A 72,089-nucleotide genomic window follows, 5' to 3' on the forward strand; every position below is an offset into this window, starting at 1 on the left:
ACAATCCGCAGAAGAGGATATCGCAAGCTTGAGCATTGTATTGCACCATCTTCAATTCTTCTGTGGTAGCTTCACGGTTTGGTTCTCTCCCATCAAAGAATTCACCTTGCAAGCCAATACACACAATAGCCCGAACGGTGGGGTTATGTCCAAGAATATGCATTTTCATCTTATGCTACCAACTAGCAAAATTAGTACCATCAAAGTAAGGACCTCTACGGTGGTAATTTCCCTCGCTAGACGCCATACTCTCCTAGGTTGTAAAACCAAGGCTATGATCACCAAACGCTATGGAAATCAAGGCAACGAAGACCAAAGCTCTGATACCACTTGTAGGATCGAAGTATGTCTATAGGGAGGGTGATTAGACTACTTGACCAAATAAAAATCTAGCCTTTTCCTAATTTTAAGTCTTGGCAGATTTTAACAACTTAGCACAAGTCAAGCAATCAACCTACACATGCAAGTCTAAGAGTATAGCAGCGGAATATAAAACATTGCACATGAAGGTAAAGGGAGGAGTTGAAGGAAATATGCCCTAGAGGCAATAATAAAGTTATTATTTATTTCCTTATATCATGATAAATGTTTATTATTCATGCTAGAATTGTATTAACCGGAAACATAATACATGTGTGAATACATAGACAAACTTAGTGTCACTAGTATGCCTCTACTTGACTAGCTCGTTAATCAAAGATGGTTATGTTTCCTAACCATGAACAAAGTGTTGTTATTTGATTAATGAGGTCACATCATTAGTTGAATGATCTGATTGACATGACCCATTCCATTAGCTTAGCACCCGATCGTTTAGTATGTTGCTATTGCTTTCTTCATGACTTATACATGTTCCTATGACTATGAGATTATGCAACTCCCGTTTGCCGGAGGAACACTTTGTGTGCTACCAAACGTCACAACGTAACTGCGTGATTATAAGGGAGCTCTACAGGTGTCTCCAATGGTAGATGTTGGGTTGGCGTATTTCAAGAATAGGATTTGTCACTCTGATTGTCGGAGAGGTATCTCTGGGCCCTCTCGGTAATGCACATCACATAAGCCTTGCAAGCATTGCAACTAATGAGTTAGTTGCGGGATGATGTATTACGGAACGAGTAAAGAGACTTGCCAGTAACGAGATTGAACTAGGTATTGGATACCGACGATCGAATCTCGGGCAAGTAACATACCGATGACAAAGGGAACAACGTATGTTGTTATGCGGTCTGACCGATAAAGATCTTCGTAGAATATGTAGGAGCCAATATGGGCATCCAGGTCCCGCTATTGGTTATTGACCAGAGACGTGTCTCGGTCATGTCTACATTGTTCTCGAACCATAGGGTCCGCACGCTTAACGTTACGATGACAGTTATTGTGAGTTTATGCATTTTGATGTACCAAAGATTGTTCGGAGTCCCGGATGTGATCATGGACATGACGAGAAGTCTCGAAATGGTCGAGACATAAAGATTGATATATTGGAAGCCTATGTTTGGATATCGGAAGTGTTCCGGGTGAAATCGGGATTTTACCGGAGTACCGGGAGGTTACCGGAACCCCCCGGGAGCTATATGGGCCTTAGTGGGCTTTAGTGGAAAGGAGAAAGGGGCAGCCCAAGGTGGGCCACGCGCCTCCCCCCTCCCCTAGTCCTATTAGGACAAGGAGAGGTGGCCGGCCCCCTCTCTCTCTTTCCCCCCTCGAGGAATCCTATTCCAACTAGGATTGGGGGGGAATCCTACTCCCAGAGGGAGTAGGACTCCCTTGGCGCGCCCTCCTTGGCCGGCCGCCCCCTCCCCCTTGGCTCCTTTATATACGGAGGCAGGGGGCACCCTAGGACACACAAGTTGATCCTTGAGATCATTCCTTAGCCGTGTGCGGTGCCCCCTGCCACCATATTCCACCTCGATCATATTGTAGCGGTGCTTAGGCGAAGCCCTGCGACGGTAGAACATCAAGATCGTCACCACACCATCGTGCTGACGGAACTCCTCCCCGACGCTTTGCTGGATCGGAGCCCGGGGATCGTCATCGAGCTGTGCGTGTGCTAAGAACTCGGAGGTGCCGGAGTAATGGTGCTTGGATCGGTCGGATCGGGAAGACGTACGACTACTTCCTCTACGTTGCGTCAACGCTTCCGCAGTCGGTCTGCGTGGGTACGTAGACAACACTCTCCCCTCTCGTTGTTATGCATCACCATGATCTTGCGTGTGTGTAGGAAAATTTTGAAATTACTACGTTGCCCAACAGGAGTTTGGAGGGAGCAAACGTAATGTAGACACGGAGATTTTTGGTGTGGTTCCGATAGGTGGTGCTATCGTACATCCACGTTGATGGAGACTTCAACCCACGAAGGGTAACGGTTGCGCGAGTCCACGGAGGGCTCCACCCATGAAGGGTCCACGAATAAGCAACCTTGTCTATCCCACCATGGCCATTGCCCACGAATGACTTGCCTCACTAGGGTAGATCTTCACGAAGTAGGCGATCTCCTTGCCCGTACAAACTCCTTGGTTCAACTCCACAATCTTGACGGAGGCTCCCAAGTGACACCTAACCAATCTAGGAGACACCACTCTCCAAAAGGTAATAAATGGTGTGTTGATGATGAACTCCTTGCTCTTGTGCTTCAAATGATAGTCTCCCCAACACTCAACTCTCTCTCACTGATTTGGATTTGGTGGAATGATGATTTGAGTGGAAATCAACTTGGGGAAGGCTAGCGATCAAGATTCATATGGTTGGAATGGAATATCTTGGTCTCAACACATGAATAGGTGGTTCTCTCTCAGAAAATGAAGGTTGGAAGTGTAGGCATGTTCTGATGGCTCTCTCCTCGAGTGAAGAGTGGGTGGAGGGGTATTTATAGCCTCCACACAAAATCTAACCGTTACACACAATTCACCAAACTCGGTAGGACCGAATCAGAAAACTCGGTGGGACCGATTCAGTTCAAAATGTGAACGTTAGGCTTTTCGATGGGACCGACATGTCAACTCAGTGGGACCGATTTGATTAGGGTTACGGCATAATGTAATCTCGGTGAGACCGATTATACAAACTCGGTGGGACTGATTTTGGTAATAAACTAACTAGAGAGTTGGTCAGGCAATCTCGGTGGGACCAAATCGCTCATTTTGGTGAGACTGAAACATTACGAAAAGGAAACCGAGAGTTTGCATTGCAAACTCGGTGGGACCGATAGCTCATCTCGGTTGGACCGAAACGTTACGAAGGGAAATAGAGAGTTTGCAATCCCATCTCGGTGAGACCGAGATCCCTATCGGTACGACCGATATGACTAGGGTTTCTGGCAGTGGCTATGTCAAGTGAACTCGGTGGCGCCGGATAGAACATTTCGGTGGGGCTGAGTTTGACTTTTGGTTTGGGAAATATGTGGATATGAGAAAGTGGTTGATGGTTTTTGGAGCATATCACTAAGCATTTTGAGCAAGTAAGCCATTAAGCAACACCTCATCCCCTTTTAATAGTATTGGCTTTTCCTATGGACTCAATGTGATCTCGGATCACTAAAATGAAAAAGGTAGAGTCTTGAGCTTGAGCCAATATGTGTCCTTAGCATTTTGAGGGGTCCACATTCTTAATCCATGCCATGCCAGTCATTGAACTTTCTGAAATGATCATCTTGAAATAGTATTAGTTCAATGAGCTATATGTTGTTAATAATTACCAAAACCACCCAGGGATAGTTGCACTTTCAGTTAATTTATCTAATATGTGAGTATATTGGATGTTATAAGATATTATAAAATATTGTTGTACTATATCATTGTGCAATTGCTGTTTAGCTTCTAATATTAACTTGGTGCTTTTAGGTACATATGTCATTTGTAAAGATCTGCGCTTCGACCCTTTCTGCGTATGGGGCAATGAGGTATCGATGAACCAGCATCAAGTGAGGAAGCTGATAAAGATTGTTAGTAAATTTGGTCAAAAGATGGCAATTAAACTATTTGTTTACACTTTATCCAAGACAACAGCGAACTGCGGGATGGTAGTAAGAACTCTGCGGCCTTCTTTTTACTGCCCATAATGAGTTGTGTTAGATGACGATGCCTGAATCTTTTTCCTTTGCAGTGGTTGCCTAAGTAGTTTACTCAAGATTACCTCTCAAACTACATGATTGGTGGGCATGCAAAGGTTAAAGTATTTCTACCAGAACACGATGATTATCTGGATGTTTTCATGAAGATCGTGAAGAATGGGCGGTTGGCCATCACAAGGGGTTGGACTAGAGTCGTGCGTGACTTCTGCATGGACAAGGGCACAATATGGGCATTCCGCTTCACCTTGTTCAGCAACCAGAATGTATTTCCCCTTTTTCTTTACCTCCTTTAATAGTACAACTATACAACTGTGGTTCATCATTCTTTATTTGGTTCTTATGTAATTTTTGAACATATGTACCTATGAATCGAATAATGCATTGGTTTTTTGAACCTCATGGATATGAAGAAAGTTATAGCATACATTCAAATTCAAATTCAAATCTGGTACAATTTGAAATAGCAGCAATTAAATTACGGTGAAATTACACTCTCCAGGTCGCTACGGCACACACGGTTGGTAAAACACAAACTATTGTGATATACACCAGTATCCGACATGGTTCATAGAGAGGAAATGTGTGCAAGCATGCACACAGTTGTCGTTTGCAAAGCGTGTGCAATGTCAGACAATATCACAAACGGTGCGGGCAAACTAAACGTTTGTGATAGTTGCCTTATCGTACACGATTCGTAACCATGAACTGTTTCCTATGAAGTATGCATCGTAAACGTTGCACCACAGAATAGCGTGTGCGATAGTTGTCATGTACGACGATGTTACGATGGTCCGACGTTTCGTAATCCTGTCCGACACTCATACGCCGATTAGCTAATCTTGTTAATTAGTTATCGCATAAGGTTTGGGAAAAGCGAATGTGTGTCATTGTATGCTTATCATACACGTTCTATAATAGTGAACCGTTTGTGATGGGCCGCGCATCGTAAACGTAGCACTACAGAATACCGACTGCGATGGTAATGCGAGCACAAACGAGTAGGAGTACTGTATATGCATTTGGCTCCCTATCCCCAACGGTTTCTGGGTCGTGTGGGAAGGACCCCCCCCCCCTTCGCCCACACCCACTTGGCGACGGTTCCAAATGTCATGGCGGAAAGGGGTTAAAAACCATCTATATAGCACCAACGCGTACCAGTGGCCTCTCAAAATAATTATTTGTCTTCGTTTTAAACTTTGAGCTCTGGCACCTCTTCAAAGCCCTGCTTCCCTCTGCGAAGGGCCTATCTATTTTACTTTTACACAATTTTTATTTTTATTTGAGTCTCCATCTTCTCTTATAAAGCACCAACTGGAGTGCATTATTGTCATACTTGTGCATTGGGTGTAGCTAATATTGAGTGTGTTTCATGAATGGATCAATGACTGAGCATGATGGGCTAGGGACAACTTTCTTTAGCATTGATATTTTTAAAGACGTAGTTGCTTGTTGGTATACTTGAGTATTTATATTTTCATGTCAAACTATGGACTATTGCTTTGAATCACTCAAGTCCAAATATACATGCCACAAAAGAAAATATTATATGATGAATATGACAGGTAGCATTCCACATCAGAAATTCTGTTTTTATCATTTACCTACTCGAGGATGAGCAGGAATTAAGCTTGGGGATGCTTGATACTTCTCCAACGTATCTATAATTTTTTATTGTTCCATGCTATTATAGTATCAATCTTAATGTTTTATATGCAATTATATATCATATTTTGGGACTAATTTATTAACTTAGTGCCCAGTGTCAGTTGTTATATTTTGCCTGTTTTTGGCTTTTAAGGAAATCAATATCAAATAGAGTCCAAATGAAGAAAAAACATTGGATTATTTTTTTTCTGGACCAGAAGGGACCCCAGAAGGTTCGGGAGAAGACCTGAAGAGCAACGAGGGAGCGACAAGCTCGGGAGGCGCGCCCTAGGGGGGACGCCCCCAGGCTTATGGGCACCTCGTGGCATCTCTTGACCTAATTCCGCCTCTATACATTCTCAAGTATTTCCCTGACATCAGAGAGCCACCCGGAATACTTTTTCCGTCGCCCCAAGTTTCTGCTCCCATGAGATCCATCTGGAGGCCTTCTCCGGTACTTCGCCGTAGGGGGAATCAATCACGGAGGGGCTCTGCATCAACCTTGCTGCCCTTCCGATGATGCACGAGTAGTTTACCATGGACCTACGGGTCCATAGCTAGTGTTAGATGGCTTCTTCTCTCTCTTTGATCTTCAATACAACGTTCTCCTTGATGTTCTTGGAGATCTATTTGATGTAATGACTTTTTGCAGTGTGTTTGTTGGGATCCGATGAATTGTGAGTTTATGATCAGATCTATCCATGAATATTATTTGAGTTTTCTCTAAACTCTTTTATGCATGATTATTACAGCTTCGTATTTCCCTCTGATCTATTGATTTTGTTTGGCCAAGTAGATTGATTTTTCTTGCAATGGGACATGTGCTTTGTAATGGGTTCGATCTTGCGGTGCTCAATCCCAGTGACAGAAGGGAACATGACACGTATTGTATCGTTACTATTAAGGATAAAAAGATGGGGTTTATTCATGCATGATTTTACTTTGTCTACGTCATGTCATCTTGCTTAAAGCGTTACTCCGTTCTTTATGAACTTAATACTCTAGATGCATGTTGGATAGCAGTCAATGTGTGGAGTAATAGTAGTAGATGCAGAATTGTTTCGGTCTACTTGTCTCGGACGTGATGCCTATATACATGATCCTTGCCATGGATATCGTCATGATTATTCGCTTTTCTATCAATTGCCCAATAATAATTTGTTTACCCACTGTATGCTATTTTCAAGAGAGAATCATCTAATGAAAACTATGGCCCCTGGGTCTATATTTTATCATATACTAAAACCAAAAATACCTTGCTGCAATTTTTCCTTATTTATTTTATTTTGTATTTTTGTTTGATTTATCTATCTATCACCATACAATTTAATCTTGCAAGTAACTACCAAGGGATTGACAACCCCTTGTTCATGTTGGGTGCAAGGATTTGTTATCTTGTGTGCAGGTACTGCTAATGAGGTATTGTGTGGTTCTTCTACTAGATTGATAACATTGGTTCTTAACTGAGGGAAATACTTATCTCTACTGCACTACATCATCCTCTCCTCTTCGAGGAAATCCCAACACAGCTCATAGGTAGTAGTCCACTTGGTGCTTGATGAGTCGGTGTGGTGTCCATGGGGATGGCTGAAGGATGTTCCGCGTCTAATTGGCTTATGGAAATCATCAAGGAATCACTACAAAAGTTGACAAAATTGTTTGATTGTTTGCTTGATTGAGAGAGCAAGTGCAGTAATTTAAATAGCAATTAAAGTAAATAAGTGCAATAAGTAGCCCAATCCTTATTTGTGTGAAGGAAATCGGTTGTGTTTCTTATATTGGTCAAATCGTTCTGGAGGACAGGAGAGTATTTTACCATGTTGTTTTCACCTAGTATCGTTAACTATAACTTTCGTTGCTTTGATAAGTGTGTGGTGGAGCCTACGCTTATGTACCACCCTACTTGGACTCATACATACTTATGATTATATACTTTAATAAGAATCAACAGATACCAAGGATAACTGAGATAACGTCTAACCATAGTGTTAGATTCTAGGGTCCCCATTAATTCGTCATGCAATAGTTTATAAAGTTAGGGCATGGTAATATTTGCCTTTCCTGCCACCCCTCCTAGATAAAATAATTATATAATGTTATCCTCTAGGCCCATATAGGTGAAGTGACATGCAATTGATGTTTGAATATCACGATTAGAGAATTACACCACAACATAACATCAAAATATCAAACTTGATGCAACTTCATATGGTTACGAACAACATGGTTTCTCTCAAGTCCTCAAGAACATAATAGATTACTCAAAAGACGTCATAATGAACATGAGCAATGGGGTAATTATATGGCTAACAATTTGAACATATAAATCTTTCACCAATAAATCAGAATGCACTGACTAACACCGGAAAGTGACCACATTAACCAATCTATAACAAGTACATACATTGAAAGGGAGATGCAGATGGGGTTGGTGTTGTAGATGGAGTTGGTGAAGGTGGTGTGTATGAAGATGGTCCCCGCGATGCCTAGAGTGTTAGTGATGACGATGGCTTTTGAATTCCCCTGTCCGAAGGGGTTTGATCCCGGCAAAATCAGCCCCCTGGTTGAGGAAAAGTGCTCCCCGTTTTGCCTCAGTGACAAAAAAATTCCTAGATAGTAAGGTTAGTGTTTTTCCCTAATGTAAGAATAAGGGGACCGGAGTGGAGACCACCGGGTCCCTACAAGCCCCACACAACCAAGTGGCCGCCCTTGGGCCTCGACTCGTGGGGGTGTGGGCTCCAAATGCCAGTCCTAGGCCGGGGACTTTTCACATTGGCTCTTTTTCTTCATGCATATAGTCTTTATTTTTTCTGGAATTATTCTGGCTTGAGAAAAAAATATTTTCTTTACTTTGCCTTCGACTGGTCCTTTCTGATAGCTTCTCATTGTCCCCCCTGCTTGTTCTACAAATGCAAAATAAAAGGGGGGGAATGGTATAAGAATGATGACATAATATATAAAACATGATTATAAATGAGCAATTTATAATTAAAAAAATAGTGATGCAAAATGAACGTAACAATGTAAACAACCTCTGAGCAGAGTAGCAGACTACGGAAGTACTTTTATCTCGCCGCACAGTTTCAAGTCGAATTCAACCTACACATGAGGCAACAAAAAAGGATAAATTATGCCGCGAGAAATATCAACTTCCATGAACTGTATTTTAGGCATTATTTACAACGGAATTTACCCCTTTTCTGTCCTCCACTATATGTAAAAAAACTGATATTCTAAAATGATACTATGACATCGGAAATGTTCACTGCATCATGGATTCAATTTGCCCTCTACGTGCATTCTTATGGCCTTTTGCAATTTGCACCATATACAAACCACGAACGCACCCACCCGATTCGTGCTCCTCCGCATCCACATGCACCAGAGAGCGCGCCCCGGTGGGAAAGTACGTGCCTGCACTACACCACGGAGGTCAAGGATCCGTCCACGTCGCCTTGCCAAATCCAGCCGTGCAAGGCGGTACGTAGACGTATCCAAAGCCAAATGACATTGACGAGTCGTAGCACATGATCATGATGCACACCATCTACTACTACATGCACAAGTGTGCACGTACGGTTATCGCCGTTGCGCCCAACTGGCGGCGAGCCCGAAAGGGGCCCGAGGCGGGACGCCCTTCCCCGAGCATGCTGCGCATGCACGGACATATATAGGGCGCCATGACGTGCGCCGGCGCGCGTGGTCCAAAAGTGCACGAAAGAGTGGTCGAGATCGGCGATATCCCTGCTATATATGTTTGCTGAGGCGATTATTCCTTGCAAGTGATTGCTTGCTTGCTCACCGGGCATACATGCATGCATGTGTGGATGGATCGATTCACGATCACAAGTGGCTTTGTGGTTCCTCAGCTGGCTGTAGGCGTATGGAGGGGTCAGTTGTCGAGTCGGACGGGTCAGCCAAAAAGCGGTAATCATGCAGCAGGATTTATCATACTCGCAAATAGTACACAGGCATTCTCTAGCTAGGCCAATGTTTATTTTGACAAAGGTATACGAGGAAGATTTTGCTCAGGCAGTCTTACAACTTGTGTCCGATGGTGGGATAACCCCGGGATCCGCACCTCGTGACGCAACAGTGCCCTCCAGCGCGGCCAGGCAATAGAAAAGGTTAAGAAAGACCCGATTTTGCATGTCTCTCCCAGTCCAGGCATTGTCCAGTTGCCCATCCATCCACTCGTCCACATGTAAGTTTTCGCAAGAGAAGCAAAAAAATCCGTCAACATGTAGACAAACGCAAGAAAAAATCTGCTCCAGTTGTGGCAGATACGGGGCCTGAGCCGAGCGACTGCAACTCCTCGCTCGTCGTTGCCGTCTCCCTGAAATTGTGGCGGTCAGACCACGCCGGCGTGGGCCGCGGACGCAAAAATCCAAGCCGAGGCGCGCGGACCAGAGTCGCCGGGGTTAAGCTTGTGGTGGACTGGTGGGGTCAACTCGCTCCACATCTTTTTTGTGAAGGTGGCTCGTTTACTTCCGTACCTGTCCACACACCGTCGCTGTAGAAACGATGAGATGGCAAGCTATGAGATGCCACGGCGCCGCAGCGGCAATGTGAGCCAGTGAACATCACGGGGTAGATCCAAAACGTACACAGCAACATAGATGGAGCTCGGAAGATTTTTAGGCCGTGCATATATGTGCCGTGGGTCCGGAGCCAAGCGTGTGTGTGTGGAGAGATCGAGCGAGGCGGAGGTGGTGCGTGTACGCGTGTGGCACGTACGAAATACTCCTTATACCGAGCCGAAAACAGAACAGAAAGAAAAAAAAACCGCACCGGGCGCGCGTACAGACGACAGAGGGACAACGAAACGCAGTAAAATATAGAGGCGCTGCCTCCTTTCCTGCGGCGGGAATAAAACGGAGCACCACCGCCACCTCCACCCCCACTCTCCAACCCGTCTCCCTCCTCCGCCGCTCGCCCGAATAAAACCCCCAGGCCGGCATTGACGCATCGCCAATCCGCTATTGCCAGCCACAGTTGAGCCAGAGGCGTACGTACACCTCGGGCAAGCAGGGCAGCTCAGCTTCTACCTCCCGGAAGACATTATCAAGGAGTCCTTCGTCTTCCTCCGTCCGGTCCCATCCAACGTGCATGTGAGTTCCTCCTCCTCCTCCTCCTCCTCCTCCCCCTCTCTGTCCGCTTCCTTGCTCCCACGATCATCATCCATGCACGAACACCATAAGCTCGCTAGCATCCTAGCTCCTGGCCGCGCCGAATCTCCTCTCCTTTTTCTCATACAACACACTAGAACCCTAACCAAATCAGTGCATAAACCACAAGGAGCGCCATCCCTTTCCCGCATATATTCGGGGCCAAATACCGTTTTCCCCGGATCGGTTCGGCTGTCGACCGGGGAGAGGCCGCAAACGAGCGCAGACCGAATAGTATAATACGCAACAGTGGCGGTTGGGTAGCAAGCAGCGCATTCGGTTCTGCCTTCCGTGGTCGGGAGCGCAAGCCACAGAGATGCGTTCCGTGCCCGCCAATCCCTCCCTCATCCCTCCGATTCCTTCTTCTTCCTACAGCAGCCGGGTTAGGTAACCCGAGGTAGAATCCGATTCTCTACCGCGACGTTCAGCTCCGGCCGGCCGTACGTGGATCTAATCAAGGTGCGTCGTCAACGGTGCTTTTCTCACCCTCTCTGATTAAGATTCCAAGCGCGGTCTCCAGCGGTAAGATTCCAATGCTTTTCCCATTTAGCGGCCGGGATAAATGAGAATCTCAAACTTCATTAGCAGATAGATGAGCAGTGGGAATCCCTGTGTTCATTAGCAGATAGATGAGCAGCATGGAAATATCTAGCGGCAAGCTTCGAAAAGGTTCTCCATATCATTCAGAGAATATGTGCAAGCAAAAAGGAAAGGATGGGATTATTGCTTGAAAAGAAGATCCTTCCTTTGCACAGAATTTACAAGTTAATTACTACCTAGTAACCTAGTTTGTACTTAACACAAAAAGGACTATGCATGGTTGCTTACCACCAGCGGCAACTTGGCCGCACGACAGAAAAGAGGAGGAGGACAGGACTAAGCAAAGAAAGCCCTAAGCAATCCTCCAAGCCAAACTACATATTTTGGGTATTGTTATTATTGTGCTGGTGTTCTCTGGGAGGGCATGGCAAAACAAATATTTTTTATAGCAATTTATTTGGTCGCCAGGATGGCAAATTCCTTCAGGAAGCACGGCCAAATCCTGGCCAAAACTAAACTGGGCGGGTTTGCCATCCTCGCTAAAGAAAACTGTCATCCGTGGACAACATAAAATTGCTGTGCAAATCGTTCGCAATTGCCATGCTTCCCAGCAAACGCTCGCTTGCTAAACCGGTCCGTGATTTTTAACATAGGTTATGTATTGCTCTAAGCGTAATTAATTAGCGGCAATATTTGTTCCTGATGGAGGAATTCAACCTCTCTCTCTTTCCTTTTCCCTTCATCCAATCTCTTTGCCATTTGTACGCTTTGCCTTTGCGGCTTTGCTCTTTTGTTTTTCCATTCCACAGACATACACATCGGCCGGCCGTCCAAAGCTCCACATGACAGGCACAGAGAGAAAGAGAGAGCCATGTGCGACTGTGCATCCTGCTCAATCCTATGACTACTCATGCATTGAGCTTTCTCTCTTTACTTACCTTACCTCCATCTGTAACCCTAATCTTCCTTTAAAGGCAAGCGTTGCTGCTACACATAAACGCATACATGTAGTAACATGCATCTTCTCTCTGGTCACTGTCACTCCACTCACGCCTTGCTTTCCCTTTTTAATCATCCAGATCAAATTGGATACCACTCTATGTAAGTATGCATGCAGCTTTGGCACAAAACCTTTGATGATTCAGCACAGCAGCAGTCGTTCAACACAACACACAATCCTAGCCGTTGAAAGGGAAACGAGTAAGCAGTCAAAATTAATTAGCAAGCCGTTTTGTTTGGCCACAAAATTACTCAGGTGGTAGTAGTTATTACTCCCTTTGTAAAGAAATATAAAAGTGTTTAGTTCACTACTTTAGTAATCTAAACGCTCTTATATTTCTTTACGGAGGGAGTAGTTTTTTTAACCGAGTAGCCGTAGTTTGCTTAGTCGTTAGTCATGTGGGGTCGATAAAAATATAGGTGGTCAACCGGGGTCAAACTCGGGAGTGATGGCAGGCACAAGTAAATCATATTTCTGTCCAAGCAGAGCGGCTTAGAACGGTCCTAATTCGGCCATAAAAAAGCATGCCCGGGACGTCACTCCGTTGAGAGGGAGTAAAAAAGTAGCACATCGTTTTCGCTCACGAGCTAAGCTAGCCGATCCGCGCGCCTATATTCATAGGCGATCCACGGAAGCGTACGCCACGGACGATCTCGTGACCCTGCTCGTTCATGTCCGCAGGAAACCCGGCACAGCTACAGCAGCACTCGTCCGTTGGCGCTCCTTCTTGCCATCAAGCGGTCCACCGATGACGCTTGACGGCGGCTTGCCAGTCACCACCGGAGGCGCCGGCGTGCCCATGGCCGCGGAGAGGGGCGGCGGCGGCGCCCGCGTGGCGCCGGAGGTGGTGGTGGAGCGGGATGCCGCCGTGGCGACCCCTGCGATGGAGAGGGACGGCGGCGTGGGTGCCGGCGTGGCGCCGACTGAGGCGGCAGAGAGCGACGGCGGCGGCGGGAGGAGCTGCGGGGAGCAGTGCGTGATCCGGGTGGCGGAGGAGTGGTGCTGCGCGCGGTGCGTGTGCGTGGGGCCGAACCCGATGATGGCGCGGTACGTGTACGCGCTCATCTTCCTGGTGACCAACCTGCTGGCGTGGACGGTGCGCGACTACGGCCACTCGGCGCTGGGCGAGCTCCGGCGGCTCAGGGGCTGCCAGGGCGCGCGCTACTGCCTGGGCGCCGAGGGCGTGCTGCGCATCAGCCTCGGCTGCTTCCTCTTCTTCTTCGTCATGTTCCTGTCCACCATGAAGACGCGCAAGGTGCACGACTGCCGCAACTCGTGGCACTCCGAGTGGTGGCCCGTCAAGATCGCGCTCTGGATGGCCCTCACCGCCGTCCCCTTCTTCGCGCCCTCGCCGCTCATCCAGCTCTACGGTCAGTCCCAACTCCCAAACCATCTCCCAAGCAGAAAATTTTAACTTCCTGCTGCTAATCATCTTGCCGTTGCTGATCGATCGACGTTGGGGTTTGTTTTTGTCCGGATTTTCTCAGGGAAGGTGGCGCATTTCGGAGCAGGGTAAGCTACTTACATCTCATGATCTCGCCTCCTTTTAGCAGACATTGATCGCCTTGTTCTTGAGTCACGTTCTTGGAGCATGTGACTGATCAGCTTGCCTCCGGGGTGAATTGAACTGCAGGGCGTTCCTCGTGATCCAGCTCATCAGCGTGACCAGGTTCATCACGTGGCTCAACGACTGCTGCCGATCGGAGCTCAACCTCAAGAGATGGTGCGTGGCGCCACTACCTTTTCCTCCTCTGTCTGTCTGAGTCTGGCCAAGTTGTTGTGTACAATGGAAATCTGACGAACAACTGGGGATGGATGGGTGTTGCAGCCACATGCAGGTGCTGGTGGTGTCGATCGTGACGTACGTGGGGTCCATCCTGGGGATCGTGCTCATGTACGTCTGGTACGCGCCCACGTCCGCCTGCAAGCTCAACATCCTCTTCATCACCGTCACCCTCGCGCTCGTGCAGATCATGACTTTCGTCTCCGTCAACTCCAAGGTGCTTACTTAGTCAGGCTGAATTAATGGCGTCGTCTCGGTTCTATGGTTGGTCTCGAAAGAAATTGTGTTCTGATCTGCTGGTGAAATGATCAGGTGAAGGCGGGGTACCTGGCACCGGGGCTGATGGGGATATACATCGTGTTCCTCTGCTGGTCCGCGATCAGAAGGTGAGACAGAGAGATGAATTCAGACCTGTCTGTCCAACATCGTGTTATAAATTCATTTCTCGACACGGGAGTTGCTTGCTTACATCTTGTTTGCATGGTGAAATTTACAGTGAGCCGCACACGGAGATGTGCAACAGGAAAGCAGCGGTCGCGACGAGCGCAGACTGGCTCAACATCGCGGTAAGAACACAGTCTCTCTTCAGTGATATACTACTGCTAATTCAGTACTACAAATTTAGAAGAGGAGGCAAACATGCCATCAGTTAATTTAGTTGCTGTGCTTGCTAGTCTTGTCTGAAAAATAGGTGCTAACCATGTATGCACTGTTGGCAGAGCTTCGTGATCGCGGTGATCGTGGTCGTGGCGGCCACCTTCTCGACGGGGATAGACTCAAAGTGTATCCAGTTCAAGAGCGCCGAGACGGAGTCCGAGGACGACGACATCCCCTACGGGTTCGGCTTCTTCCACTTCGTGTTCGCCATGGGCGCCATGTACTTCGCCATGCTCTTCATCGGCTGGAACGCGCATCAGGAAATGGAGAAGTAAGTTTCAGACAAGGAAGAAACACTCTGTCAGACTGAACTGACTGACTGCACTCTTGGATCACCAGATGTTCCTGATCTGAGAACACTGATTGATTAACGCGTTGTCTGATTTCATCCTCAGGTGGACGATTGACGTCGGGTGGGCGAGCACGTGGGTGCGCGTCGGCAACGAGTGGCTAGCGGCGATCACGTACAGTAAGTGTGAACGCCATTGCTGAGCTGAAATTTCTTCTGCAGACTGTTCATAATTTGTTTGTGTGCATCTACTGACGGATGGACAATTTGCTCACCTTGCAGTATGGATGATCGTCGCTCCGATCGTGTGGAAGCGGAGGCAGGTGGGGTCGTCGTCCGCGTGTGCGTGAGCGAACGTTTTATTCTCGCTCGTGCTAATTACCTACTGAAGAACAGCTAATCTACAAGAAAGAAAAGAGAGAAGTAGGGAGCTTGCTTGACTTGACGCTACTTCACTTCCACGACGCATGGACGGATGATGATGATGATGACGACGATGACGATGATCAAGAAGTGTTGGTCGGTCGCTCGTTTTTTGCCCAAGTTGGAGGTAAAAGAGAGGGGGAGAGAAAGGAAAGAGCCGAACGTGTTCCTCTTTGTATATAAAAGGCCAATTTTGCTTTCTGGCCGTTGCAGATAAAAACTAATTCTTTTGGAGTTGAGTTGATTGTATATTCTCACTCCGAAAAAAGAAAAATTACCAAGGAAATAACTTTCAAATTCCTTGTGGGGTGCCGAAATGTTTGCGCCTGGAAGTTTCAGGTCAAAATTCTTGAAATGTTTGATAACAAAATGTTGCAATAGTTTCGATGTCTCGACAAGCACATAAATATGTGAAAATCACTGCTTAAGAGGTACCCTTAGACTCTTTTCTCCCTTCTCCCTGTTCTCTCTCCATCTCCTTCCCTTGAGCGTCGCCCTCGTCCTCCCGGCTCCCCATCTTTCCTTCTCCGGCGGCCTTGCCGGTCGGAGTAGGGATGGGTGGGGAGGCCGGATCTCTCCTGTTTATAGTAGACTAGCAAATATGTCCATGCGTTGCAACGGAAGAAGAAAAATATATCACATGCTAGCAGATGTTGTCCATCATGCTTTTGTATCCGCTTGATACTACATTTTGAGTCAATAAAAATGCCTTTATCGAAAAGATGTACCAGTGTATTGCTACGGTTTGATTTTTCTTTTATTTTTAGGCCATGGAGAATTTTGCTAAGCCTAGTCTTTATATGGAGACGTCGTCTCGGCATAGGTGCTCCCCGACGAAAGTCCTGCTCGACTACGGTTTGGATTGATGGCAAATGACGCCTTCAGGTATGATTTTCCTTGTTGGAGGTGCCATCGAGGGGGCCGACACCTCTCCCTGCTCCATGTTCTTGTCTCCCGATGAAAACCATGTGTAATGGTGGCGCCTGTGGTGTCATTACTTTGTTGGAAGCATTGCCTTGGAGTCAACTCTGGTGTTGGGAGCACTTGGTTAGTGGTGGTGTGGTGGATCTAGAGCCGACAACGTTTTGGTGAGCATGAAGCATTGGTGGTGCATCCGTTTGGAGTTGATCGTCGGTCGACAGTATGAGCAGCAGGAGCACCCTTTGTATACAAGTAGCGCCACGCGAGCTATGTCAGCTAGCCTCGTGGGATCGGAGCGGCATACGTATCACTCTTTCGAATGTATCATTCCTCTCTAGTTTCCTCGATGTTTGCGGATATACTCATAGCAGCCTTGTACAATACGACAGCTGTTGGTGTGCACTCTGATAACGGTGCAGACGTCCAGTTTTTTATAAATGTTGTGGTGCTTTAGTCCTAGTTGAGCTATGCACTGCTTTGGTTTTAGCCTGGTTTTCCTAAATAAACCGACCGACCCTCTTTTCCTTTCTTCTTTTTTAGCATCCGCTTTATGCGGTGCATTCCTCGTTTGGGAGTATTCTTGTAATACCTCTTTTTGATCAACGAATTTCACAGTTCTCCAGCCAACATTAAAAAAACTAGGTGCTCCCAAGAAATATTTCTTTTGTATGATCGATTTTTTAAACCTAGATACATACAATGAAATTAGTGGGATGGGCCTAGGTTTTTCTTGGTGCAATGCGTCCAGTGGGCCGGGCAAGGTAATATTATATGGACCGCAGGCATGCGACACACATATCGTAAGCATTTCTTTGAAGTAAATCCTATGTATCGCGCAACGTGACGGATGCTAGGGAAACGCATACCCTCGAACACTTGCTGCTACATCGTCGGGTCCGTCTTACAGTTTTTCATGTGTAATCTTGTTGTGTTTTTTGTGACCCTCTTTGTTTCGGTTCTTTTATTTTAATAATCCTTTTTCCTTTTCCTTTTTTTTATTTTCCATCTTCGAAATTTTTAAACAATTTTTCAAATTCATAATTCATGACCATTTTGAAATTCATAATTGAAGGACATTTTCCAAATTTCTCAGTAAGTTTTAATCCACAAACATTTTATGAGTTCACAAAAAATTTAAATTTGCACATCTTTGCATGCGATGAACAATTTTTAATTTCACAATTTGTTTTATGAATTTAGGATTTTTTTGAATTTATGAACATTATTTGAATTTGTGAATATTTTTCACATTTTTTGAATTCCAGCTCATTTTTTAATTTCATTACAATTTTCTAAAATTTAGAACATTTAAAAAAATACATTTTTATTAGGTAACATTCTAATTCGCGAACATTTTATGAAACCAAGAACAAATTTTCAAGCACGTGAACATTACTTGAATCAATGAATATTTTAAAATTCATGATTTTTTTTGCATCCACGTACATGTTTTCAAAATTTGTGAATAATTTTCCTGAATATTTTCCAAATTCATGATCAGGTTTTGAATTTGCAAAGATTTTTTTTCATTCGTACATCATTTGAATCGAGAAATATTTTAATTATTATATATTTGATAAAATCCAGAACATTGCAACAAAAATGTTTCTTGGACTTTTTAAAAATGTCCACACTATCTGGTTTTTGGGGTGAAATCGATCAAAACAGAACCAGAGCTACATTAAAGCCAACTATAGAATCTGAATCCTCTTTCATCTTGTATAAGATGCTAGTACTAGATCTGTGAATACTGAAACAATGGAAGAGGATCAACACAAACAACAGGTTTAAATTTTTTATTGCGTAATCCCTTCCTTCTCTTTACTTCATAGAGCACTAGTATAAATGTCAACCTTCCCGCAAGTCCTAGGCTTTGCCCTTTTTAAGAAATATAAGTAGGTCCATTCGGCCTAGGAAAGCTAGAAAACAAGCAAACAGGCCGGCCCATAACGCTCACGGATTTATTTTTAAATCCGCAAACGTTTTTACATATCATGAACACTTTTAAATCTATATTTTTTATAATTTGCAACATTTATTCAAAGCTCCGATTTTCTTAGTCCACATGTACTTTTCAAATCCACAAACACTTTTTGAATCAGCAAACATTTTTTATAAGCCCACGAATTTTTTTGAATCCAGGAATACTTTTTGCAACCGTGATTGTTTTTAATTAACAATAATTTTCTGAGTTTCGTTAATATTTTATGGATTCATGATCATTTTTGAAAATCTGAGATCATTTTCCAACTTAGTGAATATTCTAGCAATTCAAAAATATTTTTAAAATTTCACTAACAATTGTTAACACAAGTCTTATTGAATCTATGGATATTTTAAAATATTCACACACAGAATTCCAAAATAATATTTTTTTTAATTTAAGAATATTCTTTGAAATTCCCATATATTTATTGATTCCGCTAAATATTTAAATTTGTGAATATTTTTTGATTTCACGAATGTTTTGTAAAATCGCAAACTTTCCAAATTCATGCTCATTTTTTAATTTATTAACATTTTTTGTATTTACCAATATTTTTTGAATTCGCAAATATAATGTTCATTTGCAAACATTTAAAAATTTGTAAATATTTTCTTGTGTTGGTGTAAAAAATACACAATATCTATTTTTTGGTAAACCCCTATTTAAAGAAGAGCTCTGTTAGGCCAGTTTCTCTATTGTTGGGGATACAAATAACAGGTAGGCCTACGAAGGGTCAAAATATCGTAAAGCATGGGGTCCGCACAGCAGGTGGGCCCAGATAAATCTCATTCACACATACTATCCACTCGGACGCATCCACGTACCATCCACTCGGACGACAGGCAACCACTCGATTGTATGACTCACCCGGGCGTGCGAAGACCGACAGTCGGCAAGGCATTTGAAACGTCATCTTCATAGTGGAGGTTTCATAACGGGTTGATATCATGGCATTAATGCTCTAATTTATAACATAATAGATGAGGGGGTGGCGCACTCTATATAAGCCACCCCCACCGCATAGCTCGACAGGTTCTCATTCTTCTCCCTCTACTCTCCCGCCATTAGCCTCAGGACTTAGCTCTCGCATTTGGATCCGTTCTCCTCTCTCTCTCTCTCTCGTTGTAATCTCCAGATACATACTCAAATAAAATAAAGCCTCTCCGGAGCACGAGACGTAGGGCTGTTATCTCCATCGCGAGAGGCCCAAACTCGCTAAAACCACTGTGTCACCCATAAGCATCTTGATAGATCATGCTCCTTTACTCTATCCCTTATTATTGTCGGAATCGTTCCCACGACATCCATTTCAACAAAAGCTGAAGAAAGTGCTTGAAAACCAATAAAGGGTTGACCCATGAGGACATACGGGTATCCCTTGCAAAAGTTTCTCCCACCTTTTCAGGTTGCCACAAGTGGCGCACATGGCCACTTGTCCTAACCTATAAGTTTCACTTTTTCATGGATTCGTTTATTTAAAACGTTTTATCTTATAAATCGTGCGTCCAAATCACGAAGAATGAGAACCAGCCTATAGAGCGCTACGGTATCGTGCCGGCCCATTATTGCGTGTCCGTGGCACATGTTGTCACATGTTACATTCGCTTTTCGCAGTCGCCCGTTTTTCCTATTTTCGTTTACCTTTGTTCTTCTATTTTATTTGTTTCTTTCATGGTTCCTATTTTTTTCTTTTGTTTTTCTTCATATTTTTCTTTTTTTCCTTTTGGGTTTGTTTGTTCCTTTTATCTCTTTATTGGTTCTTACTTCTTCTTTTGTTTTTTCTTTTGGTATTCTTTACTTATTTTTCGGTTTTTGTCTGTTTTTATTGTTCTTCCTTTTTCTTTAATTTTTTATTTTCCTTTTGGTATTATTTATTTATTTATAGGTTTTTTTGTCTGTTTTGTTGCGTTCCATGATTTTTGTAAGTTTTTTCCTTTTCATTCTTTTTTAACACATATGTGTTTTTCCCACAGACAAAATGTGCATTTTTGATATACATAGACATGTACTAGAAATTGTCCGCAGTTTTGAAAGTTCTGGAATGTACTACTCCAGCAATCCATATTAATTGTCTGTTACGACCCAAGTACTTTCCAGGCCCACTACATCAGCAGCTACCCCTGGGCCGGAGCGGGCCCAGCATCTGCGGGGGCCCAGCACCCTCCTACCAGCCCACACCTGGGGCACGAGCGGCTTCGTTAAGCAGGCTAGGTTTTCCTCTAGAGAAGGCATCGATGAATTTGTAACCTGGCGGCGGCTCTCATCCCCCGATCCCCTTCCTCTAGACTCATGTATCCCCAAATTGCTTGTAATCCGGACCTGTATCCTACCTTGCCACAAGTTAATTCGATCGGGAGCGTAACATATTGTCGCTCAAATGAATGTATGTAGAACTGAAATACGTGATTAATAATTTTTTTCAAATACTATATGTTTTCTTATCTACTTCTTTCATACACATTGCACATTTTTCATATACATCTGAAACATGTATTTTACATATGTTTAACTTTTTTCAAATACATGTTTAACATATGTTTCGAAACATGCTTGTGAAATGTACTCCCTCCATTTCAAAATATAGTGCGTCCACGCTTCCCGAGGTCCAACTTTGACCATGAATTTAACCAACGAGACCAACTGCGGCGGGAGAAAAAATTATATAATTGAAAACTTCTTTCGAATACGAATTCACTGATATAATTTTTGCTCCCGCTGCAATCGGTCTTGATAGTTAAATTTACGGTTAAAATTAAAATTGAAGCACGAGGATAGAAAAAGCACTACATTTTTATATTTATTGAAGATATAAAGGAAAGTAACGACGTGGATTTTGAGGACATGCGGCTACGCGCTGCCGTAATCCTGTGCGTCCACGAGTGCATCGTGATTGCTAGCTAAGGCTGGTTGTAATGGGGAGTATCATATACTATTATCATGCATATGATACTGGTATATGATACTACCTCTGTAATGCATAATATCATAAGTTAGTATCTTAGGTTGCCTTATTAATTGTCATGCATGACACAAAGTAGTACAATATTTAACATGATACGGTATCATGATATGATACCACACCCTCTCTTTCCTCATTTAATTATGTGCCACATCATTCAAAAAGTTTAGTTGACATGGATGATACTGCTTATGATACTATCATTACGACCAGCCTAATATAGCCTCATACGCCCCACTTGCAATACTAAACAGTGTTAATTGCTTACCAAATGAAATACGCCCTGCTATACCCTCGTGCGAGTGGGCCACAACTAATTTATGTTTGTATGAATACAACCTTGTCTGTTGGGTATCATTATTCGGCTGCAGGGGAGCTGGGTGTATTGATGGTGCACAGTGTCCTCTTAAATTAGAGCATTTACACGAAATGGCAGGCGACGACTCGCCAATTATTTCCGTTGGGTGGGTCGGACGTGTGCATGGACACCAGTAATTCATGACATCTCTGCTGCTTGGTGTATTGAGTATTGACATCACTGCTGTTGTCCCATTTCCAAAAACTGCACCCTCCGTGTTGCAGCATGAAGAAAGATTAGCACAGCGTGATGCGATGGAGGTGATGTTGAACTACTCTGGGACATGGACAAATACATGCTTTGGAACTCCGGCAAGGCTGGGAGGGATGGAGAAGGGGAAACAAATTAGAATGGCCATCTGAAGCAAAGACTCTTGAGCACAATGCTGTCAGAGAGAGGGAACAAAACGAGCACACCTGGGCACAGAACGCAGAGCCCTGGTGGCACGCGTCGGAGGAGTCCTAGAGCACAGAGGGACAGCATACTGGGAGATGAGCGACGAGGTCGAGCTGGTGGCGGTGAGAGGAGGAACCTGTGAAGAGGTTAATCATTCCCCATGCCACTCAAGTACAGTTGTAAGCAGCAGAGACACAACAGACCGTACCAGACACGGAGACGCCCGAGCAGCTTGTACGGAGAAGTTTGGAGAGCTGGAGAAGCCATATACAGTGGAGCAGGGTAGGGGCAGTTTGACCTTTTGACATCGGTTTTGACTCTTGAGAGCCATTTAGCTCATATGCTTGCTAGAGCATTTGATCAGTGCCAAAGCACCATGCGTCATTTGGGATATTGCCAAAACCTTGAGAATATCATTCCAGGCAAAGGACAAACTATGATGAGGGATGCGGATTTGATGAACATGGGTGCGTGCGCGCACACCTTGTATAAATAGTAAATTCAAAAAATGCTAGAAAAAAATAAAAAAAAATCTATTTTTTAACATACATAGTCAACCGGTATACTCGCATATGAAGTTTCACGAAGAAATCACATATGTGGTAAATCTGGGCAAAAATGACAAAATCGAAGCTATATTAAAAAACATTGTTTAATGAATAATACGGTCACATTTGTATTTTCTTCACTAAGAATACCATGGGTGTCAATACATCATAAAACTTCACACGTGAGTAGAATGATCGACTAAGCTTCTTATTGTGAAATTTCAGATTTTTTTTATTTTTGTCTAGGATTTTTTTTATGAATTTACTATTCACATGTGATGCGCGCGCACCATGTTCACCATTGTATTTTTGGTAAGATGAGGCACTTTATCAAATATCCTAATTAAGTACAAGCAGGTCGTCGTGCAGCTAGCCGTTGTAATTGAGGTGTGATCAACATGGGTCTCGTTCCCGCCTGATGCAGCTAGCCATTTGCGCTGCCGTGCAATCAATTCTCATCAACGCACATAACGTTTCAATGCGTGAGGCTGCCATGTTGGCCATTTACTGGGGGCACAAAGGCGATGCGAGCAATATACCGGCTGGTGTACGCTGACCAGGAAATGTTATACGGCAATGATGTATTGTAGTAGCACGAATCACGTGGGGACGAGTGGTGCTGATAACGACCTCATATGGCTGCATGTACACACGCGAATTATCGGGAAAGTAAACAATAATAAAAACAAGAGAGAAAAACAAAACTGAGTGAAGAAATTCAAGAGAAAGTTCAATTTCTTTTCTCTTTTGCGGGGAGCAGCAAGTTCAGTTCTATGCGCCGTCACTCGGGACGTCCTCTCTTTTGGCACGTATACGGGCAGGACACCTGGCATGAAAAAAGGACATGCAAGTTGCACCGTGCATCATTTCTTGACTTTGCTAACGGAGCTGAGACCACCGTTTAATTCAACAGGCTTCAGTGGTCTCATGACGTGAGCCCATATTTCTTTTCCATTCTTTACATATCCTGCTGTGAGTCGCTGTCGCCGCTTTCCTTCCTTCTTTCCTCCCCTTTTTATCTTGCTTTTTCTTTTTCTCTCGGAGAGACAGGCTCCTCTGCAGGATCCCCTGACACCTGTGGAGCACTAGCCGAACCACCACCGTGGCATCCGAGCCTACCTGGCTCTGCGGAGCATCAGGTTGAGGCGACGCGTTGGCCATGCCCTAACCTTGTGGTTCCGGTCAAGACGGATACGTCCAGGCAGCGTGTATCAATGTATTTGTACATGTAAGGGCATGTATAATGATGGCATATGGATATATATGTCTCATGATAAAAAATAATTTAAGGTATATGTATTGATTTTTTCTCTCCAATGCATGCTATTATTAGTGAGGCCTATCAAAAAATAAAATGTGATTCTCACTACACATGCATCCGTCCTTTCACTTTAATTTTTCCAACTTTATGTACTGGATCTTATTTTTTTTCTTTTTAAACACCCGCCTCCTGAAGAGGATCCTGCTTCTCCATCTGAACCTACTTTTTCTGTTATCCGATCCTACATGACATGTGAGGCATCATCCTAGAGCTTGCATAGCTCATGGATGATGCCTCACATGCCATGTAGGATCGGATAATAGAAAAGGTAGATTCAGGTAGGGAAGCAGGATCCTTTTCAGGAGGCGGGTGCTTAGAGAGAAAAAGTGTTCCAATGCATAAAGTTGAAAATGTTGAAATGAAGAGGAGAGATGCATGTGTAGTGAGAGTCACTTTCTATTCTTTGATAAGGCCCACTAGTAGTAGCTTGCATTGAAGAGAAAAAATCAATACATATATCTCAAATTATTTTTTTCATGCATCTATATCCATATGCCACCATTTTACATGCCCATGCATTGCCCATACCCTAACGGAACGCATTAAGTCTGGGCCGGTCAGAAAGTTAACCGCACGCATGCACTCCTTTGGCCACTCAAGCCAAGCCAAGCCAGGCCAGCCGAGCCTTGCGCTGCGCACGTGCCAATGCTCTTCATTTTTCGTCATGGCCAACGTCACGACCTGCCTGGTCTAATCAATCATGGATGGTTGGGGTACGGGTATCCAAATTTTGCTACTGTACATAGTAGTAGTACGTACGAACGATCCGGCACGTCACATGCATCGTATCCAAAACCGCCGACATGCGTGTGCATGCATGCGGCCTTTGATCGAGCGCGCCGGAATCCGTCGCCATCGTATACCAGCCAGCCCGTAGCCAACGCTTCTACGGGCGGGAAATGTGTGTTTTACGTCTGTGTATGCGAAGTTAGGGCCGGCAACGGTGTTATTTTCAACATACGCAGAGCTTTCAATTTATGGCAGACTGTTCATGAGCCTGGCAGTCAGTGTCAGAGATATATTTAGTTTACATGTGTTTGTTCGATTTCCCGCAAAAAAAAATACATGTGTTTGTTTGATACTCCCTCCGTCCGAAAAAACTTGTCTCAAGCTTGTTCCTCAAATGAATGTATCTAGCATCAAGTTGGTGCTAGATACATCCATTTGAGGGACAAGTTTTTTCGGACGGAGGGAATAATTTAGAATTTGTATAATCCATCTCCTATCTTATCTTTAGGAGAGACTTTTTATCTCAAAGTCTGTACTCCTATATATATATATATACTTGTCTATGGGGTTCAATTTAACATCCAACACGTTACGCCAATCATCCCTCTCTATTCCTTTTTACAGCCACTTTCGTACTTTGATGCTTATCTATCACAGCTTATGAGTTGCAAAGACGCCGAGCATAATGTTTCTCTATTTATTTTGAAAAAGAAAATGGCTTCTCTATGATCGATTTGCATGGTGTGGTCGAGGAGCTCCCGGATGCTATGAACAACACCTTGTGGCGGTCATTTCCACTAGAGGAGCAAACTAAGAAAGAGGCACACATCAAGGTCTCTTTGGTTGGCAGCCCTGGAGGCCGCCGGCCCCTCACGCCTAGGTCTTGCCCGCCGGTACGTCGAGCGGGTGACCGACGATGCAGTGCTCGAGTATCGGCGTCGTCGGAGATGAGAGCCCTGATGTGGCGTTCACAAGGACCGCTGCATTAGATAAGCACCAAGACACAGGTTACTACAGGACCCAAAAGAAAAAGGAAATTCCAAGTAAGTCCCTGATTTTTACATGGAGGACCCCAAACTGAGAGCAAGAAATGTGATCAGGTCCTGACAGACGCCGCCTGGATTTAATCTCACCGCCACCAGGGACGAACCACTTGGCGCGACGAAATCACCATGGATGGATTACCTGCTCTCCATGGTCTCCGAGTTGCAGTTGGAACTGCCTCTTCGGTGCGGTTTGTGGCATTGAACTCGATGACATGTGGGGCAGAGGGCCCACGTGTCCGGTATTTTGCTTTTTCTTCTGAAAATCTAAAACGCCTATGTAATCCAGTTATTTGGTGGTTTTTTCATATATGTTGTTGTGTAAAAAGTTTCACAAATTTTAGGATAGTTTTATGATATATTATACATTAAATGAATTTCTTCTAAAAATCTAAAACACCTCTGTATTTTTTTAGGGGATCTAAAACACCTCTGTATCTTCATCGACCGTGACTAATTGGCCGTAGGCTCTTATGTCCTCCATTGTGGCATTAATAAGTCCTAAAACAGGCATCTCAGAGGAGATATTTATAGCTATGTATATATTGAATTTTAAAAAAAAACAATATAGTAGAGAAACGTAAAGTAAATGCTAATGGGATGGTAATGATCATGCACATGGATGGGGTCATGCAATTGCATAGCCGGGATAAAGGAATGCCTCAGGCAAACTTCACGCTACAGTGATGAACAATGCATAACACTAGCTAGAATAGTTACAGTGAACGAAAGAACTAGTTGTCACGCCTCAAACCATGGCCAATGTTGCCAGGGGCTTTGCTACGCCCCCGGGGCCATGAAGATGGAGGCTATGGCATAGCCCCCAAATGCCCATGATTTGAATGGAATGAATCTTGGTGAGTTTAGTGCCTCCTCTATTGGTGTCTTGGCCGCTTATGATGGATCTGCAGGCTTTGAGATAGGTTTCACAGAGAATTCCACCGAACCGCCTTAAAAAACTTGTTTGGTTAGACCAGAGGAGCGAAGATCCAAGTGGCACAAGTGGTGGTATTGGTGATGTTTCGCACTCTAGAACATATGATTGTGATGTTTCGCACCCATGGTAGGGCTCATCAACGAGTAGTTTAAAAAGCATCATATTTCTTTTATTTGGTGGTCACTGTTGATATGCTAAATGCGTAAAAGAGATGATTTGTACATTTGGGGGAGGGGTGTCACTAGTGATTAGGCAACAATTAATGAGATACCTTAATTCAAAATCAATAAGATTGTTATAAAAAAATGACGACTCTTGAGTTAAAATGGACTCATGAAGCTTGAAGATGTTCTTGCTTGAAGCTCTAGTAAAACTAGAACTCTCTATCTCCAATGGCTGCATCTCTTAACATGGAACTCAAGAATACGATGAGGCTTGTTCACACTGAGTGTAGAATCAGAGAATGAATGGGAAAAAGTCCACCCTAGCACAAAGGAGTTGGGTCCCTTATATGGTTAGCCAACAAAAATTGCTTCAAGATTCCCTTTTGTGGAAACTTCTCCCTTCGTTCAAAAATAAGTGTCGTGGTTTTAGTTCTAGTAGTGAAGCTAGAACCACTGAGATTCAAACCAATGGTAGAATCTCTAAACGCTTCACAATGAAAATGCTTGCTCGATGTTGGTAGTTTTGAATGAAGCAGAGTCATCAGTGGCGGAGCTTAGTGGAGATCAAACTGGGCCATCGCCCCCCCCCCCCTGCTCAGAAGATCTGTTCATATTATCATGAGTAAATTGCTCATAGATTCATAGAAATCTAGCCTAAACCTGATGTTGGTTGCCCTCCCAACCCATTTGCCCCTCCTAAGATGTGTCCCAAGCTCCGCCACTGAGAGTCATATCGTGATTTCACTATGAAGCCCTCGCCGAGACTCGATACCTTTGATATCTCAAAAGTGGTTCACCCTGCATAATGGAGCACATTCTCGAAACATCCGTACAGAACCTTGACTATGTTTGCTTTCTAATATTGACGGTTTACATATTTGACAAGTTTGAATGATATGTAATTTTAATAGGCGCACATCTCTAAATCTAATGTAGCATATAATTATATGAAAGTGCAATTACTGAATGAACCATTAGACAATATGAAAAATTAACGCCTAGCTAAGACAGTTGACTCAGAAATCGCCTAGATAAGATAGGAATCTGAAATAACAAGTTCTAATTCAGCCGGGAAATAACGACTCCCTTCAAACTATCGGCTAGATATCAATGGAAAAAAACCTTCAATGTAAACATGCTCTAAACTTTGGTATGTGGGACTTAAATGCGGATCTCGGTTGCATCCGTAGAACATGACAAGAAACGAGAGATAACTTAATATTGTATTTCTCAAAATGGGTTTTCGACTCAAGAGGTTTTTTGCCCTCAACTTCATTTCTGAAACTTGCAAAATTGTTTGATTACAACTGTATCTAAAACATTCCCAACCAATATTATGGTTTGGGCATATGGCGCCATTCAAATTTTGCTCCAATCTATCACATTGTTGGTTGTATCCAAATTTAGCGGCACATATCTGCAATGCATATGATGATGGGGTTGGGAGGCCATCATTTTCATATGTTAGCTCGCACCTATTGCACTTGTGTGTGCTCTTCTAGAGTCGTGGTCGATAGAGGGGGGGGGGGAATAATTGGTCTGGTGCCAAGAATTGGCATCGGCTACTACTTGAATGGTTACTAGGTTATCTTGCCTATCTCACATAAATTTATCAATATTTATCAGGCTTGGTATTACCAATATTTGTCAATGCCAACATTTGGCTAGCAAAATATTGGCTGCAAACCAATCATGCGACTCATGCATCAATGAAAATAGCTAGAGGCCTATATATGCATGTGTCATGTGAAAAATAGTACTCCCTCATTAGCGTCAAAAACGATCTTATATTACGGGACAGAGGGAGTACTTATTACATATTGAAAATCGTGCATGAAGATCGTGAGGGAAGAGTATCAAACAAAATTACTCCTAAAGTCGAAGGCGATGTCCCCATCGATATTGAGGTGTATCAATTTCGAAGCTCCACAACTCTGAAATGTTCTTCAATAGACGTTGTGTGGGTGCCGTATTGTTCTCTGAGGTTTTGTGCGTGCGTGGGTTACGTTATAACCGGTGTCTCTCAAAATATCAAGTGCACAGCAGTATGCTTTTTCGAGAATATAACAGCAACTGAAGTTCAACCTCGATCGCACTAAGATGGTGAAGAGCCAAGGAAGACAGCTTGGTTGTTCGTTCGCTGCACATGCAAGGAATTGCCGGGAGGGGACATTCCGACATGTTACCAATGTTTTTTTGTGGATAGACATGCAAAATTTCAGCACGAACCTTAATCAATCAGAGACGCTCAGATGCGTCTCTCCCTCTCTGGCTAACCCCAAGTTGACAACCAAGTCTGAGGAGTACATGTGACCGGCTCCAGCCATTAATTGGGCAATCCACGTCTTCCTCTTTGCTTGCTGCAGCACGGACCGCCACACAAACGCCTGAACTGCAGCCAGACCTAGCCCAGCCACGCCTGCTGACCACATGTCTGACATGGCCCCCCCCTGCGCCATGTAGTCAGCACTTCCGTCATCTCCGCCGTAAATAAAATTCCCGACGATACCTCCGCCGGAGTATATAACAAGCGCAGCGAAGGGCCACCACCACATCCACCACGCGCCGCAACCCACCCCAGCAAGGACACTCTTGCTTACCTAGTACGCTCTTGGCTTCTTGGCTCTTGGCTTCTTGCACTCGCATCGCACGCACGCACGCGGCAATGCCGGCCATGGAGCGCGCGGGGGAGGAGGCGCCGCACTTCCTCGTGGTCACGTACCCGGCGCAGGGCCACATCAACCCGGCGCGCCACCTCGCGCTGCGCCTGCTCCGCGCCGCGCTGGGCGCCCGCGTCACCGTCTCCACCGCCGTCTCCGCCTGCCGCAAGATGTTCCCGGACGACGCGGACGCGGCGGCAGTGGACCACGTCGACGGCGCCGGCGTCCGCTACGTGCCCTACTCCGACGGCTACGACGGCGGCTTCGACAGGTCCGCGCACGACAGCATGCACTACATGTCCAACCTCAAGGTCGTGGGGGCCCGCACGCTGGACGGCGTGCTCGCGCGCCTCCGCGACGCCGGCACCCCCGTCACTCAGGTGGTGTACACGGTGCTCCTCTCCTGGGTCGCCGACGTCGCGCACGCGCACGGCGTCCCCGCCGCGCTCTACTGGATCCAGCCGGCCACCGTGCTCGCCGCCTACTTCCACTTCTTCCGCGGCACTGACGGCCTCGACCAGGCCGTCACCGCCGCAGCGAGCGACCCGTGGGCGGACGTCCGCGTCCGGGGGCTCCCGCCGATGCGCCTGCGCGACCTGCCGTCGTTCCTCACCATCGCGTCCGACGACCACCCCTACTCCTTTGTGCTCGCCGCGTTCCGTGAGCTGCTCGACGTGCTGGACCGCGAGGACTCGCCCACCGTGCTCGCCAACACGTTCGATGCCATGGAGCCCGACGCGGTGGCGACGCTGCACCAGCACGGCATCAACGTCGTCCCCATAGGCCCCGTCCTCTCCTTCCTGGACGCCTCGGCAGCGGCGGCGGCCAACGACAGCAACGACCTGTTCAAGCAGGACGGCAAGGGGTACCTGGAGTGGCTGGACGCGCAGGAAGCGGGGTCGGTCGTCTACATCTCCTTCGGGAGCCTGTCGACGATGAGCAAGCGGCAGATCACGGAGGTGTCGCGCGGCATGGCGGAGATCGGCCGCCCGTTCCTGTGGGTGCTGAGGAAGGACAACCGCGGCGAGGTCGACGGCGACGACTTGTGCACCGGCGGGGGCATGGTGGTGGAGTGGTGCGACCAGGGGAAGGTGCTGTCGCACCCGGCGGTGGGCTGCTTCGTGACGCACTGCGGGTGGAACTCGACGCTGGAGAGCGTGGCGTGCGGCGTGCCGGTGGTGGGAGTGCCGCAGTGGACGGACCAGGGCACCAACGCGTGGCTGGTGGAGCGGCAGCTCGGCACCGGGGTCAGGGTCGCCGTGAGCGAGAAGGACGGCGTGCTGGAGGCCGACGAGCTGCAGAGATGCGTCGGCTTCGCCACGTCGGATGTGGTGAGCGCCAAGGCGGCGCTGTGGAGGGAGAAGGCGCGGGCGGCGGCTGCCGTGGGCGGCTCGTCCGAGAGGAACCTCAGGGCGTTCGTCGCCGGGCAGGTCGCCCTCGCCGGCAACTAGCCAGCCGGCAGGCCCGCTTGCATGCACTGCATGGTGCTGCAATCCAAATCGACAGACGAGACGAGAGGACTCGATCCGTACCGCGTCGCTGTCGTAAATAATTCGATTCGATATTGTACCTGCTACCTGGGAAAGATCCAATGCCGTTCGTATCTTGTCTGAGGCACTCGTTTCGCCGTTATGTATAATTCTGTTAAAATGTTGTTCCAATCATCTAAAGGTATTGCCGTGTTGCTTGTGACTATAATCATCTACTCCCTCTGTCCCATAATATAATATGGACGCGTCTAGTGGGCGGCCGGCCGTCCTGGGATCGCTAGCCAGCGGCCATCCGAAAAAGGAAACCATCTGATCCCCCCTCGAGCGAAAGAGGAAACAGTCCCCCGCTCGCCCACATGGTCCACCTGGTCCCCGCCTGTCGGAGCGAAAAAGGCAACTGCCCCGCCCGCCAGCTGGCCGCGGGATCACGTGCACCCTCCTCGCCAAACCATGCCCCGCGGGATCACGTGCACCCTCCTCGCCAAACTGCGCCCTGGCTATCTTCTTCTTCCTCACGAAAGAAGGAGGATCTGCCCACGTTGCAGAATCCACGCCATCGCTCGCCCCCACGCCTCAGCCCCACCGACGCTGCCTTCTTCTTCTTCTGCACGCCAGAAACAGATCCAAACGCAATCGCCCCCAGCCCTTCTTCCTCCTCCTACACAGCCGCCATGGGAGCCCCAAAGTAGAAGGAGCTGCTTCAAGATCTAAAGGGCAGGGTGGTCAGAGCCATACCAGGCAGTAAGATCGAGCAGGTAAGCCCCCTCTCCACTTCACTTCCCCCTTCTCCATGGATCCATGAAGAATCTGCTTCAAAAAAGAGGTGAATCTGGCACATCACACCAGATGTTAAACATGCTGGATGCGTTAAACATGCCAAAAACTACCACCTGGATGTATTAAAACAAGCCAACTAAAAACGAGTTCTCTGGCCAATTAAAACATGATTAAAGCCAACTTGTTATTGTTTGCAAAATGAACAAAAAATTGACTGCCCAATGCTTTGTTGAACATGTGCAACGAAAAATTCATAAATGTGCAACTGAACATGCATCCCAGCCAACTGAACATGTATCCTGGGCAACTAAACATGTATCCTGCCAACTAAACATATATTTGGCAATACATGTTTCTGAGTGAACACTTTGGAAAAAATGTAGTATATGTGGAAATAAAAAACATGTTTTCTGGCCAACTAAACATGCATGTTGGCCAAAAACTGATGACCAACTAAGACATATATTCTAGGCAACTAAGACATCTATTCTAGCCAACTGAATGCATTAACTGTCCAACTGAACATGCATATTGGCCACAAACTGAAAAAATGCAACCTGGCCAGGTGAGACATCTATTCTAGCCAACTAAAAGCATTGAATGTCCAACTGAATATGTATGCTGGCCAAATGGAAATCCTGGAAATTGAGACGTCTATTCTAGCGAAAACCAGAAATCTGTAGTGCAACAGGAAAAACATAGGAACTTTTGTCCATGGCTAATGAAGCCACAAACCATATTAACATATTCACACACGTAATCTTGTCCCACGCATATATTCTGGTCCCACACCTATTGCAAACCATATTAATATGTTCAAATATACCAGATCTAGAACCATATTAACTATAATCTGTTCTCCAATTCTTCTTTCTTCTTTCACCTGGATTTTCCTTCTCAAATGTAGCATCCAATTATGTGCAGAAAAATCTGAAAAGAGCTCCTTGCGAAACGGAAACCTACAGATCATTGCAACAAAACAAAAAGGGAAAAGGTAAGAAAAACTCTGTAGCAAAAAGAAGTCATGCTCTTGCCAGTTATTTACTGCAAACTGTGCAACTAACATAACAACTCTGTGTAAACAAAAAAAATTCATAACTGTTATAATAAAAGATTATGCTATGGTCATGTTGCTTTTAGGTTGTTTGAAACACAGTTTTTCTGTGGTTACCAACTGATGACATCAATTTCTTCTTTTTTTATATGTGCAGGGAGTGTGTGGCAGCATCCAAAAACAAATGAAAAAAATGCTTGATCTCAATGAGTTGCCTCCAGATCTCAATGAGCTTCCTCATGATATGGATCAGCAGCAACCCAGCATACAACAAGGAAACTGGACAGAAAATGGTCGATCTGTTTACTACACGCAGGTAAGTCGTGATGGTAACCCTACGGGCCATGACAATGTGGCAGGCCAGTCATCAGCCCGTGGTGCCCCTGTAGTGGTGTCTTTGCAGTCAGAGAGCCATACTCTTGATGACACAGGAACCGAGGCAAATGTTCCTGGTCCAACCAGGACTGAGCTAGGAGCTCGGGCTGTTGACGGAGCTGTGCAAGTAGAAGAAGGAGAGGATGAGGCTGGTTCTCAACCTATGGAACCCTATGTTGGCATGAGGTTTGACAGCCTTCAAATTGCTAAGGATCACTACAACAGTTACGCACTACGGATGGGTTTCTCTATCAAGATGAACACCTCTAGACGGACACACCGCACCAATGAATTGATAAAACAACAGTTTTGCTGCAACAAGTTCAAGAAGCCCAAAGCTGATGATGGAGGAGCTGAGGCTCCTCCTTACCTGGACCCTATTCCAGATCCAACATCTGTTAACAGTGATGAGGAGATGGAAGAAGAACCTCCAATATTTGCTGAAGAGGAGGCTGGTACTAGTAAGAAGAAGAAGAAGCGCAAACGCGAGACAATAAAGCAGACTGAATGCAAGGCGAAAATGTTGGTGAAGCTGATGGATGGGCGATGGGAGGTGACGCACTTTGTTCGTGACCACAATCATCCGCTCGTGAACAAACCTTCATTGTCCAAATACTTGAGATCCCACCAAGGCATCTCACCTGATGAAAAGGAGTTTCTGCGCATCTTGTATAACTGCAACTTGACTACAGGTGTGGTGTTTTTCTATATCCCTTGAAGAATTAAGTTTCCCTCTAGGCAGTCCAGTGTGCAACTGTTATGGTACTACTGTGCAACTGAAATGGCTTAACTATGCAACTGCTGTCCAACTTCCCATGCTTTTTATATATCACTTTGGGTGCTTCTTGTGCAACTAGATTGTCTTTACTGTGCAAATACACAATGTCCTGTATGCAAAAACTGCAAAGTGTTTTTAAAAAGGTGCAGCTAGGTGTCCATTTCCTGTGATTATCTTCTGTGCCAACACGTGTCCTATTACTATGCAGCTGGATGTGCGCATTTGTGCAACTAAAAAAAGGATATACTGTTTGTTTTTGTATTATGCAGGACGAATGATGCATGTAATGGCAGAGTTCTATGGATCTGAGATGATGGTGCCGTTCGGACCAAAGGCAATAACAAATCTTTGTACAAGTTTCCGTAGAGATGACACAAAGGAGGGTGATCTGATTGAGACAATTGCGCACTTCAAGGATATACAAAAAACCGATCCAGACTTCTTCTATAAGGTGAAATATGATGAAGAGGACAGAGTTGTCAACATATTTTGGATGGACGGCTTAGCTCGAAAAGCTTATGCGGAGGCGTACCACGATTGCATATCGTTTGACACCACCTACATGACCAACTTGTACAATATGCCGTTCGCGCCCTTCATAGGAATAAACCGACATGGCCAATCTTTCATGCTGGGTTGCGCGTTTGTGAGGCAGGAGTTGGCATCGAGCTTTGATTGGGTCTTTGGAGCATTCCTAGAGGCTATGGATGGCAAACCTCCTGACAACTTCATCACCGATCAGGATGGTGCGATGAGGCAGTCAATACAGAGCATCTTTCCAACCACCATGCACCGTTGTTGTCGATGGCACATCATGAAAAAGGCTCAGGAAAAGGTTGGTTGGTTGCTGTGCCGGAATCTAGGACTCTCTGATGATTTCAACAAGTGTGTTGACTTCAGCTTCACTATAGACGAGTTTGAGCAGAATTGGGCTGGGTTAATGATGAAGTATGAGGCTATGGCACACACGCACGTTGAGAAGTTGTACGAATACAGGTCAACTTGGGTGCCGTGCTACTTCAAACACAGGTTCTTTCCCTTCCTCCAGTCTACACAGCGTAGTGAGGGGTTCAACGCCGTCCTCAAAAGATATGTGAACCCACACAACTCAATGATGAACTTCGTCAAGCAATATGAAAAAATACAGAACCACATCCTTACCAAGGAAGGCTGCAATGATTACAGGACACAACACCTTGAGATTGAGTTGTGTTCCAACTTCCCAATAGAGAAGCAAGCTTACAAAACCTATACTAGAGACCTTTACCGCAAGTTTAGAGAAAAGTTTGAGCTGATTGGACGTTATAATGCATTCCAAGTTGGTGCTGATGCGTTTGAGCTCAGACCGAACCAGGAATTTGTTGCGAAATATGGTTCTCGAAACTACTTGGTGCAGGCAAGGGTGGAGGAGGGTTCCTATTTGTGTGAGTGTTGTAAAATGTACAAGGACGGCATCCTCTGTTGCCACATCCTCAAGGTGTTCACCCATGTTGGCGTTGATGTCATACCGGAAAGGTACCTGCTAAGACAGTGGACACCTACTGTTGTACCTAGTGCGCCAGGGACTGGTTATGAGCAACCGGATGAAATGCCTCCTCAATCAAAGAAGCAGATAAGGGAGAGGAACATGATATACGATTTTCGGAAACTAGCAAAGTTTGCGAGTGGTTCTGATCCAGCACAAGCTATTGTATACAAGCATATGCGTGCAGCACGTACCGAGATCGGCCACCTGAACAAGTCCAAGAAAAAGAAAAAACCGACTGCTGCAACGGGGCCATCAGATGATGGCAACCCTCGAGGACCTCCTCCACCTCCAGGCAGCAATCAGGGGGCTCATCATCCAGGTAATTACCTGCCCCAACTCCTGATCTAACTAGGTGTGTAACTTCAGTTGCACACATCATTGTGCCCAGTTGCACACACCATGGTATCCACTTGGACAGAACATACTGCCTAGTTGCGCACGCTGTGTTAGTTCAAGCATCAAGATAACACAGCTAACTTATTTTTCCAGTTATGCATATATGTGATGTCAACCCTCAAGGACCTCCTCCCCCTCCTGGCTGTACACGGCATCCTCCGCCACCTCTTCCCCCGCATGCTCCTCCCAATGGCCCTACAGGCAGCACTCAGGGGGCTCGTCGTCTAGGTAATTACCTTCCCCCAACTCCCCATCAAACTAGGTTTGTAACTCCAATTGCACACATCATGGTGTCTCAGTTGCACCAAACAGGCTACCTAGTTGCGCATGCTGTGTTAGTTCGAGCATCAAAAAGATAAACACAACTGACTTGTTTGTCCTGTTCTGCCTATAGGTGATGCCAACCCTCAAAGACCTCCTCCCCCGCCAGGCCCAACTAGCAGTGCCCTTTGTGCTACTCCCAATGGACCTACAGGCAGGACTCAGGGGGCTCATAACCCAGGTTAGTACCTTCACCGACTCCAAAACAAAAACTAGGGTGAGTGACTTTAGTTGCACATATCATAGTGCCCAGTTGAACAGAAACATGCTGCCTAGTTGCGTGCGCTGTGTTAGTTTGAGGATCAAGCTAAAAATCTAACTTGTTTTTCATGTTCTGCCCATAGGCGACTACAATCCAAGTACCATGACAGGCCGTGCTACTGCAGGTGTTTTTTTCAACTTAACTTGCACACAGCAACCAGTTAGTTGCACAAAATGTACTGTGTGGTTGCACAGAACATCAGTGCTGGTTGCACAATAACAAAAATACTAAACTTTTTATATGATTATTACACAGGTGATCGTGACGGTCCTACTGCCCCGTTGGAGGCTGCATCCCTTGCACAAGCTTCTGATGATTTTGTGCCCAGGGATCCTCCAAGGTCTACTACAAAGGGTAGGGCAAAGAGTCGACGGTACAAATCGGCGCTGGAGCTACACCCAAAGAAGAAAAACAAATGCAGCCAGTGCCAATCTACAGAGCACACTGCTGGTGTGTGTCCACAGAGGCTCCTGTGATTCTGTTTCCTCATTTGTAACTTTGGAACAAAAAAGGAAAATAATGATGTCTTTTTTAGCAATGTTGGGACCAAGTGGACACATTCAGCATCTATGATTCCTCTTTATCTAATTTATGCTGCTTGAATTAGTTCATGCACTGTGTAAAAAAAGTTGCTATTTGTGCCTTTGTTGGCAACTGGTTAAATATTTAGTTGTTGAACAATTGTATATCCAGTGCTCCTAATGTATCAACAAAAGTGATGATATTGAGTTGCAAACGCAATTACTAGTAGTGTGCAACTACAAAATCTACTTAATAAAATTGTACAAACCAGCAACTTCCTCCATGGAGCAGGAAAAAAATAGTACTGACCTACTCCTTGTCGTATCTCAGCAACTTCCTCCATGGGGCGGTGTTGTGCACGTTGGTGACCCAATCATATGCCAGCTTCTTCCTGATGTTGAGTACTTCCTTGGGGTTGTAGTTGGGCAGTTGGCTACCATTCCACTCGGTGGCATTAAGCAATGCGAACAACCCACACTCATTACTGCAAAAATGGGCAAAAAAATTGTCACATAAAATTAAAACCAAATAAAGGTAATGCACTCTGTGCAACTACTTACTGTGCAACTGCTTGTGTTCTACTACAACTCATTATGTGCCACTGTGCAATTGCTTACGTGCCAGTGTGCAACTACTTATGCGCCACTCTGCAACTACCTAGATAATCCATTAGAAACTCATAAAAATGATAAAACAGATTGAAGACTAGTACTGTGTCTTAAAAATACTAAAGATTGCACATGTAGAAAAATTTAAAAACTACAAAATGATGGTATTCGATTGAGAAGGAATGAAATGCTTATTGTCTTACTTGCCGAGCTGCTTCGGTACGTCAATGTCAATAATCTGGAAGTGCTCGATGCTGAACTTTGGGTAATGCTGTTGGAAATATGCCCTAGAGGCAATAATAAAAGCATTATTATTATATTTTCTTGTTCATGATAATTGTCTTTATTCATGCTATAATTGTGTTATCCGGAAATCGTAATACATGTGTGAATAATAGACACCAACATGTCCCTAGTAAGCCTCTAGTTGACTAGCTCGTTGATCAACAGATAGTCATGGTTTCCTGACTATGGACATTGGATGTCATTGATAACGGGATCACATCATTAGGAGAATGATGTGATGGACAAGACCCAATCCTAAACATAGCATAAGATCGTATAGTTCGTTTGCTAGAGTTTTCCAATGTCAAGTATCTTTTCCTTAGACCATGAGATCGTGTAACTCCTGGATACCGTAGGAGTGCTTTGGGTGTGCCAAACGTCACAACGTAACTGGGTGACTATAAAGGTATACTACGGGTATCTCCGAAAGTGTCTGTTGGGTTGACACGGATCAAGACTGGGATTTGTCACTCCGTATGACGGAGAGGTATCACTGGGCCCACTCGGTAATGCATCATCATAATGAGCTCAAAGTGACCAAGTGCTGGTCATGGGATCATACATTACGGTACGAGTAAAGTGACTTGCCAGTAACGAGATTGAACGAGGTATTGGGATACCGACGATCGAATCTCGGGCAAGTAACATATCGATTGACAAAGGGAATTGCATACGGGGTTGCTTGAATCCTCGACATCGTGGTTCATCCGATGAGATCATCGTGGAGCATGTGGGAGCCAACATGGGTATCCAGATCCCGCTGTTGGTTATTGACCGGAGAGTCGTCTCGGTCATGTCTACATGTCTCCCGAACCCGTAGGGTCTACACACTTAAGGTTCGGTGACGCTAGGGTTGTAGGGATATGTATATGCAGTAACCCGAATGTTGTTCGGAGTCCCGGATGAGATCCCGGACGTCACGAGGAGTTCCGGAATGGTCCGGAGGTAAAGATTTATATATGGGAAGTCCTGTTTCGGCCATCGGGACAAGTTTCGGGGTAATCGGTGTTGTACCGGGACCACCGGAAGGGTCCCGGGGGTCCACCGGGTGGGGCCATCTGTCCCGGGGGGCCACATGGGCTGTAGGGGGTGTGCCTTGGCCTACATGGGCCAAGGGCACCAGCCCCAAGAGGCCCATGCGCCTAGGGTTACAAGGGGAAAGAGTCCTAGGAGGGGAAGGCACCTCCTAGGTGCCTTGGGGGGGGGAGGGAAACCCCCCTTGGCCGCCGCCCCACCCTAGGAGATTGGATCTCCTAGGGCCGGCGCCCCCCCCTTGGCCCTCCTATATATAGTGAGGGAAGGAGGGCTTTTCTCCCATGCCTTTGGTTGCCTTCCTTCTCCCTCTCCAACACCTCCTCCTCCTCCATAGCGCTTGGCGAAGCCCTGACGGAGTACTGCAGCTCCATCACCACCACGCCGTCGTGCTGCTGCTGGAGCCATCTTCCTCAACTTCTCCTTCCCTCTTGCTGGATCAAGAAGAAGGAGACGTTACGCTGACCGTACGTGTGTTGAACGCGGAGGTGCCGTCCGTTCGGTGCTAGGATCTCCGGTGATTTGGATCACGTCGTGTTCGACTACCTCATCCCCGTTCTTTGAACGCTTCCGCTCGCGATCTACAAAGGTATGCAGATGCATCCGATCACTCGTTGCTAGATGAACTCATAGGTGGATCTTGGTGAAACCGTAGGAAAATTTTTGTTTTCTGCAACGTTCCCCAACAGCGGCATCATGAGCTAGGTCTATGCGTAGTTCTTCTTGCGCGAGTAGAACACAATTTGTTGTGGGCGTAGATGTTGTCAACTTTCTTGCCGCTACTAGTCTTATCTTGCTTCAACGGTATTGTGGGATGAAGCGGCCCGGACCAACCTTACACGTACGCTTACGTGAGACCGGTTCCACCGACTAACATGCACAAGTTGCATAAGGTGGCTGGCGGGTGTCTGTCTCTCCTACTTTAGTTGAAGCGGATTCGATGAAAAGGGTCCTTATGAAGGGTAAATAGAAGTTGACAAATCACGTTGTGGCTTTCACGTAGGTAAGAAAACGTTCTTGCTAGAACCCTACTTCAGCCACGTAAAACTTGCAACAACAATTAGAGGACGTCTGACTTGTTTTTGCAGCAAGTACTTTGTGATATGATATGGCCAAAGTTGTGATGAATGATGAATGATCTATATGTGATGTATGAGATGTTCATGCTATTGTAATAGGAATCACGACTTGCATGTCGATGAGTATGACAACCGGCAGGAGCCATTGGAGTTGTCTTTATTTTTTGTATGACCTGCGTGTCATTGAGAAACGCCATGTAAATTACTTTACTTTATTGCTAAACGCGTTAGCCATAGTAGTAGAAGTAATAGTTGGCGAGCAACTTCATGGAGACACGATGATGGGGATCATGATGATGGAGATCATGGTGTCAAGCCGGTGACAAGATGATCATGGAGCCACAAGATGGAGATCAAAGGAGCTATGTGATATTGGCCATATCTTGTCACTATTATAATTTGATTGCATTTGATGTTTATCATGTTTTGCATCTTGTTTACTTAGAACGATGGTAGTAAATAAGATGATCCCTCATAATAATTTCAAGAAAGTGTTCCCCCTAACTGTGCACCGTTGCGACAGTTCGTTGTTTCAATGCACCACGTGATGATCGGGTGTTTGATTCAAACGTTCACATACAACGGGTGTAAGACAGATTTACACATGCAAACACTTAGGTTGACTTGACGAGCCTAGCATGTGTATAGACATGGCCTCGGAACACAGAAGACCGAAAGGTCGAGCATGAGTCGTATAGAAGATACGATCAACATGAAGATGTTCACCGACGTTGACTAGTCCGTCTCACGTGATGATCGGACACGGCCTAGTTGACTCGGATCATGTTATACTTAGATGACTAGAAGAGGGATGTCTATCTAAGTGGGAGTTCATTGAATAATTTGATTAGATGAACTTAATTATCATGAACTTAGTCTAAAATCTTTACAATATGTCTTGTAGATCAAATGGCCAACGTAGTCCTCAACTTCAACGCGTTCCTAGAGAAAACCAAGCTGAAAGACGATGGCAGCAACTATACGGACTGGGTCCGGAACCTGAGGATCATCCTCATAGCTGCCAAGAAAGATTATGTCCTACAAGCGCCGCTGGGTGACGCACCTGTTCTCCCTGCAGAACAAGATGTTATGAACGCTTGGCAGGCACGTACCGATGACTACTCCCTCGTTCAGTGCGGCATGCTTTACAGCCTAGAGCCGGGGCTCCAAAAGCGTTTTGAGAGACATGGAGCATATGAGATGTTCGAAGAGCTGAAAATGGTTTTCCAAGCTCATGCCCGGGTCGAGAGATATGAAGTCTCCGACAAATTCTTCAGCTGTAAGATGGAGGAAAATAGTTCTGTCAGTGAGCACATACTCACTATGTCTGGGTTACATAACCGCTTGACTCAGCTGGGAGTTAATCTCCCGGATGATGCGGTCATTGACAGAATCCTTCAGTCGCTTCCACCGAGCTACAAGAGCTTTGTGATGAACTTGAATATGCAGGGGATGGAAAAGACCATTCCTGAAGTATTTGCTATGCTGAAATCAGCAGAGGTAGAAGTCAAGAAGGAACATCAAGTGTTGATGGTCAATAAAACCACTAAGTTCAAGAAGGGCAAAGGTAAAAAGAAATTCAAGAAGGACGGAAAGGGAGTTGCCGCGCCCGGCAAGCAAGCTGCCGGGAAGAAGCCAAAGAATGGACCCAAGCCCGAGACTGAGTGCTTTTATTGCAAGGGAAGTGGTCACTGGAAGCGGAACTGCCCCAAATACTTAGCGGAGAAGAAGGCCGGCAAAACAAAAGGTATATATGATATACATGTAATTGATGTGTACCTTACTAGTACCCGTAGTAGCTCCTGGGTATTTGATACCGGTGCAGTTGCTCACATTTGTAACTCAAAGCAGGGGCTGCGGAATAAGCGGAGACTGGCAAAGGACAAGGTGACGATGCGCGTCGGAAATGGTTCCAAGGTCAATGTGATCGCCGTCGGCACACTACCTCTACATTTACCTTCGGGATTAGTTTTAAACCTTAATAATTGTTATTTAGTGCCAGCTTTGAGCATGAACATTGTATCGGGATCTCGTTTAATTCGAGATGGCTACTCATTTAAATCCGAGAATAATGGTTGTTCTATTTATATGAGAGATATGTTTTATGGTCATGCTCCTATGGTGAATGGTTTATTCTTAATGAATCTCGAGCGTAATGCTACACATATTCATAGTGTGAGTACCAAAAGATGTAAGGTTGATAATGATAGTCCCACATACTTGTGGCACTGCCGCCTTGGTCACATAGGTGTCAAACGCATGAAGAAGCTCCATGCAGATGGACTTTTAGAGTCTCTTGATTATGAATCATTTGACACGTGCGAACCATGCCTCATGGGTAAAATGACCAAGACTCCGTTCTCAGGAACAATGGAGCGAGCAACCAACTTATTGGAAATCATACATACTGATGTGTGCGGTCCAATGAGTGTTGAGGCTCGCGGTGGCTATCGTTATGTTCTCACCCTCACTGATGATTTGAGTAGATATGGGTATATCTACTTAATGAAACACAAGTCTGAAACCTTTGAAAAGTTCAAGGAATTTCAGAGTGAGGTTGAGAATCAACGTGACAGGAAAATCAAGTTTCTACGATCAGATCGTGGAGGAGAATACTTGAGTCACGAGTTTGGCACACACTTAAGAAAATGTGGAATAGTTTCACAACTCACGCCGCCTGGAACACCTCAGCGTAATGGTGTGTCCGAACGTCGTAATCGCACTCTATTAGATATGGTACGATCTATGATGTCTCTTACCGATTTACCGCTATCTTTTTGGGGCTATGCTTTAGAGACTGCCGCATTCACTTTAAATAGGGCTCCGTCGAAATCCGTTGAGACGACACCGTTTGAATTATGGTTTGGGAAGAAACCTAAGCTGTCGTTTCTGAAAGTTTGGGGATGTGATGCTTATGTCAAGAAACTTCAACCTGAAAAGCTCGAACCCAAGTCGGAAAATGCGTCTTCATAGGATACCCTAAAGAAACTGTTGGGTATACCTTCTACCTCAGATTCAAAGGCAAGATCTTTGTTGCCAAGAATGGATTCTTTCTAGAGAAAGAGTTTCTCTCGAAAGAAGTAAGTGGGAGGAAAGTAGAACTTGATGAAGTGTTACCTCTTGAACCGGAAAATGGCACAACTCAAGAAAATGTTCCTGAGGTGCCTGCACCAACTAGAGAGGAAGTTATTGATGATGATCAAGATACTTCTGATCAAGCTCCTACTGAAATTCGAAGGTCCACAAGGACACGTTCCGCACCAGAGTGGTACGGCAACCCTGTCTTGGAAATCATGTTGTTAGACAACGGAGAACCTTCGAACTATGAAGAAGCGATGGCGGGCCCGGATTCCGACAAATGGCTAGAAGCCATGAAATCCGAGATAGGATCCATGTATGAAAACAAAGTATGGACTTTGACTGACTTGCCCGTTGAACGGCGAGCCATAGAAAATAAATGGATCTTTAAGAAGAAGACAGACGCGGATGGTAATGTGACCATCTATAAAGCTCGGCTTGTCGCTAAGGGTTATCGACAAGTTCAAGGGGTTGACTACGATGAGACTTTCTCACCGGTAGCGAAGCTGAAGTCCGTCCGAATCATGTTAGCGATTGCCACATTCTATGATTATGAAATATGGCAAATGGACGTTAAAACGGCATTCCTTAATGGTTTCCTTAAGGAAGAATTGTATATGATGCAGCCGGAAGGTTTTGTCGATCCTAAGAATGCTAACAAGGTGTGCAAGCTCCAACGCTCGATTTATGGGCTGGTGCAAGCATCTCGGAGTTGGAACATTCGCTTTGATGAGATGATCAAAGCGTTTGGGTTTACGCAGACTTATGGAGAAGCCTGCGTTTACAAGAAAGTGAGTGGGAGCTCTGTAGCATTTCTCATATTATATGTAGATGACATACTTTTGATGGGAAATGATATAGAACTCTTGGACAACATAAAGGCCTACTTGAATAAGAGTTTTTCAATGAAGGACCTTGGAGAAGCTGCTTATATATTAGGCATCAAGATCTATAGAGATAGATCAAGACACCTCATAGGTCTTTCGCAAAGCACATACCTTGATAAGATATTGAAGAAGTTCAATATGGATCAGTCTAAGAAGGGGTTCTTGCCTGTGTTGCAAGGTGTGAAATTGAGCTCAGCTCAATGTCCGACCACGGCAGAAGATATAGAAGAGATGAGTGTCATCCCCTATGCCTCAGCCATAGGTTCTATTATGTATGCCATGCTGTGTGCCAGACCTGATGTAAGCCTTGCCGTAAGTTTGGTAGGAAGGTACCAAAGTAATCCCGGCAAGGAACACTGGACAGCGGTCAAGAATATCCTAAAGTACCTGAAAAGGACTAAGGAAATGTTTCTCATTTATGGAGGTGACGAAGAGCTCGTCGTAAAGGGTTACGTCGACGCTAGCTTCGACACAGATCTGGATGACTCTAAGTCACAGACCGGATACGTGTATATTTTGAATGGTGGGGCAGTAAGCTGGTGCAGTTGCAAGAAGAGCGTCGTGGCGGGATATACATGTGAAGCGGAGTACATGGCAGCCTCGGAGGCAGCACATGAAGCAATAAGGGTGAAGGAGTTCATCACCGACCTAGGAGTCATACCCAATGCGTCGGGGCCGATCAAGCTCTTCTGTGACAACACTGGAGCTATTGCTCTTGCCAAGGAGCCCAGGTTTCACAAGAAGACAAGGCACATCAAGCGTCGCTTCAACTCCATTCGTGAAAATGTTCAAGATGGATACATAGATATTTGTAAAGTTCACACAGACCTGAATGTAGCAGATCCGTTGACTAAACCTCTCCCTAGAGCAAAACATGATCAACACCAGAATTCCATGGGTGTTCGATTCATCACAATGTAACTAGATTATTGACTCTAGTGCAAGTGGGAGACTGTTCGAAATATGCCCTAGAGGCAATAATAAAAGCATTATTATTATATTTCCTTGTTCATGATAATTGTCTTTATTCATGCTATAATTGTGTTATCCGGAAATCGTAATACATGTGTGAATAATAGACACCAACATGTCCCTAGTAAGCCTCTAGTTGACTAGCTCGTTGATCAACAGATGGTCATGGTTTCCTGACTATGGACATTGGATGTCATTGATAACGAGATCACATCATTAGGAGAATGATGTAATGGACAAGACCCAATCCTAAACATAGCATAAGATCGTATAGTTCGTTTGCTAGAGTTTTCCAATGTCAAAGTATCTTTTCCTTAGACCATGAGATCGTGTAACTCCCGGATACCATAGGAGTGCTTTGGGTATACCAAACGTCACAACGTAACTGGGTGACTATAAAGGTAGACTACGGGTATCTCCGAAAGTGTCTGTTGGGTTGACACGGATCAAGACTGGGATTTGTCACTCCGTATGACGGAGAGGTATCACTGGGCCCACTCGGTAATGCATCATCATAATGAGCTCAGAGTGACCAAGTGTCTGGTCACGGGATCATGCATTACGGTACGAGTAAAGTGACTTTCCGGTAACGAGATTGAACGAGGTATTGGGATACCGACGATCGAATCTCGGGCAAGTAACATACCGATTGACAAAGGGAATTGCATACAGGGTTGCTTGAATCCTCGACATCGTGGTTCATCCGATGAGATCATCGTGGAGTATGTGGGAGCCAACATGGGTATCCAGATCTTGCTGTTGGTTATTGACCGGAGAGTCGTCTCGGTCATGTCTACATGTCTCCCGAACCCGTAGGGTCTACACACTTAAGGTTCGGTGACGCTAGGGTTGTAGGCATATGTATATGCAGTAACCCGAATGTTGTTCGGAGTCCCGGATGAGATCCCGGACGTCACGAGGAGTTCCGGAATGGTCCGGAGGTAAAGAATTATATATAGGAAGTGCTATTTCGGCCATCGGGACAAGTTTCGGGGTTATCGGTATTGTACCGGGACCACCGGAAGGGTCCCGGGGGTCCACCGGGTGGGGCCACCTGTCCCGGGGGGCCACATGGGCTGTAGGGGGTGCGCCTTGGCCTACATGGGCCAAGGGCACCAGCCCCAAGAGGCCCATGCGCCTAGGGTTCACAAAAGGGAAGAGTCCCACTAGTGGAAGGCACCTCCTGGGTGCCTTGGGGGGAGGGAAACCTCCCTTGGCCGCCGCCCCCCTAGGAGATTGGATCTCCTAGGGCCGGCGCCCCCCCTTGGCCCTCCTATATATAGTGGGGGAAGGAGGGCTTTTCATCCACGCCTTTGGTTGCCTCCTTCTCCCTCTCCAACACCTCCTCCTCCTCCATAGCGCTTGGCGAAGCCCTGACGGAGTACTGCAGCTCCATCACCACCACGCCGTCGTGCTGCTGCTGGAGCCATCTTCCTCAACTTCTCCTTCCCTCTTGCTGGATCAAGAAGAAGGAGACGTTACGATGACCGTACGTGTGTTGAACGCGGAGGTGCCATCCGTTCGGTGCTAGGATCTCCGGTGATTTGGATCACATCGTGTTCGACTACCTCATCCCCGTTCTTTGAACGCTTCCGCTCGCGGTCTACAAAGGTATGTAGATGCATCCGATCACTCGTTGCTAGATGAACTCATAGATGGATCTTGGTGAAACCGTAGGAAAATTTTTGTTTTCTGCAACGTTCCCCAACATTTGCTACGTCGAATAGGGATGGTGTCAGTTTATCACAATCTTCTACATGAATTTTTATTTTGGTTTGTAGGTCAGGATGCTTTTCAAATCAAGGTTGTACGGCTCCAACTTCTATTTGTTCCCTGCGATGGTTGCCCCATAGAAGTATATGTCCTCCTGAGACAAGAAATCGTGAAGCTCACCTGGTACGGAGGGCGCATGTATGATGTGGTACACAAAAACATCATCTTCGAGGCACAGCGGAAGGACGGCGGCGCGTTGGATCTTCCAAGTGGCATGCTCTGTGTACTCTGCGTCAAGACCGATGACATTCATCTCCACCTTTTGGAGGGAGTTGGATACATTGTTGATCCACTTCCGAACAACCCTTGGGTGGTTGTTGACTGTGGCAACTATGCTCAATGAGCCTTCGACGAGGACATGTTGGGCGCTAAAAACCTGCATCTAGATCTCTTTCGCCATTTGGAACCGCTGGACCGAAGGGCTATGGTTTGGAGAATTAGGATTAGATGGCTAGTCTAACTGAAGAAGATGATTATTTATAGGGGCTTCAGAATTACTCCAGGAGGATGTGAAGAGGTTAAAACAATGTGAATGCAGTGTGTTTGGATGCAAATGAAGATCAAGGAGTAGTGAAGAAGCCGAGGAAAATTGGCACCCGATGGAGAAGTAAATGGGAGAAGTGGCCTACAGGCAGTTGATTAGACGGCTAGGTAGACTAAACGAAAAGGTTGCGCGGGTAGACTGAGGAGTGGAGCCTGTCCCTGTACATGCCCATCCTTTCGGTGCCACTGGCTAGTTGAGGTCACTCTTTCGAATCATCGTGGTGAGACATTTTATGATTCCTTCTTATTTCTACACCCCTCCTGACAGGTGGGACCTATGCAAACGGATAAAAAATGTGTCGTAGCTGGTTCGGATGGATATTGGCGCATGCGTGGGAGACACAACATTCTCTAGTTAAGGAATATGAGGTTATCCTCAAAAAATAAAAGTCCTTCTTCACGCTTCCGCATGCACGAGAATTTGGTTCTGCTCGCAATATCGATGATCCTGGAGGATGAAGTGAACCCAGAGGCATGCTAGCACGGGAGTACTACTCATGTTCCTACTACTCCTACTAGTAGTACTAGTACAACTGTGGTACACTTGATGGTGAAAATATTATTATTCATCCGGTCCTCATAGTGAAGTGACAAGACCCTGCGCCCGAGGTGACACCAGTCCAGACGGCGTGTCCGGGTTACCAAAGTCAGCCTCACCTTTTGCACTATGCAGTCGCTGTCACCGCCGTTGTATAGCATGCCTCGCCTCGTCTCCCTCTCCCCTAGCACCACTCCATCTCCATCTCCATCTTGTCGGAGATCCTGAGGTCACTCTTCATCATCTCACTATGCCCCCGCGTACCCTCGCCTCGCTCGCCTCCCCCAGTACTACTATTCCCTCGCTAGCCGTTCTAGCACCGAAAGCCTTCTCCCTCATAAATCAAGCCCCCCAAAACCCCACCTTCCAAACTCCACCATGTCTGAACGCGAACCACGCAGCATCCATATGAGCTACATCCCCAGTGATGTCCTCAACCTCTGTTGTTCGTTTACGGATATGTTGAGCGCCATGTGGCTGGCTGCATGCTCTATGTGGGATTTTTACAGTTTTAGAGGCATGTGGCACATCAAAGTTGTGCATTTTTGGTATTCAACATATGTTTGGCCCACATCCAAAGTGATGGTGGTTGTCCTCTTGCACCCAGTTAAGTGGTTATCAGCGATATCGATGCTTTCCATCTGCAGGCCCGCTTGGTCCATCTCTACTTTTTGGTAGACAACGAGAGAGGTTAATTTGACTTAGGAGGGGATTATTTTTTGCTTCTAATACGGTATATATATATAGGTCATGCTCTTGGATGACATGATACAGTTTGAGCACACACACATGCATGTGTACGCATTAATCCCTCCCATCGAGTTGAAGTGGCTAGTACAATGACACGTCATGAACCAATCTCGCTCTGTGTGGGGACTATACAATTTTCGACGCACGCATCACATCAATGTTGTGAAATGGTATTAAAACATGCATGCATGCATCACCTCCGTACATATGCATGTAGTGGTTGTCTTCGAACGGTACACTCCCTCGCATGGTTATTGGTGACAAGCATATATATTCAAGGGCCTGCGTGGACATCCATGATCACCTTGACCGACAACAAGATTGGTTACCATGGCGGATTCTTCCTTTGGTTCCTGTTATCATAGCATAGGTCATGGTGAGATTCAGACCTAATTAAGTTTGAGCGCATATACTATGCACGCATGCATGCATGAATCCTCATCGTCGGCTTGAAGTGTGGTGTAACATACATATGCATCGTCAACCTAACCCTCACTCAGTCTAGGGATTTCTAGTTTGAAATCACAGTGCCACATCAAATTTGTTCCATTGTGTATTCAAAAACACACCTCTCCATACATATGTTTGGGCCACATGCATGCATTGGTTGTCTTCGGGGACTAGCTACTTGCGTGATTATTGGTGAGCTAGCCCATCTCCGGGGTCGCATGGACGGCCATCACTTTGACCAACAACAAGAGAGAGGTTGTATGACCAAGGTGGATTTATTCTTGGTCCTTTTACGATCCATCTTGGTGGGATGCCTCTCTGGCCTGCCGACTGAAAGTGTGTGTGGGGGGCTCCTACTTCGCACTTTGCTAGGCGAACCTCGGTTGGGGGCATGCATTCATAGCTTAGGATTCCCTTCGTGCCGACACGAGGGGGGTTTCTAGCTACTTTGCACTTTGCTAGGTGAACCTCGGTTGGGGGGGGCTTGCATTCATACCTAAGGATTCCCTTCGTGCCGACATGAGGGGGGGCAAGCAATACCGTGCGCTTTGCGAGATAGGTGTGATGTCTGCTAGACTACGCCGGTATTTCCCCAAAGAGGAAGGGATGATGCAACACATCGACGTTAGGTATTTCCCTCAATGATGAGACCAAGGTTATCGAACCAGTAGGAGAACCAAGCAACAATACGTAAACAACACTTGCAAACAAATAACAAATACTCGCAACCCGACGTGTTAAAAGGGTTGTCAATCCCTTTCGGGTAATGGCGCCAAAACTTGGCAAACACACGTGATAAAAATATGATAGATACGATAAATAGATATCAGATAAATTAATTGCAGCAAGGTATTTTATATTTTTGGTTTAATAGATCTGAAAATAAAAGCAAATAAAAATATATCACAAAGGCAAATATATTAAGGAAGATACTCGGGGGGTCGTAGGTTTCACAAGTGGCTTCTCTCCAGAAAAATAGCAAACGATGGATAAACGAATTACTGTTGGGAAATTTATAGAACTTCAAATAATCATGACGATATCCAAGCAATGATCATTATATAGGCATCACGTCCAAGATTAGTAGACCGACTCCTGCCTGCATCTACTACTATTACTCCACACATCGACCGCTATCCAGCATGCATCTAGTGTATTAAGTTCATGGAGAAACAGAGTAATCTAATAAGAATGATGACATGATGTAGACAATATCTATTTATATAGAAATAGACCCCGTCTTGATATCCTTAATGGTAACGACACATATGTGTCGGTTCCCCTTCTGTCACTAGGATCAAGCACTGTAAGATCGAACCAATCACAAAGCACCTCTTCCCATTGCAAGATAAATAGATCAAGTTGGCCGAACAAAAGCCAAATATCGGAGAAGAAATGCGAGGCTATAAGAAATCATGCATATATGAGATCAAAGAAGACTCAAATAACTATCATGGATAAAAAGAGATAGATTTGATCATAAACTGAAAGTTCATCGGATCCCAACAAACACACCGCAAAAGAATTACATCATATGGATCTCCAAGAGATCATTGTATTGAGAATCAAAAGAGAGAGAGGAAGCCATCTAGCTACTAACTACGGACTCGAAGGTCTACAAACAACTACTCATGCATCATCGGAAGATACCGAGGTCTCTTAGTTGTTATGTTGACAATGAAAGGATACCGCTCAAAATATTATTCAATCTCTATTTCAAAACTCGAGCTCTGGCACCTCTGCAAATCCCTGCTTCCCTCTGCGAAGGGCCTATCTATTTACTTTTATTGTTGAGTCATCATCCTCTTATATAAAGCACCAGTTAGAGAGCACCAATGTCACTTGTATGCATTGTTATTATTTTATATTGATTTTGACTGTGACTGGATCTCTTTTACCATGAATTACAATATCTAGCCAGTCCTTGATCTTCAGGGGTGCTCTGCATTTGTGTTTTGCGGTCTCAGAAAGGGCTAGCGAGATACCATCTCATTATATTATATCATGATTGTTTTGAAAAAAGTGTTGTCATCCGAGATTTATTATTATTGCTCGCTAGTTGATTAGGCCATCGGTATGAGTAAATGTGAGACCTAAGAGTTATAGTGAATATGGTCAGTTCATAATCTTTGCTGAAAAACTTGAATGCTGGCTTTACATATTTGCAACAACAAGATCAAATAGAGTTTGTAAAAGTTTTTCTTTATCACTTTTAGTTTGTCAACTGAATTACTTTAGGACTAGCAATGGGTTAAGCTTGGGGGAGTTGATACGTCTCCGTCATATCTACTTTTCCAAACTCTTTTGCCCTTGTTTTGGACTCTAACTTGCATGATTTGAATGGAACTAACCCGGACTGACACTGTTTTCAGCAGAATTGCCATGGTGTTATTTTTGTGGAGAATAAAAAGTTCTCGGAATGACCTGAAACTTCACGGAGCTAAGTTTTGGAATTAATAAAAATATTGGCGAAAGAATCAGCACCAGGGGGGCCACACCCTAGCCACGAGGGTGGGGGAGCGCCCTGCGACCTTGTGGGCCCCCTGAACCTCCACCGACCTCAACTCCAGCTCCATATATTCTCTTTCGAGGGGAAAAAAATTGGAGATAAGGATTCATCGCGTTTTACGATACGGAACCGCTACCAAGCCCTGTTCTTCCTCGGGAGGGCAGATCTGGAGTCCGTTCAGGGCTGTGGAGAGGGGAATCCGTCGCCATCATCATCATCAACCATCCTCCATCACCAATTTCATGATGCTCACCGCCGTTCATGAGTAATTCCATCGTAGGCTTGCTGGACCATGATGGGTTGGATAAGATTTACCATGTAATCGAGTTAGTTTTGTTAGGGTTTGATCCCTAGTATCCACTATGTTCTAAGATTGATGTTGTTATGACTTTGCTATGCCTAATGCTTGTCACTAGGGTCCGAGTGCCATGATTTCAGATCTGAACCTATTATGTTTTCATGAATATATTTGTGTTCTTGATCCGATATTGCAATTTATAATCACCTACTACGTGTTATGATCCGGCAACCCCGGAGTGACAATAGTCGAGACCACTCTCGATGACGACCGTAGTTTGACGAGTTCATGTATTCACTAGGTGCTAATGCTTTGGTCCGGTACTCTATTAAAAGTCCTTAATATCCCTTAGTTTCCAATAGGACCCCACTGCCACGGGAGGGTAGGACAAAAGATGTCGTGCAAGTTCTTTTCCATAAGCACGTATGACTATATTCAAAATACATGCCTACATTATATTGATGAACTGGAGATAGCTCTGTGTCACCCTATGTTATAACCGTTGCATGATGAATACCATCCACATAATTATCCATCATGGATCCATTGCCTACGAGCTTTTCATATATTGATCTTTGTTTAGTTACTTTTCCGTTGCCAGTATTATGATTGCTACAAAACTGCTACTGTTACTTTTGCCACCATTGTCGTTACATCCATACTACTTTGCTACTAAATACTTTGTTGTAGATATTAAGTCTTTCAGGTGTGGTTGAATTGACAACTTAGCTACTAATACTTAAGAATATTCTTTGGCTCCCCTTTTGTCGAATCAATAAATTTGGGTTGAATACTCTACCCTCGAAAACTGTTGCGACCCCCTATACTTGTGGGTTATCAATGAACCCCTCCGAGATGATGTCTAGATTGGATCTGGTAGTTCTGGAACTTGCGGCAGTTGGAATTTATTTTCGTCGACACCCCTAGGGTTTCTAGAATATTGGGGTATTTATAGAGTAAAGAGGCGGTCCGGGGGCACCCGGGGTGGGCACAACCCACTGATGACCCACAAGTATAGGGGATCTATCGTAGTCCTTCGATAAGTAAGAGTGTCGAACCCAATGGGGAGCAGAAGGAAATGATAAGCGGTTTTCAACAAGGTATTCTCTGCAAGTACTGAAATAAGTGGTAACAGATAGTTTTGTGACAAGATAAATTGTAACGAGCAACAAGTAACAAAAGTAAAAAAAGTTCAGCAAGGTGACCCAATCCTTTTTGTAGCAAAGGACAAGCCGGAACAAACTCTTATAATAGGAAAAGCGCTCGCGAGGACACATGGGAATATCGTCAAGCTAGTTTTCATCACGTTCATATGATCCGTGTTCGATACTTTGATAATTTGATATGTGGGTGGACCGATGCTTGGGTGTTGTTCTTACTTGAACAAGCATCCCACTTATTATTAACCTCTATTGCAAGCATCCGCAACTACAACAAACATATTAAGGTAAACCTAACCATAGCATGAAACATATGGATCCAAATCAGTCCCTTACGAAGCAACACATAAACTACGGTTTAAGCTTCTGTCACTCTAGCAACCCATCATCTACTTATTACTTCCCAATGCCTTCCTCTAGGCCCAAATAATGGTGAAGTGTTATGTAGTCGATGTTCACATAACACCACTAGAGGCTAGACAACATACATCTTATCAAAATATCAAACGAATACCAAATTCACATGACTACTAATAGCAAGACTTCTCCCTTGTCCTCAGGAACAAACGTAATTACTCACAAAGCATAGTAATGTTCATAATCAGAGGGGTAATAATATGCATATAGGATCTGAACATATGATCTTCCACCAAATAAACCAACTAGCATCAACTACAAGGAGTAATCAACACTACTAGCAACCTACTAGCACCAATCCCGGACTTTGAGACAAGAATTGGATACAAGAGATGAACTAGGGTTTGGAGATGAGATGGTGCTGGTGAAGATGTTGATGGAGATTGCCCTCTCCCGATGAGAAGAGCATTGGTGATGACGATGGTGATGATTTCCCCCTCCCGGAGGGAAGTATCCCCGGCAGAACAGCTCTGCCGGAGCTCTAGATTGGTTCCGCCAAGGTTCCGCCTCGTGGCGGCGGAGTCTCGTCCCGAAAAGTTCCTTCTTATTTTTTTTCTCATCGAAAGACTTCATATAGGAGAAGATGGACGTCGGAGAGCCACCAGGGGGCCCACGAGGTAGGCGGCGCGCCCTAGGGGGGGCGCCCCCCACCCTCGTGAGCAGGGTGTGGGCCCCATGGCCTTCATCTTTGGCGAGGATTTTTCTTTATTTATTTTAAGATGTTCCGTGGAGTTTCAGGACTTTTGGAGTTGCGTATAATAGGTCTCTAATATTTGCTCCTTTTCCAGCCCAGAATTCCAGGTGCCGGCATTCTCCCTCCTTATGTAAACCTTGTAAAATAAGAGAGAATAGCCATAAGTATTGTAACATAAAGTGAAATAACAGTCCATAATGCAATAAATATCGATATAAAATCATTATGCAAAATGGACGTATCACCCACCAGGGCGCGCTGGGCCTCCAGGCGCGCCCTAGTGGGTTGTACTCCCCTCGGAGCACCCCCAGGCGCTTCTCCGGCCCATTGGATGTCTTTTGGTCGAAAAAAATCCACAAAAAGTTTCGCTGCGTTTGGACTCCGTTTGATATTGATTACCTGCGATGTAAAAAACATGCAAAAAAATAGTAACTGGCACCTGGCACGATGTCAATAGGTTAGTACCAAAAAATGAGATAAAATGACTATACAATGATTATAAAACATCCAAGAATGATAAGATAACAGCATGGAACAATCAAAAATTATAGATATGTTGGAGACGTATCAACATCCCCAAGCTTAATTCCTACTCGTCCTCCAGTAGGTAAATGATAAAAACATAATTTTTTATGTTGAATGATGCCTAACATGTTATCTCATTTTCTTTATAGCATGGACATTTGGAATTTTTATATGATTCAAAGCAATAGTCTAGTTTTGACATGAGATTTAAATACTCAAGCATATCAACAAGCAACCATGTCTTTCAAAATATCAATGCCAAAATAAGTTATCCCTAGCCCATCATGCTCGATCAGTGATCCATTCATGAAACACACTCGCATATTAGGTACACCCAATGCTCAAGTACGATCATAGTGCCCCCTAGTTGGTGTTTTATAAGAGAAGATGGAGACTCAAATTAAAAATAAAAATTGCATAAAGTAAAAGAAAGGCCCTTCACGGAAGGAAGTAGGGATTTGTAGAGGTGCGAGAGCTCAAAGCGAAAATTGAGAGATAAAAACATTTTGAGAGGCATACTTTTCCCACCAACGAAAATGACTTAGAGTTCCTCACACTTCCATGCTAGATATATCATAGGCGGTTCCCAAACAGAAATTAAAGTTTATTCCTTTTTTCACCATACTTCCACTTTCCATGGCTAGCCGTATCCACGGGTGCCTTCCATACCAACACTTTCCAAGGAATTTATTATTTGACAACATAAAGTAAATTCATTCTTCATTTCGGGACCGGGCATCACTAATACCTTTGCCTTACTCTCGTGCAATGACAAGTGAATTAACACTCATCATGAGAATAACATCTAGCATGGAAAATATCGGCCACCCCTTATTGCCTCGTGAGCGGTACGAGCACACAAAAGATAAATTTATTTTGAAAATTAGAGATGACACATACAAATTTGCTTAGAACGGCAAAAGAATACCGCATATAGGTAGGTATGGTGGACTCATGTGGCAAAACTGGTTTAAAGGATCTTGGATGCACAAGTAGTGATCGTACTTAGTGCAAAATGAAGGCTAGCAAAAGATTGAGAAGCGACCAACTAAGAAACGAATAATCTCATAAGCGAGGATTAAGCATAATTAACACCGAATAATGCACCAAAAGTAGTGTAATTTCATTGCATAACTATTGACTTTCGTGCTTGCATAGGTAATCACAAACCTTAACACCAATATTCTTACTAAAGCATAATTACTCATCAACATGACTCACATATCACATCATCATATCTCAAAACTATTACAAGGAATCAAGTTTACTTTGTCCAATGATATTCATGAAAGTTTTCATTATATCCTTCTTGGATATCTATCACTTTGTAACTAATTTTCGTATGTTGTTTTTTATAAGCTCAAACAAATATATGTGAAGATCATGAGCGGAATATTCCTTTATCTCAAATTAATTTAAGTGAAGCAACAGAGAATTTCTTAAAAAAATTACTAACTCTCAAATAAATCTAAGTGAAGCAAGAGAGCATTTCTTCAAAAATACTAAAGCACACCATGCTCAAAAAGATATAAGTGAAGCACTAGAGCAATTCCATAGCTCATAAAGATTTAAGTGAAGCATAGAGAGCAATTCTAACAAGTCATGGCATAATTTTGGCTCTCTCAAATAGGTGTGTCCAGCAAGGATTCAAGACTTAAAACACAAAGCAAAACAAGCAAAGACTCATATCATACAAGACGCTCCAAGCAAAACTCATAGTATGTGACGAATAAAAATATAGTTTCAAGTAAAATACCGATGGTCGTTAGAAGAAATAGGGGATGCCACTCGGGGCATCCCCAAGCTTAGTTGCTTGATTCTCTTTGGATAATAGCTTGGGATGACATGGGCATCCCCAAGCTTAGGCTCTTCTTACTCCTTATTCCTTCATCCGTCTTAAGATAACCCAAAACTTGAAAACTTCAATCACACAAAACTCAACACAAACTTCGTGAGATCCGTTAGTATAAGAGAACAAATCACTACTATAAGTGCTGTTGCAAACCAATTCATATTTTGTTCTTGTATTATATCTACTGTATTTCAACTTTTCCATGGCAAAAACTCTTCAAAGATAACCATAGAATCATCAAAACAAGCACACAACGCAAAGAAAACAAAACCTGTCAAAAACAGAACCGTGTGTAGCAATCTGGGTATTTCGAATACTTTTGTAACTCAAAAAATTCTGAAAACTTAGGACGGCCTGAGAAATTTGTATATTAATCTTCTGCAAAAAGAATTGGTATTTTATGACGCTTCTGTTAAAAACGAAAATTATTTTCGTGAGCAAGAAAGTTTCTGGTTTTCAGCAAGATCAAGTCAACTATCACCCAAGAAGATCCTAAAGGCTTTACCTGGCACAAACACTAACTAAAACACAAAAACACAATCATAACAATAGCATAATTGTGCTAAAATGCAAGAATATGAAGCAAAAATAAACTTTATTCATTGGGTTGCCTCCCAACAAGCGCTATTATTTCATGCCCCTAGCTAGGCATAAAGCAAGGATCTACGTATTGTCATCTTTGTTTCTAGATCCATAAGATTCCCTCATGATTGATTCATATGGTGGCCTAATTCTTGTTCTAGGGAAGTGTTCCATACCCTTCCTTAGTGGAAATTGGAACTTAATATTGCCTTCTTTCATATCAATCACTACACTGATAGTGCATAAAAATGGTCTACCAAGAATAATTGGACAAGATGGATTGCAATCAATATCAAGAACAATAAAATCTATGGGCACATAATTCCTATTTGCAAGAATAAGAACATCATTAATTCTTCCATAGGCTTTTTAATAGTAGAATCCGCCAAGTGCAAATTTAAAGAACACTCTTCAATATCGGTAAGACCAAGCCCATCACATAAAGATTTCGGAAATGTAGAAACACTGGCACCCAAGTCACATAAAGAAAAACACTCATAATTTTTAATCTTGACTTTGATAGTAGGTTCCCACTCATCATGTAATTTTCTAGGAATTGAAACTTCTAATTCCAACTTTTCTTCCAAAGATTTCATCAAAGCATCAACAATATGTTTAGTAAAAGCTTTATTTTGTTCATAAGAATGGGGTGAATTCATCATGGATTGCAACAAAGAAATACAATCAATCAAAGAGCAACTATCATAATTAAAGTCTTTGTAATCCAAAAGAGTGGGCACATCACTAGTTAAAGTGTTGACCTCTTGAAACCCACTTTTATCAATTTTCTCAACAAGATTTTCACCCTCCAAATTATCGGGACACCTTCTAGCTAAAGTTGACTCTTCTCCAGTCCCTTTATCATCAATCTTAATTTTAGTAAACAAGGAATCAATATAATAAACACCAATCATTTTAGGATCTTCATAACTTTTATCTTCTAACGAGATTGGTTTAGCGGCCATTTGATTTACTAGGGTAGCTTGTGCATCGGATATATTTCCTAGCAAACTTTTAGCAAAAGCATACTTAGATTGGAGATTACAAACTTCTCTACCGATATCATCAAGTTGTTTCGTGATAGCATCTAGCACAACAGAGTGTTCCTTAAGTTCTTCGGTAAAATATTTATTGTGCTCAAATTGTGTAGTCATATATTCCTTAGTACTTTTCTAAATTTTAAGCAAAATATTGGAGTAAGGAACATCATAATATTTTCTTTGAGGCATCATGACTACGCAAACAAGAACGCATACAAAAACAGATCCGGCAAGAAAACGACAAAAAAAAGAGGGCGAATAAATTGACAATTTTTTGTGAAGTGGGGAAGAGGAAAATGAGAGGAAAATGGCAAATAATGTAAATTGCGATGAGATGGGATTTGTGATTAGGAACCTGGTAGATGTTGATGATGTTTCCCCGGCAACGGCGCCATAAATTCATTTTGATGTCTGCAAGACTACGTTGGTATTTCCCCAAAGAAGAAGGGATAATGCAGCACAACGACGGTAGGTATTTCCCTCAGTGATGAGACCAAGGTTATAGAACTAGTACGAGAACCAAACAACACTACATAAACAACACCTGCACACAAATAACAAATACTTGCAACCCGACGTGTTAAAGGGGTTGTCAATCCCTTTCGGGTAATGGCGCCAAAAATTGGCAAACGAACCTGATAAAAACATGATAGATAGGATACATAGATCTGGGATAAAATAAATTAAATAAATTTATTTTTGTATTTTTGGTTTAATAGATCTGAAAATAAAAGCAAATAAAAATATATCGCAAAGGCAAATATATTAAGGAAGAGACCCGGGGGCCGTAGGTTTCACTAGTGGCTTCTCTCGAGAAAAATAGCAAACGGTGGGTAAACGAATTACTATTGGGCAATTGATAGAACTTCAAATAATCATGACAATATCCATGCAATGATCATTATATAGGCATCACGTCCAAGATTAGTAGACCGATGATACGTCTCCAACGTATCTATAATTTTCTATTGTTCCATGCTATTATATTATCTGTTTTGGATGTTTTATATGCATTAATATGCTATTTTATATGATTTTTGGGACTAGCCTATTAACCTAGAGCCCAGTGCCAGTTTCTGTTTTTTCCTTGTTTTAGAGTTTCGCAGAAAAGGAATACCAAACGGAGTCCAAACAGAATAAAACTTTCGCCATGATTTTTCTTGGACCAGAAGACACCCAGGAGACTTGGAGTACAAGTCAGAGGAGCCGCGAGGCGGCCACAAGGGTGGAGGGCGCGTCCAGGGGGTGGGGCGTGCTACTTCTTGAGCACTTGCGTTGGTTTTCCTTTGAAGAGGAAAGGGTGGTGCAGCAAAGTAGTGTAAGTATTTCCCTCAGTTTTTGAGAACCAAGGTATCAATCAGTAGGAGGCTACGCGCGAGTCCCTCGCACCTACACAAAACAAATAAATCCTCGCAACCAACGCGATAAGGGGTTGTCAATCCCTACACGGTCACTTACGAGAGTGAGATCTGATAGATATGATAAGATAATATTTTTGGTATTTTTATGATAAAGATGCAAAGTAAAATAAAAGCAATGAAAATAACTAAGTATTGGAAGATTTAATATGATGAAGATAGACCCGGGGGCCATAGGTTTCACTAGTGGCTTCTCTCAAGAGCATAAGTATTTTACGGTGGGTGAACAAATTACTGTTGAGCAATAGACAGAATTGAGCACAATTATGAGAATATCTAGGTATGATCATGTATATAGGCATCACGTCCAAGACAAGTAGACCGACTCCTGCCTGCATCTACTACTATTACTCCACACATCGACAACTATCCAGCATGCATCTAGAGTATTAAGTTCAAGAGAACAAAGTAACGCTTTAAGCAAGATGACATGATGTAGAGGGATAAACTCATGCAATATGATGAAAACCTCATCTTGTTATCCTCGATGGCAACAATACAATACGTGCCTTGCTGCCCCTACTGTCACTGGGAAAGGACACCGCAAGAATGAACCCAAAGCTAAGCACTTCTCCCATTGCAAGAAAGATCAATCTAGTAGGCCAAACCAAACTGATAATTCGAAGAGACTTGCAAAGATAACCAATCATACATAAAAGAATTCGGAGAAGATTCAAATATTGTTCATAGATAAACTTGATCATAAACCCACAATTCATCGGTTTCAACAAACACACCGCAAAAGAAGATTACATCAAATAGATCTCCACAAGAGAGGGGGAGAACTTTGTATTGAGGTCCAAAAAGAGAGAAGAAGCCATCTAGCTAATAACTATGGACCCGAAGATCTGAGGTAAAGTATTCACACTTCATCAGAGAGGCTGTGGTGTTGATGTAGAAGCCCTCCGTGATCGATGCCCCCTCCGGCGGAGATCCGGAACAGGCCCCAAGATGGGATCTCGTGGGTACAGAAAGTTACGATGGTGGAATTAGGGTTTTGGCTCTGTATCTGATCATTTGGGGGTACGTAGGTATATATAGGAGGAAGAAGTATGTCGGTGGAGCAACAGGGGGGCCATGAGGGTGGAGGGCGCTCCTGGTGGGTAGGCGCACCCCCCTACCTCGTGGCCTCCGTGTTGGTTGCTTGACGTAGGGTCCAAGTCTCCTGGGTCTTGTTTGTTCCAAAAATCACATTCCCGAAGGTTTCATTCCGTTTGGACTCTGTCTGATATTCCTTTTCTTCGAAACCCTAAAATAGGCAAAAACAGCAATTCTGGGCTAGGCCTCCGGTTAATAGGTTAGTCCCAAAAATAATATAAAAGTGGATAATAAAGCCCAATAATGTCCAAAACAGTAGATAATATAGCATGGAGCAATCAAAAATTATAGATACATTGGAGACGTATCAAGCATCCCCAAGCTTAATTCCTGCTCGTCCTCGAGTAGGTAAATGATAAAAACAGAATTTTTGATGTGGAATGCTACTTGGCATAATTTCAATATAATTCTTCTTAATTGTGGTATGAATATTCAGATCCGAAAGATTCAAGACAAAAGTTTAATATTGACATAAAAATAATAATACTTCAAGCATACTAACTAAGCAATTATGTCTTCTCAAAATAACATGGCCAAAGAAAGTTATCCCTACAAAATCATATAGTCTGGGTATGCTCTATCTTCACCACACAAATTATTTAAATCATGCACAACCCTGATGACAAGCCAAGCAATTGTTTCATACTTTTGACATTCTCAAAACTTTTTCAATCTTCACGCAATACATGAGCGTGAGCCATGGACATAGCACTTTAGGTGGGATAAAATGGCGGTTGTGGAGAAGACAAAAAGGGAGAAGATAGTCTCACATCAACTAGGCGTTTCAGCGGGCTACGGAGATTCCCATCAACAGATATCAATGTGAGTGAGTAGGTATTGCCATGCAACGGATGCACTAGAGCTATAAGTATATGAAAGCTCAAAAAGAAACTAAGTGGGTGTGCATCCAACTTGCTTGCTCACGAAGACCTAGGGCATTTTGAGGAAGCCCATCATTGGAATATACAAGCCAAGTTATGTAATGAAAAATTCCCACTAGTATATGAAAGTGATAACAAAGGAGACTCTCTACTATGAAGATCATGGTGCTACTTTGAAGCACAAGTGTGGTAAAAGGATAGTAGCATTATCCCTTCTCTCTTTTTCTCTCATTTTTTTGGGCCATCTCTTTTTTATGGCCTCTTTTTTTTGTCCGGAGTCTCATCCCGACTTGTGGGGAAATCATAGTCTCCATCATCCTTTCCTCACTGGGACAATGCTCTAATAATGATGATCATCACACTTTTATTTTCTTACAACTCAAGAATTACAACTTGATACTTAGAACAAAATATGACTCTATGTGAATGCCTCCGACGGTGTACCGGGATATGCAATGACTCATGAGTGACATGTATGAAAGAATTATGAACGGTGGCTTTGCCAAAAATACAATGTCAACTACATGATCATGCAAAGCAATATGACAAGGATGGAGCGTGTCATAGTAAATGGAATGGTGGAAAGTTGCATGGCAATATATCTCGGAATGACTATGAAAATGCCATGATAGGTAGGTATGGTGGCTGTTTTGAGGAAGGTATATGGTGGGTGTATGATACCGGCGAAAGGTGCGCGGTATTAGAGAGGCTAGCAATGGTGGAAGGGTGAGAGTGCGTATGATCCATGGACTCAACATTAGTCATAAAGAACTCATATACTTATTGCAAAAATCTACAAGTTTTCAAAGCAAAGTATTACGCGCATGCTCCTAGGGGGATAGATTGGTAGGAACAGACCATCGCTCGTCCCCGACCGCCACTCATAAGGAAGACAATTAATAAATAAGTCATGCTCTGACTTCATCACATAATGGTTCACTATACGTGCACGCTACGGGAATCACAAACTTTAACACAAGTATTTCTCAAATTCACAACTACTCAACTAGCATGACTCTAATATCACCATCTCCATATCTCAAAACAATTATCAAGTATCAAACTTCTCGTAGTATTCAACACACTCATAAGAGAATTTTATTATTAATCTTGTATACCTAGAATATTAGGATTATTTAAGCAATTTACCATGCTATTTAAGACTCTCAAAATAATATAAGTGAAGCATGAGAGATCAAAAGTTTCTACAAAACAAATCCACCACCGTGCTCTAAAATATATAAGTGAAGCACTAGAGCAAAACTATATAACTCAAAAGATATAAGTGAAGCACATAGAGTATTCTAATAATTTCTGAATTATGTGTGTTTCTCTCAAAAGATGTGTACAGCAAAGATGATTGTGGAAAACTAAAAAGCAAAGACTCAAATCATACAAGACGCTCCAAGCAAAACACATATCATGTGGTGAATAAAAATATAGCTCCAAGTAAATTTACCGATAGAAGTAGACGAAAGAGGCGATGCCATCCGGGGCATCCCCAAGCTTTAGCTTTTAGGTGTCCTTAGATTATCTTGGGGGTTCCATGGGAATACCCAAGATTAGGCTCTTGCCACTCCTTTTTCCATAATCCATCAAATCTTTACCCAAAACATGAAAATTTCACAACACAAAACTTAAAGTAGAAAATCTCGTGAGCTCCGTTAGACGAAAGAAAACTAAAGACCACTTCAAGGTACTGTAATGAACTCATTATTTATTTATATTGGTGTTAAACCTACTGTATTCCAACTACTTTATGGTTTATAAACTATTTTAGTAGCCATAGATTCATCAAAATAAGCAAACAACACACGAAAAACAGAATCTGTCAAAAACAGAATAGTCTGTAGTAATCTGTAGCTAACGTAAGGTCTGGAACCCCCAAAATTCTAAAATAAATTGCTGGACGTGAGGAATTTATATATTAATCATCTTCAAAAAGAATTAACTAAATAGCAATTTCCAAATAAAAATGGCAGCAGTTCTCGTGAGCGCTAAAGTTTCTATTTTTTACAGCAAGATTAACAAGACTTTCCCCAAGTCTTCCCAACGGTTCTACTTGGCACAAACACTAATTAAACACAAAAAAACCAAAAAAAACAGAGGCTAGATAAATTATTTACTACTAAACAGGAGCAAAAATCAAGGAATAAAAATAAAATTGGGTTGCCTTCCAACAAGCGCTATCGTTTAACGCCCCTAGCTAGGCATAAAAAGCAAGAATAGATCTAGGTATTGCCATCTTTGGTAGGCAATCCATAAGTGGCTCTCATAATAGATTCATAAGGTAATTTAATTTTATCTCTAGGAAAGTGTTCCATGCCTTTCCTTAACGGAAATTGGAATCTAATATTTCCTTCCTTCATATCAATAATTGCACCAATCGTTCTAAGGAAAGGTCTACCAAGAATAATAGGACATGAAGGATTGCAATCTATATCAAGAACGATAAAATCTATGGGAACATAATTCATATTTGCAACAATAAGAACATCATTAATTCTTCCCATAGGTTTCTTAATAGTGGAATCCACAAGGTGCAAGTTTAGAGAGCAATCATCAAAATCACGGAAACCTAACAAAGCACACAAAGTCTTTGGAATCGTGGAAACACTAGCACCCAAATCACACAAAGCATAGCAATCATGATCTTTAATTTTGATTTTAATAGTTGGTTCCCACTTATCATAAAGTTTTCTAGGGACAGAAACTTCCAACTCAAGTTTTTCTTCATAAGATTGCATCAAAGCATCAACGATATGTTTGGTAAAAGCTTTATTTTGGCTATAAGCATGAGGAGAATTTAGCACGGATTGTAACAAGGAAATAAAATCTATCAAAGAGCAGCTATTATAATTAAATTCCTTGAAATCCAAAATAGTAGGTTCATTAACATCTAGAGTTTTGATCTCTTCAATCCCACTTTTATCAAATTTAGCATCAAGATCTAAAAACTCCGAATTTTTGGAAAGCCTTCTAGGTAAAGGTGGATCATATTCAGTCACATAATTATCAAGATTCATATTGCAAAACAAAGATTTAATAGGGGACACATCAATAACTTTTAGATCTTCATCTTTATTATCATGGAAACTAGAAGAACACGCTCTTATAAAGGAATCTTTCTTAGCACGCATCCTAGCGGTTCTTTCTTTGCACTCATCAATGGAAATTCGCGTGGCTTTGAGAGACTCATTGTAACGCCCTCGATGCGGCTATATCTCCTACGTGTCGAAGCACAACTTAGAGGCATAACCGCATTGAAAGCAATATCGCAAGTAAGGTAATCTTCACAACAACCCATGTAAATAGATAATAAGGGGAAAGGTACATAGTTGGCTTACACTCGCCACGTCACACAAAGTACACAAATAGCATTACATCATCCAATACACTCACGGTCCGACTACGATACCAAAATAAAAGATCAACCCCAACATGCGACATGGTCCCGATCGCCCCAACTGGGCACCACTACTGATCATCAGGGAAAGACACATAGTAACAGCGTGAGTCTTCGTCGAACTCCCACTTGAGCTCAAACGCATCATCTGGAATGGAGTCATCGGGCCCTGCATCTGGTTTGGAAGTAATCTGTGAGCCATGGGGACTCAGCAATCTCGCACCCTCGCGATCAAGACTATTTAAGCTTATAGGTAAGGCAAGGAAATATGTGGAGCTGCAGCAAGCGACTAGCATATATGGTGGCTAACCTGTTCGTAAAAGAGAGCGAGAAGAGAAGGCAAAGCACGAACGAAGAACTATAGAACAACCTATGGCAAACATTACTCCAACACCGTGTTCACTTCCCGGACTCCGCCGAGAAGAGACCATCACGGTAACACACGCAGTTGATTCATTTTAATTAAGTTAAGGTTCGAGTTATCTACAACCGGACATTAACAAATTCCCATCTGCCCATAACCATGGGCACGGCTTTCGAAAGTTCAAATCCCTTCAGGGGAGTCCCAACTTAGCCCATCACAAGCTCTCACGGTCAACGAAGGATAAACCTTCTCCCGAGACATTCCGATCAGACTCGGCATCCCGGTTCTACAAGACAACTTCGACAATGGTAAAACTAAACCAGCAACACCGCCCGAATGTGCCGACAAATCCCGATAGGAGCTGCACATATCTTGTTCTCAGGGCACACTCAGATGAGCACTCCATACAACTAAAAACCAAACCTCGAGTTTCCCCGAGGGGCGCTGCACAGGGCTCTAGTTTGGACCAACACTCAGAGGAGCACTGGCCTGGGGGGGTTTAAATAAGATGACCCTTGGGCTCCGGAAACCCAAGGGAAAAAGAGGCTAGGTGGCAAATGGTAAAATCAAGGTTGGGCATTGCTGGAGGAGTTTTATTCAAGGCGAACTGTCAAGGGGTTCCTATTATCACCCAACCGCGTAAGGAACGCAAAATCCGGGAACATAACACCGATATGACGGAAACTAGGGCGGCAAGAGTGGAACAAAACACTAGGCAAAAGGCCGAGCCTTCCACCCTTTACCAAGTATATAGATGCATTAAGATAACAAGATAATATAGTGATATCCCAACAAGAAAATAATGTTCCAACAAGGAACGATCTCCAATCTTCACCTGCAACTAGCAACGCTATAAGAGGGGCTGAGCAAAGCGGTAACATAGCCAATCAACGGTTTGCTAGGACATGGTGGGTTAGAGGTTTGACATGGCAATAACAACAACATAGCATGCACGGATCAACAACAACATCCTCGGCAAAATCGCTAACAAGTAGACAATCTGCCAGGAATCACGAAATAGCAAAAGTAGAGCTCGATTGACTCAAGCTAGGGTGCTCCATAAATGCAAACAAAGACATGGATGGATAGAGCACCACAATATTAACAAATCATCCTTACATATCATCCTCAAAAGAGGCACGGATCACTAGGAAACAACATGAACATATGGCATATTGATAAAAACAGATCAAGGACTTGGAGAAATCCTAAGTCCCTGAAATCAGCATTAACGAATGCATTACTTTGCAAGCTTGTGCTAGTCACCACACATACCACAAAAATACATGGTAAGCACCTCTGTAAATATGGCATGGCATATAACAAAACTCATGTAGAACTCAGGGGCATATCATGCACACATTAATCATGGCAAAAATGACAAATAGCTATTTGGTGCAGCAGATCAGACAATTATCTCAAATAGCTCTCTTCTAACAGCATTTCGGGCATCAAGATGAGCTCAAATGAAAATGATGAAATGAGATGAAATGATGTGCTCTCTGAGACGAACATTTTGATATGCTACATGCTGAAATCGGAGTTACGGGTGCGGAGTTACGGCACGATGAAAAACGCAAATAAATTAGGGTTTCGGGGAAAGTCAACCCTTCGGATATTTCCAGATCTGAGAGCACTGTAGTTGCACGGACGCCGAGGTTGCCAGAAATGTCGATGGGGTCGTCGGAGTTGTCAAGGAGGCGGCGGATCCGGTGCGGGGCGGCGCCGGGGAGATCGGAGACGGCCAGATCCGGTGCGGGGGAGGTCGGAGACGACCGGAGGAGGTCGGCGGCCCACGGTGGCCGGACCTCGCAGTGGCGAGGCGCGCGACGCCGGCGAGCGGCAGAGCGGCGTCGGGGGCGGTGGAGCGGCGTTGGGGACGAAGGAGGCAGGCGGCAGCGATGTGGATGTGCCGCGGGGGCCTCCCGCGGGCTCGGGCGGGCCGGCGCGGTTCGCGGCGAAGTGGGGCACCGGCTGGGACACATGGCGGACGGCGATTGGTCCGGGAGGAGTGGCGGACGTGTCTGCCGCGTTCGGACGCTGTCCGGCGCGCGGAGAGGAAGGGGATCTAGGGTTTGGGGAAGAAGACCCGAAAATTTTGGGAGAGGATCTATATATAGGCATAGGAGGAGTTAGGAGAGTCCAAATGAGGTGCGGTTTTCGGCCACGCGATCGTGATCGAATGCTCTAGATGATGGAGAGGGTTTTGGTGGGTTTTGGGCCAAATTGGAAGGGTGTTGGGCTGCAACACACACGAGGCCTTCTCGGTCCCTCAATTAACCATTGGTGTATCAAACGAAGTCCAAATGGTACGAAACTTGACAGGCGGTCTACCGGTAGTAAACCAAGGCCGCTTGGCAAGTCTCGGTCCAATCCGGAAATGTTTAACCCCCACACACGAAAAGAAGGTAGAAAGGACCACCGGAGGAGATAGGAGCGCCGGAATGCTAAACGGACAACGGGGAAAATGCTCGGATGCATGAGACGAACACGTATGCAAATGCAATGCACATGATGACATGATATGAGATGCATGACAACGGCAACAACACACGGAGACAAAAACCCGAACCCGAGGAAATAAAATAACTTAGTGCCGGAAACGGCAAGAGTTGGAGTACATATTAGGTAAATTACATCCGGGGTGTTACAACACTCCACCACTACGAAAGGATCTCGTCCCGAGATCTAGGACTGGAAGAACGCCGGGTACTCAGAACGGAGGTGATCCTCGCGTTCCCAGGTGGCTTCACAGTTGGAATGGTGTGACCACTTGACTTTGAGGAATTTGATTGACTTATTGCGAGTCTTGCGTTCAGTCTCTTCAAGAATAGCAACTGGGTGCTCACGATAAGAGAGATCTTCTTGTTGATCAATGTCTTCGAAGTTGACGGTGCGGTCGGGAGTCTTGAAGCACTTGCGGAGCTGAGAAACATGGAACACGTCGTGCACATTTGCAAAGTTTGAAGGAAGCTCGAGTTGATAGGCGAGATCGCCTGTCTTGCTGACGATCTTGAAAGGACCCACGTATCTAGGGGCAAGCTTTCCTTTGATACCGAAGCGATGACTACCTTTCATTGGAGAGACGCAGAGGTAAACATGACCTCCGATCTCGAAAGCCAAATCACGGTGCTTACTATCATAGTAGCTCTTCTGTCGCGATTGCGCTGCTTTGAGGTTATCACGACTGACTTTGCACATCTCCTCTGTCTCTGTGATTAAGTCATTTCCCAGAAGTTGACGTTCACCAGTTTCTGACCAGTTAAGAGGAGTACGGCACTTCCTGCCATACAGAATTTCGAATGGGGCCTTGCCCGAACTTGCTTGAAAACTGTTGTTGTAGAGAATTCGGCATATGGAAGACAATCCTCCCACTTCATACTGAAGGAGATAACGCAAGCCCTGAGCATATCTTCGAGAATCTGATTGACACGCTCGACTTGACCGCTAGTTTGAGGATGGAAAGCTGTGCTGAAGCAGATGTTGGTGCCCATGGCCTTCTGAAAAGAATCCCAAAACTTGGAGGTAAAGATGCTGCCACGGTCTGAAGAGATCACCTGTGGAATGCCGTGCAGCGAGACAATCCGAGAGGTATACAGCTCCGCCAATTGAGCTGCAGTGATAGACTCTTTAATAGGCAGAAAGTGAGCCACTTTAGTGAGTTTGTCGATGACAACGAATATAGCATCATTGCCACGCTTGGACTTTGGAAACCCAGTCACGAAGTCCATCTCAATGTGGTCAAACTTCCATTCTGGAATGGCAAGAGGTTGGAGGAGACCAGCTGGCCTTTGGTGTTCTGCTTTCACTCTTCTGTAGACATCACATTCATTTATGAACTGAGCAATCTCGCACTTCATTCGAGTCCACCAATAAGCCTGCTTGAGGTCCTGATACATCTTCGTACTCCCAGGGTGGATGGAGAGGAGTGAATTGTGAGCCTCATTCATGATAACTTTGCGAAGGTCACCTTTGGGCACAACAATACGATCCTCGAAGAAGAGAGTATCCTTGTCATCAAGGCGATAGCACTTGTACTTGGGTTGACTCTTGGCAATCCCAATCTTCACCTTCTTCGCCATAGCATCAAGAAGTTGAGCCTCGCGAATCTGGTCCTCCAAGGTAGGAGAGACTTGAAGGTTGGTGAGGAAACCTTGAGGAACAACTTGTAGATTGAGTTTGCGGAAAGCTTCACAAAGCTCGGGTTGGTAAGGCTTGAGAATCAGACTGTTGCAGTAAGCCTTCCTGCTCAATGCGTCAGCAATCACATTGGCCTTGCCTGGAGTATACTCGATACTCGGATTATACTCTTGAATCATTTCGACTCAACGAGTCTGTCTGAGGTTGCGATTAGGCTGAGTGAAGATGTACTTGAGACTCTTGTGGTCAGTGAAATGTCCACTTTTCTTCCCAATAAGAGATGTCTTCAAGTCAAAAGAGCATGCACAACTACCGCCAACTCGAGGTCATGAGTGGGGTAGTTCTTCTCATTGGGCTTCAACTGGCGAGAGGTATAAGCCACAACTTTCTTCTCTTGCATCAACACTGCACCAAGACCTTGAAGAGAGGCATCGCAGAAGACCTCGAACGGTTTGGATTCATCAGGAGGAGTCAGAACTGGAGCAGTGACCAATTTCTCTTTCAAAGTGTTGAAAGCGATGTCACATTCTGGAGACCAAACGTACTTGACGTGCTTCTGGAGAAGGTTTGAAAGAGACTTCGCGATCTTTGAAAAGTTCTCAACGAACCTTCGACAGTAGCTGGCGAGACCAAGGAAGCTGCGGAGTTGCTTCATGTTCTGATGTGGTTCCCAATTCACAATTGCAAACACCTTCTCAGGATTCACCGCTATGCCCTTGGCAGAGATGATATGCCCAAGATAGAGAACCTCATCGAGCCAAAACTCGCACTTTGAGAACTTGGCGTAGAACTGATGTTCCCTGAGCTTATCGAGCACCAAATGCAAGTGCTTGGCATGATCTTCCTTGTTCTTCGAAAAGACCATAATGTCGCCGAGATAGACCAAGACAAAGTCATTTGTGTAGGCGTTGAAGATGAAGTTCATCATGCGAGAGAAAGTCTGAGGAGCGCTGACGAGGCCAAAAGACATGACAGTGTATTCATATGAACCATAGCTTGTTCTGAAAGCCGTCTTGGGAATATCTTGCTCACGGATTAGAATCTGGTGATAGGCCATACGGAGATCAAGCTTGGAGAATACTTGGGCACCTTTGAGTTGTTCGAACAGCTCGTTGATGTTGGGAAGTGGGTACTTGTTCTTGATAGTCTTCTTGTTCAATGGACGGTAGTCAACACAAAGTCGGTCCGTTCCATCCTTCTTCTTCACAAAAAGTACTCCACAACCCCACAGAGAAGAACTAGGTCGGATGAGACCCATTCGCTCTTGAATATCGAGTTGCTTCTTCAGCTCCTTCAACTCTTCTGGTCCGAGCTTGTAAGGACGCTTGCAAACCGGTTTCGTGCCAGGCTCAAGATCGATGACGAATTCAACTGGCCGGTGCGGAGGCATTCCTGGAAGCTCTTCTGGAAAGACGTCTTGATATTCGCAAACGACTAGAATTTGAGAGATGGCATCCAGTTCACCCTTCTCATTGAGAGAAAACAGACAGATTGTATTATCCCGAGCGGCAAAGACAATTAGATCCTCAGACGAATGAGTCAATTGAATCTGCCTGGCAGCACAATCAAGCTGAGCCTTGTGCTTAGAAAGCCAATCCATTCCCAGAATAAGATCAATATCCGAGTTACCAAGGACCATTGGAGAAGCCAGAAACTTAAAATCACCCATCATGATAGAAATATCCCGAATCTCGTAGCTTGCGAGCAAACATTTACCCGGAGAGACAACTGCTAACGGTTTATGCAAAACTTGAGAAGACAACTCATGCTTAGATGTAAAAGGTCTCGAGATGAAACAATGTGATGCACCAGTGTCAAAAAGTACATTTGCAGGAACATCGTTAATAGGAAGGTTACCCATGATGACATCTAACGAGTCCTCTGCCTAAGCTGCGTTCATCAAGTTGACCTTGGCGTGCTTGGGGTTATGCTTGACCACAGCTGTACTTGCCGATCTCACAGGAGGAGGAGGAGGGAGACGCCTCTGATTGAAGCATTTGTTGGCATAGTGACCCTTCTGTTGGCACTTGTTGCACGTGACCTCTGAAAGTGGACGGTGATACAGAGCACTCGATCTTGGAGCTTGAGACGAAGTCTTGTTCTGAAAGCCAGGGTTGGGTGGGTGGGAAGATCCACTGCCACCTTTGCTCTTCTGCTGATAAGGCTAGCGGAACGGAGGAGGAGGAAGCCAATACTTCTGCTGCTTAGCCACTTGAGTTGAGGAAGGAGGAGTAGCATCTCTGACTCGCTTCTTGGAAGCATCGCACTTCAGTTGAGCAGCCTCTTACTTCAATGCCATGTTGTAAAACTCATCGTACCTCCTGGGCTCAAAGAGGACAAGAGCTAGCTGGATTTCTTCTCTGAGACCACCCCTGAACTGGTATATCATGCTCTTCTCGTCAGGGACATCCTGCTTAGCAAAGCGGGCGAGCTTCTGAAACATCTTGTTGTAGTCATAGACAGACATAGAGCCTTGCTTCAGGTTGCGGAATTCCTCACGCTTGCTTTCAACCACGCTCTGAGGAATATGATGAGCTTTGAAGTCTTGACGGAATTCATCCTAGGTAATCACACGGCCTCCTCTAGAATCTTTGTACTGCTGGAACCATTC

At 44.4% G+C, this 72,089-nt stretch overlaps 2 protein-coding genes and 1 pseudogene across 2 annotated transcripts; all 3 read left to right on the forward strand.

Annotated features, from left to right (window-relative positions):
- The first annotated feature begins 10,578 nt into the window (after positions 1-10,578).
- On the forward strand, positions 10,579-15,873 carry LOC125543007 (probable serine incorporator). The gene is made up of 10 exons (XM_048706252.1): positions 10,579-10,824; positions 13,103-13,791; positions 13,909-13,933; positions 14,055-14,144; positions 14,250-14,421; positions 14,517-14,590; positions 14,701-14,770; positions 14,924-15,132; positions 15,257-15,330; positions 15,433-15,873. Coding segments are annotated over exons 1-10 (1,473 nt in total). The 5' UTR covers positions 10,579-10,822; the 3' UTR covers positions 15,501-15,873.
- A 13,595-nt stretch (positions 15,874-29,468) lies between these two features.
- LOC125543008 (UDP-glycosyltransferase 75C1-like) lies at positions 29,469-31,294 on the forward strand. The gene has a single exon (XM_048706253.1). It carries the CDS (start codon positions 29,602-29,604, stop codon positions 31,045-31,047), a length of 1,446 nt encoding a protein of 481 aa, XP_048562210.1. The 5' UTR covers positions 29,469-29,601; the 3' UTR covers positions 31,048-31,294.
- Positions 31,295-31,442: 148 nt separating this feature from the next.
- LOC125546685 lies at positions 31,443-37,109 on the forward strand (annotated as a pseudogene).
- The last annotated feature ends 34,980 nt before the right edge of the window (positions 37,110-72,089 follow it).

Source organism: Triticum urartu, chromosome 3 (genome assembly GCF_003073215.2).
Source record: "Triticum urartu cultivar G1812 chromosome 3, Tu2.1, whole genome shotgun sequence".
Classification (NCBI taxonomy): Eukaryota; Viridiplantae; Streptophyta; class Magnoliopsida; order Poales; family Poaceae; genus Triticum; species Triticum urartu.

Coding starts and splice junctions, on each gene's coding strand:
- LOC125543008 (XM_048706253.1), top strand. CDS start 29,602: ATGCCGGCCATGGAGCGCGCGGGGGAGGAGGCGCCGCACTTCCTCGTG.
- LOC125543007 (XM_048706252.1), top strand. Junction 14,422..14,516: donor TCGTCTCCGTCAACTCCAAG/GTGCTTACTTAG, acceptor TGAAATGATCAG/GTGAAGGCGGGGTACCTGGC. Junction 14,591..14,700: donor TGCTGGTCCGCGATCAGAAG/GTGAGACAGAGA, acceptor TGAAATTTACAG/TGAGCCGCACACGGAGATGT.